At 35.9% G+C, this 72,089-nt stretch overlaps 2 long non-coding RNA genes across 4 annotated transcripts in view; both read right to left on the minus strand.

Moving 5' to 3' along the window:
• Window positions 1-22,465: 22,465 nt before the first annotated feature.
• Window positions 22,466-58,276, minus strand: LOC103562159 (uncharacterized). The gene is made up of 3 exons (XR_547636.2): window positions 58,134-58,276; window positions 30,967-31,056; window positions 22,466-22,598 (listed from the first exon to the last, which is right to left on the minus strand). It is a non-coding gene; the product is annotated as an uncharacterized lncRNA (long non-coding RNA).
• Window positions 58,277-67,508: 9,232 nt separating this feature from the next.
• The window catches only part of LOC139078537 (uncharacterized), a 5,578-nt gene continuing 997 nt past the window's right edge, over window positions 67,509-72,089 (minus strand). Inside the window, exons 2-5 of one of the 3 annotated variants that reach the window (XR_011531539.1) lie at window positions 71,892-71,978; window positions 70,471-70,990; window positions 69,008-69,143; window positions 67,509-67,839 (exon numbers count right to left, since the gene is read on the minus strand). This is a non-coding gene — a long non-coding RNA (uncharacterized lncRNA). Of the gene's footprint in view, window positions 67,840-69,007; window positions 69,144-70,470; window positions 70,991-71,084; window positions 71,979-72,089 lie in introns of all 3 variants that reach the window. The other 2 variants (XR_011531541.1, XR_011531540.1) reach the window with 2 other exon arrangements.

The raw sequence follows: 72,089 nt of genomic DNA on the forward strand, positions 1-72,089 counted from the left end.
GTGCTCTGAGACTCAATTTCCAATGTGGTGGGACACCCCACACCACCAAGCAATGCTCAATGCTGGGTGCCTTACAATTCAACTCAATTTGACACTATCTACTTGAGATAGCATCAGATTCCAAGGCTTAAGAACTCAGTCCTACAAGGCTGGCCCCGGGCCCCAACTTCAAATCCTAGTTACAAACTCAAGTCATTGCTCATGATTCTGACCAACCAAGTAAAAACTGGAGGTTCCTACCACCTCCTCCTTGGGCTTCAGATACTAGTCACAAATCTAGGTTGTTATCTGTACTTCTGACCAACAAGCTATAAACCAGAGGTTCCCAAGACCTCTTCCTTGTTTGATTAATTAACTAGAACGGCTCACAGAAGTCAGGGAAACATTTTACTTACCAGATTACGAGTTTGTTATAAAAGGATGTAACTCAGGGACAGCTTAGAGGGAAGAGATGCATAGGGCGGGGTACAAGGAAAGGGAGCATAGCTGTCCAGGCATGTCACTCTCTCAGTTCCGCCCCATGTCCACCAGCCTTGAAGCTCTCTGAACACCATCCTTTGGGTTCTTATGGAGGCTTTATTACACGAGCCTGATTGTTTAAATCCTCGGCCATTGGCAATTGATTCAACCTCCAGCCCCTGCCGCTTCCGCAGCAATCAGGGGGTGGGACTGAAAGTTCCAACTTACTAGTCACGTGATTGGTTCCAGTGGCAATCAGCAGTCTACCTTAGGGGCTTTGCAAAAGTCACCTCATTAACATAACAAAAGACAACCTTTATCACACTCAACACTTGGGAAATTTCAAGAGTTTTGGGAGCTATGAGCCAGAAACTATGGATAAAGACCAAATATATATGAGAAATCTATTTTGGTCATATGAATAACCAAATACATATTTCTTACAAATCTTCATGTTGCACCTCCCAAACATTAAACACACACACACACACAATTTAACCCATAAGCATCAGATAGTGGTGGTGTCAGAGCATGTGCACATCTGTTGTAATTAGTTCCTAGATCAGTGATGCTACACACAGAAGATCCTCCATAACGCTTATTCTTACTGATGATAATTAATCTTCTAGGATATTTCCAATCAATGGTATGCAGCAAATGTTGTTATCTGGGAACATTTTAATGCTTTATAGGACCCTAGCCTTTCTGAAATACTCCTTGACACACTTTGTTATCTCAAGAAATCCCATTATTTGTTTTTGTGGTGTTTTGTGGACAAATATAGAATTAGCCAAAATCTTCTTCTGAATACCAATGACAATAAGCAAAGGCCATACCTTTCTGTTATTAAAACACAATAATCTGATCCTGGAGTTTAATGAATAATTTTGTATCAAGTTGGAACAGATGGGTAAAAGCAGAGCAGAGATTCCTCTGGCTAATAATTATACATAAAAAGGTAAAATTTTCTTCACTTCTCTGAATTTTCTTTTTACTGAGAATATCATTCCTGTTGGCATGACTTTCTAGTTTTTATTTTTAAAGGTGTGGTATTGTTTGCATATGTAATTATTAGTCTGCCTGCTTTCAAAAATATAAAAAGAAAATAACACTTTAGCAATTTCTAAAGCATTGTGTTAAATCATTCTTTTTGCTAATCTCACCAATCTACCTATTTAAGTGTCAACACATGGAGCCTATCCCTGGATTCTAGCACTTGTGGAAAATTTTTCAGGATCTTAGCCAACTAGCAATGCTCCTAAACACACCTGCTCAAAATAGGTGTCCCTCTGGGAGCCACTACGATGTCTTTCACCTTGACTCACACCTTCACTTGGCCTGTTTAATTGACATTATCATTGACTTTCAGTTGGAATCTCAGATTTGTCTCTGCCACTGAACACTATATTTTTCTCGAAGAATGCTTTATTTATTTTAATTCTTTTATTTTTTAGCCAATGTCATAAAACTACCCCTTGTAGGATCGTCCTCTTGAATAATTGCTCACAAAGAGATCTTTAAGTCTCTGTTTTTTCAAGAAGGGAAATGGGGCTTTCATTCAGAGTTTTCCATCAGGTAAAACAAAGTTAATGATGAAAGTGATTTTTTTTTTTTTTTTTTTACTTTCTATTAGTATTTTCTTCATGTTAGTACTTTCGGCATTATAAACAAAACAGTAGCATATTTCTATATCTATTAGTCTTCAAGTTTCACTTGATAATATGCCACAGTTCAGTGGTCCTCAAACTGTGGCTTGCATCCCTTTCAAGGGGATAATGAGGTTAGATCTGTTTTCCATAATTGTACTAAGACAATATTTTCTATTTTTACTCTTGTTCTTTCACAACCATACAAATTTTCTAAAGGCTAGATGATTTGTAATATCACAACAGAGGGAATGCAGAAGTGGAAATGCTAATTAAAGAAAATCGAAGAAATAAATAACAATGCCACCTATTAATTTTACTTCAAAAATATATTTTATAAAAATTATTTATGTTATTATGTAATAATGTTATGTTAATTAAAATAAAGTATTAAAAATATTTAAAAATTTTTCCAGTTTTAATTTTGACTACAATAAATAGCAATAGATATAACATATATAAACAAAGCTCTTGGGGCTTTCAATAATTTTTAAAATTGAGTAAGTTTTCTAGGAACAAAATTTGAGCACCATTATTCTTGTCCATAAATGATCTAAATTGCATCTCAAATCGATAAATACATCTAATAAGTAATATCTATTTATTCTTTACAACTGAAATAACAGAGACTGAGTGTCTGTATTCTCAAAACTGACTCGTGTTCAGGTGACAACAGAATCCAGGAATTCTATTCCAATTGAGCTCTTTGCCCTGGCAAATTATAATGGATTAGTAACAGAGTGTACCTTACAGTTTAATAAAAAAAGAGTGACATGAAAAATTAGGGTACTTATGTAATCATGGCAGATTCCGATTTCAAACAAGTGATAAAGAAGAGTTGGAATCAATAAATTCTCTTCAGTGTCATCTGTGTGAGCAAATGGAGTCAATCTTCATGACTACACTGAGTCCTTCAAGAAATAAATAGCTCTGGATTTAAGAAATCTAGGACTATATCATTATCCATAAGTCCATCTCTTCCATTTTGCCCCAACACAGTGCTTTCTGAAGAGGCTCTTTTAGAACAAGTCTGCTAATTCAGGTAACTCATACTGTTTTCAAGTTGGGTTTATCCAGAGTATAGCCAAACTAGTATTTAAAACTCAATAAAGCAAATGTCATTTATTTTATGTCTTTGTCAGCATCTAGACACTGCAGTCAATACATTATTTCCTGACAATCTCCCCTCCGAAGCGCAGTTCTTGGAGTGGGAGAAGCCTGGGCCAGTATAACCTCGCAGCCTTATATATGTCATTGTGCTAGGAACAGCCTCCCGCAAATCTAAAATAAAACTTCTGGGTATGTAAAAATCAAGCCATTTACAAAGAAAATGCATGAGCTTTGGAGAATTGGGGGGTATATTTGCATAAAATTAGGGCAGTTGCAAATCAAAATAAATGTTTTATTTTTTTCTTTTCCACAGAGAAACTGCCATTTTATGTATGTTGATTCTCATGTGAATAACGCACTAGACATTTCTGTGAGAGGTTTGCCTGAGTCATCTATCTTTTTTAAAAAAAAATCCCAGTTATGCAGCAAGTAAGAGTAGAAAATATCAGTGTGGAAGTTTTTTAAAAGTTAAAGAAAAAGTGCGTATATAAACATGACTACCATTAAATACGATTAATGTGGAAGGGAAAATGAAAGCAGTAACTGGAGTTGTTGAGAAAGACCAAATAGATTCTGAGGCATTGGTGAAAAGGGAACTTGGAACTATTTTTAAAGAAACGCAGTTCTGGAAGGACTTCATCAAGCCTAGAGCTTAATGTTTTGGATTGAGTATATATTTTGGAATTAGATTGTTTTAGGTGAAACTGTCAGCTCAGTCATGTTTACAAGTTGGCCAACCTATCACATGTTACTCGCTATGGCTATTTTCCTCCCTCCCTCTCTCGCTCCCTCCCTTCCTTCCTTCCGTAACTCTCTTCTCTTTTTTTATTGGCACATTGGGATTGCAGAATTGAATTAATCATAATCTTTTCTGCATTAAATACTCTCCTTATTGGTTTACGTGAAGCTCTATTCTCTCTTCTTTCTTTCCTACCTCCCTTCTTTCTTTCTTTTCCTTCCTTTTTCTCTTTCTAATTATGTCACGTTGCACAATTTTACCCTTCTTACCTTCATTTTCTTGATTGTTAAAAGAAAAATACTAATATCTCCCTTACTGAAATGCTATGAATATTGTACTGGCGACATGAAATCTTGTTTCCTGCCTTCTTGTGAATTGGCTTATGTGACTGGAATAGTGGCAGAGCTGGCAGAGCTGGGTTCTGTGAATGAGATTACAGTCGTCTGAGCCACCTTTGCAGTGGGTCACTGGGCACTCATTGGGCAAGTCCTAATAGCCTATTTGTTTAGTCCTTTTCAGTTTAATAGCAAAACACTTACCTTTGAAAAAGAAGAGGCCAAAACAAAATCTGGACTAAGCATTTGTATTTTTGCCCAGCCAGACATCTGTTTCCCATTAGTCACTGACATCCATGATATAAAGCAGTTGCTTGATATCACTCTCTAAATGATCACAAAATTCAACTTATCATAGCATGTGTTATTGTTATTACAACTACATATACTATCCATGTGTACAAATGGGAAATCATCATAAAGATACAAAGAATATTATATATATTGCAATGTGAATTTATCATAGACAAAGAAACCCTTTGATTAGCTCTTTGTTCTTGAAAAATATCTAGAAAAATCTATTTGTTTCCTTGAAAAATATCTAGATCTACAGCTTTTCCTCATGTTATTTAATTTTGGGGGAAGACTGAAAAATTATCCTCAGAGTTTATGACTACACAGGTGGCAATCAAATGTGACTAGCAATGTCCACGCTTATTTCCTGGCTGCTGCTCTGCATGCTGGTATGAGCATCATTATCAGGCTCTCAAAGTGTCCTCGTTATGTCTCTTCTCTACTCGCTGCACCAGTAGCTACCTGTGCAGCAGTGGAGCTGCGAGTATCCGCTCTCATCCTCAAGCTCCACGGAGATCTGAACGGGGGGATGGCTTGGCTTTGCCCCCATGCCCTTCCTCCTCACCTATTTCATTGGTTATTGTTCACCTACCTGTACTGATTAGGAATGGAATTTGAAATATAAAAACACGTGATAATGGTTTTATTGAGTATATATTCATTTGGAAATTCCTTATCACTATCTACTAATTAGAGAGCTCATTTAAAGGACTTTTTGTTTAAATCTAATTTGTGTTAAAATGACAAAGTGATAGTAGCACTTATTGCAATTTTAATTATTGTTTTTGCTACTACCTTTAAAGTATTTCTTCTGCTATATTAATTTAATTCCAAAAGTGTGCTCCACGTCCATCTGAACACCTTTTGTCAGGAACTAATTCTAATAGTCACTCCTTTCTTTTCCAAGGTATAAACTTTATTTTCTGTACCTTTTTTTTAATCCAAGATAATAAATATAATTAAACATATAAATGCCCTGTATTTCCTTACTGTAGTTCATTCATATTTTGCATCCCTAATTCAAAAATTAGATATGTTTTAGAGTATTCATCTATTCAACCTCGTACAGGTAGTTCTATTCATGAAGCAAGAAGAAAATAAAGAAAATAAATTAAAGGGGTACTATTTGAAAAGGAAGATATAAATCTGTCTTTATGCACATAAAACATGGTCCTGCATTTGGAAAATCCTAAGGAATTCACACACATGTGTACACCTAGACATATACACACACAACTGTTAGAACAAATAAGGGAGAGCACCAAGGTTGCAGGAATAAGTTAACATATAATAATAAATCATCATCCTAAATGCTAGCAATGAACATTTCAGAATTCAAAATCACATAAAAAATAGTAAAATATTTAATAAATTTAACAAAAAGAGTTCAAGACTTCTACACTGAAAACTACAACATATTGCTGAGAGAAACTGAAGACAATTTAAATTAATGGAGGGATAGTCTACAATCATGGGGTGGAAGCCTCAGTATTATGATGTTAACAATTTTCCCCAATTAATCAGTAAATTCAACACAATATTTCTCAAAATGACTGCAGGCTTTTTTTTGTTGTTGCCATTATTAATATTGACAAGCTTAATCAAAATTTTTATGGATTAAAAGAACAATGAGATACCACTATATATCTATTAGAATGGCCAATATCAGGAACACTGACAACATGAAGTGCTGATAAGGATGTGGAGCAATAGGAACGTTCATTCACTGCTGGTGGAAATGCAAGCTAGTACGGCCACTTTGGAAGACAGTTTGGTGGTTTCTTATAAAACTAAACATACTCTTACAATAAGATCCATCATGCTTCTTGATATTTACTCAAAGGAGTTGAAAATGTATATCCACACAAAACCTACACACAGATGTTTATGGCAAATAAACATCTATGTGTAATTGCCAAATGAATTTATTCATAATTGCCAAAACTTGAAAGCAACCAAGACATCTTTCAGAATGTGAATGGATAAATAACCTGCAGTATATCCAGAAAAGGGAGTATTATTCAGTGCTAAAAAGAAATGAGCTATCAAGCCATGAAAAGACAAAGAGGAACTTTAAATGCGTATTACTAAGTGAAATATGTGTACGCGCACACACACACACACGCACATAAACGCAGAGGAGATGGCCACTCTTTATAGAAGGAAATACAGCTTCCTGATCAGGACATATAAGGCTCTTGACAAACCAGTCTCTATTTACTTTTCAGCTAACTGTCCCTCTCTCCAGGTCTTGTACTTTATGCTAAAATGATAATGGATTTAAACTAATTTCTATTATGCACACATTATGCTACTGTGGGCTGTATGGGCCTTCCTCTTCTTATGCTGCATGCTAAGTAGATTGGCCCTTCCACCTTCTGCTGCTTCCAGTACTCTTAGCCATTCTTAAGAGTCCGTTAAGGCACGACTTCCTCCAAGATGCTTTCCTTGATATCTTGCCTAAGGCAAATACTTGTTCTACAGCTCCTGTGGTCCACGTCTAGTTCTCTACCACTATACTGACCACATTGAAAGCTTCTGATGCTCATTAGCTTTCATTCTCTCTTAAAATCAGCAACTTGTATTTTTTCTCTTTGCATTCCCAGCCCCTGCTCCGATTCCTGGCACATGGGAGCTGCTTCCCCAATGTTTGATAGATGAACAGTGAAGGAATGAGTAAGTGAATAAATGATCCCAGAGCATGGTTAGATAGTAGGCAACGAAAAATCACATTTCTATATGAATGGAGGAAAGCAATTTGTGGACTCAAATGGAAACCAAAAGATTTATTCTTATTTGCATTCAATTCCCAAGAAAGTCGTCTCCATTGAATGTTACAGACATAAGAAAGTTAGCAAACTGACTCTGGTGGAGGATTTTGTACCATGGCAAATGCATGCTGGCTCATTCATAGGCTGTTTTTGTTTTTCTCTCATTCATATGTCAGATTTATTTCACATAAGAATATCAATAATTAACACCAATATCTTTAAGGCCTCAAGCTTTTGCAGGTTTTTTTTTTCTTTCTTGATAGTTAAGTCTAGCAAAACTGAATAAGTCCTGCATCTTTCAAGAGGAAAACAAAAATTTGTATTGCTATTTTATTTAATATGTCCTCCATACCAAAAATTACTACTACTCAAGGATTGAGACAAAAAAGAAGCAAAATTAAATGACGAAGGAAAAAGAAAGCTGCCATAACATTTTCTAATTTTAATCTGTAGCTATTGAGTTAGGCTTGTTGGTAATTCTTCAACGGTAAAGTTATAAAATATCAGTAAAATTGTAAATAATAAAAAGAATAGCAATATCATGATCCATTAGCTTTAATTCCACATCCATGACGATTTTCAGTACAGCTATGGGGAAAGAGTTTTCTGAGTTCTATAAAGGCAACACCCCTTTTTCTTTAATCAATAAACCATTCTATCACTTTTAATATCTGAAGCAATTTATTCATAGAATATTAATTTTGGAATGCAATTGTTAAATGTGTTTTTAAAAACATAACATTTTCATCTTCTAGGCTCAATGTTGCATTTTGCTTTAAATGTTAAAATTTTAATGCCATAATTAAGCAATAAAATTATACATTTACACATACACGTAGATACATTATTTTTATATAATTTTTGGCTTTTCTCTTTATCTCATCAAGTCTTCTGATTTTTCCATACTCGTGAATTGGTATATCAAGTCAAATTTTTAATATGTTAAATGGGAACTACATGAATTTAGAAAATCTATACTTCTCACACAAAGCATCTGTTTCAAAACTCTTTTCTGATTATGGACTATAGCTATTTCCTAGCCCATAATGTCAGATGCAAATAGTTCTGAATTATTTCAGACTGAAACCAGATCAAAGACAAATTTGTCCTATTTAGAACTACTTATATTTATTAGATTAATAAAATTTATGTCTTATCTTTGGAAGTAAAAGATTGAAAGAAACGTTGTAAGAAAGAAATAGGAATATGTCTATTTTATGTTCCTAAGATACTGGTTATTCTTAAAAATATTTCATGAATTAAATTAACGAATATTAACAGTTTTGGAGTGATGCATTTCAAAAGTCCAGAAAAATACAACCGGATAAAAGAAAACAGCAATTTGAATAGATATTGGGGAAGCAGCTTTGTCTAACTTATTATTCTTTTCCCCTCCACCTGCTAGAAACACAAGGAGGTTTCTCTCTAATATTCACTGTGAGAACCAGGTCCCACTCTTGGAGGTAAAACTCACTAGAGTGTGGAGACGCCCATGATTGGGTTCCCCTGGCATGGTTAACTCTCAGAGATGTCCGCAATGAGCTGCCAGCCTTTCCTCAACTACATTCCAGACCTCCTGGTCCTGACACTGGTTCCTGTGGAGGTTTCTGCTCACGGGTCTTCACTCATGCAAGTTGTGATTCGCTGTATCCGCCTGTAATTCTGTCCAACTTGGGGGCAGCTGTTTGCCCTGTGACCTCATTTCTCTTATGAATCGAAGAAGTTGTTGAATTTTCAAGTTGTTCAGCTTTTTACTTATAATTAGGACAGAGTGGTAAATTCCAAGCTTCTTACTTGCCAAACTGGAAACCATAAGTCCCTTTGTCCAGCTTTGAGTTTTAAAAAGTTTACTAAAAATGTTCAAGATGGTGCCCAATTTACTCATTGTCATCTATTTTCTAGAGTTCCTCTGGAGATATTTTAATTATGCGCTTTTGTGCACTTAAACTTTGCCTCTTGCCCTGTTTTGAATTACACACACACACACACACTCTAAATATTTGAGAAAAATGTCCATGTATTGCCTAACTTTCAGTTAAGTAATAAAATAGAATGAAGATGTTTTCTATTAAGTTTTCAAAGAATATAACTAACACATAGCTTATTTGAGGATGCTATTGGAGACTATGTTTATCAAAACAAAGAGATAAATCAAGAAAGAAGAGGAAGATTCCAGAAACAATAATGTAACACATAATACACCCTGATTAAATATCCATATTGTCAATTGTGTAGCAACTACAGAGAGTCATCGGTCCAAAGGGTAGCAGAAAGAAGCAGGAAAACAAGTAATCAGTAGATTTTCAGACTCACTTCTCCATGTGGAAAATTATATTGCAAACCATTTAAGGAAGTTGTTAGACAAAGAGAGAAAAAACTATAGGGACAAAAAAATAAGAATATTAAGAAAAATGGGCACTAATGCATTCATAAAACTAAAAAATATCAACAAAAGAAAGCATAATTATGATAAACATTTTTCTTTCTGCAGTGATCAATATTTATCAAATCATTATACCTTCTGAATACTTGTGATATAATATTGGGAGGATAGAGGAGAAAAAAGAGAAGAGGAAAGGAAATGCAAGAAAAATAGTTTTCAGGGAATTACAAATCTCATCTACTATAAGATAAATTTAAAATATAATGTCTAAAATCGGTAACAAAAGTTGCAGTATGTACATATTAAAATATGGAGAAAACTACTAAAAATAATAGCGAATGTTATATAAGAGTTGCCTCTGGGTAGCAAGGTGGACTCGACTGTTAGCAGCTTGCTGAATTTGGTTGGCCTTATAGCAGTGGTAGTTTGTGATATTTTGAAAGTATACATGTATTATATTGATTAAAATAATCAGTCAAATAGCCCCCAGATAGCTAGCTGAGAACTCCTCACTGTAGCCTAAATGAAATAGTTCCTCCCAGCACGACATTGGCAAGCCCCTCCTGCTGAGACTGGATCCCCAGAACTTCTCCATCCCAGCCACCATTTTTACTTCTGTCTAGATTCCTAAAACTAGATTTGCCTTATGATTTTATCTCTGCTTCCTTGAATCCAGACAGAGTTTGTGCATGTGTACATGTGTGTGTATGTGCATGTGTGTGTACATGCATGTGTGTGTGTGCATGCACGTGTGCAAGTAAAAGGAAAATGCTATACATATTTGTACATTTTGCTAGGTGTTTTTGTTCACATAACTGGATAGTATGTAGCTTGCTACATATAAGCATCTGAGAGTCATTTTCTTCATAAAGAGTAACACATTTGATTGTGAATATATTTTAATTCACTGTATATCACATCACTAAAGATGGGTTTTGGGTTTTTTCCCATAAGGTCTTTTCTGAGTGCTGCAGTTGACGACTTCATTCATTTTTCTTGGTAGACGTCACCAACACGTGTAAACATTAAAATTTCTTGAAGTGGAATTGGTGGTCAAAGGACTTATGAATTTTTTAATTAGGTCATGTTTTCTAAATGCCTTTTATAAATAATTGTAACAGTCCACACTCCAATCAAAGGCCTATAAGAATGCCTTCCTAGTTCCTCATGCCCTCACTGTGACTGCGAAACATGTAAGTATGGGCCCATCTGAGAGTTGAAAACAGCATCCAATTTATTTTGTATTTACTTAATTATGAGTGAAGTTGAGACAGCTTTAATATGTTTATTAGCGATTTTTATTCCTATGAACTATTGATTCACATCGTTCCTTAGGTTGATGAGGTCCATTAATTTCAATGCCAGTCTTATTAGGTATCAAAGTCCTGTATATAGTGCAGTTTCTTCCCTGCAGTTCTACATTATTCTTTTTCTGTTCTCATTGGTCTTTATGCCTATATTTGCTACAGTTCCACAGAGCTTTAATCTACGTTTTTTTATGTTATATCATAATATCAAGTGGGGCAAATTTCTTTTCATTTTTCTTCTTTGCCGTCTTTGCCTGGAACTCTTTCGGGAAATCATTAAGATTGTGATTAAACTGATTATATTTAAACTCAAGATACGTGACATCTTGTATAAGCAGTGATTTTCCTCTGTACCTTTCTGACCCATCTGTGTTGCTCCCTTATTACCTGCGTGTCTCAGGAGGAATAAAAGGAAGGCAGGGCAAATCCAACGGTATCTTAGTAATTGAACAAACAGAAACATCTCATATCTGCCTAACTAGCCCGTAGACTGCTATCCTCTTTGGAGTTGGACAAACTTGGACTTAAATTCCAGTTGTGCCATTTAGTAACTTAGCAACAAAGGGGGACAGGACATCATTTCTTAGCATTCTGATTTTCTTATCTGTAAAATGGAGAAATATATCTTGTTTGAAAAACAAGATATGTGTTTGCAGGTGGGGTCAGATACTGGTTAGGAGCTTGTATTTTGGAGACAGACATCCTTGGGTCAAATTCTGGTCCTAGCTCTTATGACTGAGTTTGTGTAAGTCACTAAGTCAAAATCTTATCTCTAATGGCTTCTAACTCCGTGATCATGGCAAGAATGTGTTCTCTACTACTTTAATTTTCTCATTTGTAAATTGGAGACAATAGTCACTAAATGAGTTAATGACTAAAAAGTACTTAGGGCAGGACATGATGCTAAGTACTCAATTAAGGTTAACTTTATTATTCCTTAGCATTTATTTAACATTTATGAGGGTCTTTCTTAAACAAAGGAATAAAAAGTCAACAAGTTAACTTCACCTTGGAAAGAAGGGTTTGATCCTTGTGTGGTTTTTCCTTGTGGGTCCACTGTGGAAACACTTCCTGCTCCTAATACCTGGAAGGAAGGTGCATCTGTGATCTACAGACTATTTGACCTTGAAGCCCAAGGAGATCCCACGTGAGCAAATCCGGCAGCCTAGACTCCTCCTGATTATGCATCTGAGGGCTTCAAGTGAAACCCACTTACCACATTTTATTCCCTATATAGAGGGATGAAGACGAGCACACCACACATAGTACTTTCCTTTACCTCTTTCCAAAGTCACTATAGAGAGAATTGTGTGTGTGCATGTGTGTGTAACCGAAAAAAACCACATTGATTGACCCTTGCATTTGGCCGGATATTTGGAGTCTGTATGCACAAAGGGATAGGGAAGAATGACACTCTGGATTTGTTTCAAATTTGTCTTTATTCTGGCTTACCCTTAAAGCAGCTAACAAGAAGTGCAAAATCACAACGAGCAGGTAGGCGATTGAGCCTGGCTACCATTTCCTCTCTCTTGTCTCATGGAGCTGTGCCAACGTGTGGTAGTCTCTCCAGCTCAGTTGTAGGGGTCTCAACATCACTCAGGCAGAAACTCCATGGACTCATATCAGCAAAGTCTTAATCTGTGGACTCATCTCAGCACACAGAAATAACTTGAAATAAATCTTTTACCAGGCCATGTACATCAGACTTAACATTAGGGTTACAGGCCTGCATTTCTTGCCTTGCCTGCACAGGGTCACTCTCTCCTTATCTGCATTCGTGCTACAGTGACTAGAGGTTTCTCCATTATGTTCCCTTATGGGTTTTCTGTAGCCAGGCCTGACCACAGCCCACCACAAACTCATACTCGATTTCTCTGCCCCTAGCATGCAGTTAGTCAACGTGTTTCTTCACAGCAAGGATCCAAATAAAATAACTATGAACAAAGCTTGTCGTGTAGGTGGTTCCTATACTTGCTTTTGAACTTTGAAAGAGAAAAGAAAAAAATATTGCTGAATGTGCCTCCTACAGTTTTTCATGGTGCTGACCTCCAAACCTGACCCGTCAGAAATGAAACATCCATTACCTTTTGTCTAAATGTTTCAGAACACTGTGCGACTGCACAGGGCGCTGTGTGAGAATTGATTTTGCTGTGGCACTCACACCTGGGCATTGCCCGTGTGTAATTTCGAAATCGCTGGACGAGTGAATCACTCAGGGAATGTTTACTATGGGATTTGGTTAATAGTCAGGGTAATTGAATAGTTGAACAAAGACTATAGATGCGTGGTTAAAACAAGACTGTTCTTTTTTCACATTTGCTGATGACCTTTGTACTCTCAATAAAATTCCCACGTTAAATCTGGTACTCATTTTACTTAAGACTTCAGAGGTTTCATTTTTTAAAATACTTTACTTGGAAATATTACTAATAACATCCCATCAAAGTCCAATAGAGAAACTATCATCAGATGGCCCATAATACCCACTCTAAATTTAGAATAAATTACAGCCTACAAGTACCATCACGTGACTGCTTTCTGATCAGGTGAATGTGTAGGACGGACGTTAAGGGCTGTAAAAAATTTCTGTCAACCTATTTTGAAAGAAGTCACTCCATAACGTGAGTATAAAATAGAAATTTTAGGACAAGTGATCCAAAGATACTCTTAAAATAGAATATGAAAAGTCAGAAACTTTTATAAGCCTTTCAAAATATCTTATGGCAATTGAGGACAAGAACGCAGATAGCTGGGCACGAGAAATGACTCTGAGTCTAATAAAACTTGACTGTCAAGTTTTCTGTCACCTGACTCCTTCCCTCTCTACATGTCTACTTCATTCTTCTCTCTTTCTTCACCTACTTTATTTTTTCAGATCATGTGGCCAAAGAGATGGCCACTGTTGGTTTCTAAATTATGTCAGTTACAGAAACAGAAATTAAGAGAAAAAATAATTGGTTTAATTTGGGTGAGGAACACGCTCCCCTCCAAATCCAATCAACTGTGTGACTGGTTTGGAGAGTGTAGTATACTATTACAAAAGAAAAAAGAAAAAGAAGACGAGTCAGGGCAGGGAATGATTAGTGGGAAAACAAAACAATGGATAGATACCATTTTATTATTATAGACCTCCTTTTAGTCACACCCTCTTACCTTACTTGTCACCCCTACTGCTGTCCTCCAGGCCATCCATGGTCCTCAACCAAAGACCTACTTCCACATTTTAAAACAAGAATATAATTAGGACTGAATCTCTTCATTGCATTTGATATGACTTTTAGAACACATCAGAAGTCTCCGTTTTTTCAGGCAGAGGACCTGGAAGATATTAAAACTTCACTGGCATAGCTGCATGGTCTTGACTCAGTGACTCTTTAAAGTGCAAAGGTCAACATTATCCTTTAAACAAAATATGGTAGACACTTCTTAGACTTCACGGCTTGAGGTCCTACTTATGGAGGTCATTATCCAAATATACTGGAAAGGGCAGAAAAACAAATATTTCACCCTATACAAACCCTTGCATATATTTACAATCCCTTCTGGTGGCTGTTATTGCTCCTCTGAATATTTCCTTTATGGAAGATCCAGAATTGGCCTTTCTTATGCACACAGCCCCTTAACATATTTATGTATTTTTAAAACATGAAGCTAATTGCTTTCTAGGTTTTCAAACCTAAGTCATTCAATGTGTCTGGAAGGTTTAAGCAATATTTTGGTGGAGGAACTAGAGTGGTGTCAGGAGAGTTGGGAGGGAGTTAGTAAAGGGCTGATGAATGGAGAGTCAGAAGACAATGTAATTGGATATGTTGGTGTTTGTCAAGACTAAATATATTAATGCTCCACGAATCACATTTACACAAACAAAAATAAGTATTTTCGAATTTCCATTAAGAATCAATGAGGAATTAATAGAATGTCAAACCTCTAAAAATTTCAAAAAGTAGTTAACTATTAACGGCTATTAAGTCAAATACACATGCCAAAAAGCCTCTTGGGGGTTACTGATGCTATTAGTATATGTAACTTCAGTAAGGCTAGTTATCAAGTCCGTCCGGACACCACTCTATCCCCAGTTCTGAGCCTGTACTCTGGTAAATATTAGATGCTTAATAAAATCTGTTGAATGAATAAATAAGCAAACACAAGAAGTAAGATAGTTAAAATAAGCATAATGAGGGAGAACAGTGACTTTGAAGCATCTACTCATGAAACTATCTGGAGCTTTCTTTGTGATTATTTTTGCTCCAGTTGGCCTGTTGAAGAGTAGTTTCCTGACCTTAGAAGCAGAAGCAAATATGACTTATTTGATAGGGTAAACGTATTTTTTCTGTGATTTTCTGAGGCACACTGGAGTGACACAGGGAAGGTTCTGGACCGGAATATCAGTGACTATCTTTTGGCTCCCCCTAGGGTATGAACGAGAGATGTAAAACTGCCAGAGGTTTTGAGCTCTGAACAAAAAGTGTATGCTGAGGTGTAAAATCAAATGTATGGATGGAGTACGACAGTTGAATCATGAATGAGTTATTAATAAAACCCAGGCTGCCGTAGCGAGCAAGGTGGTTAACGATGTTATAAAGGCAGCATCACGCATAATGGCCTGAAGGTCTCCCACAAGGAGGATTTTTAAATGTGACTCAATTGGGAAATTGCTTGTTCTCTCTCAACACCATCGTGGCAGATGAGGCTAAGGATTCAGAGACAATAAAGGCAGCTATATAAGAATCTTAAAAAACGAAGAAGCAGTAAGAAAAGGAATGAATGAATTAAATGTCATTTTCTCTTTTTATTTCCAATTCTAACAATAAATAGTATTTAACCAAAGGAAGTAACTGAATGACCCCTGGTTTTTGAAGACCTACTTGTGTATTAGGTTATTTGCTAAGTTAATTCATTTCTGCTTTATCAGTTAACCTTCACAACAACTTCTCTTGCCAAGTAGTAACATCTCCAGCAGCGTAAGTCAATAGGTTTTAACCCACAATTGCTTCTGTATTATAAAATGGATGTTGAAGGTTTTGAACCCAGATTTCTTATTTTAGAACCAGTGCTTTCTTCCCGATGTGTTGTTGGGGTTGATAGTTGTAGCCTTGACAGCTTAGTGACCACTTTAAGGATAACTATCTTTTCACAAATAACTCCCCAATGGGCCTTTAGGTATTTTCTAAGCTCATGTAGTGAGCGATTTTGTATTTTGCCTTATGTTCCAAATACATTTAATTTACAGTTCTAAGATCTTATACAAAAGACGATAAAGAGAGGAAACTAATTAGCAATTTAATTTGCATGGCCTCTAGGTAATCTAGCTTTTTTTAAAATTTTCGTATGACAGCTACATGATATTTACAAACTGTTCTTACTAGGGCCACTTATTGTCACATTAATTTCCAGAGGGAGTTAATTTTTAATATAACTGGTATGAAATATCATCTGGACTTTTTCCAAGGAAGAGAGTTAAACACTATTTTAAAACATCTGTAAGATTCAGCTAGTGTGTATCTGTGGGTTGAATTCTAAGTCCCCTTCCCTCGTCTCAGATTGTAGCTAATTTTCACTGGGACTCCATTCGAAAACTGACTGTGCTCAAGCTCTGAGTTCTAGCCCATGTGAATTTGGTAAGTTTGTTAGCAATTCCATTTTTCGGGTCAAAGTGATCTATTTAGGGCTGAAAATGTGACTTTGCCAGTGTGATAAGAGTGATTATCAGGACTTTGTAGAGGAGCTACAAAATCTACCTAAGGAATGTCTCTTTATGTGAGCCATTCATTATTTGCAAGCAAAAGCATCTGAACTGATTCGGAATTTGGCGTAGGGAAATAAGGACTGATAGCAACAGATCCTGAAATCTGAATTCGCTGAACTAAGGAGATAGGTCAGAGGGTAACAAGGAGCCCTCCTCCCCTCCTCAACAATGGGAGCTGGCAGTCCTGAGCGGTAGTAAAGCAGCTGGGAACCTGTGATCATTGCACACGGAGACTCAGATTTTGTGCCTACTGAGCCTGCAAAATTTGGGTTGCGGCAGGGAAATGTCTGTGTTGGCTAATTCTGCAGCTTTAGGTCAAGCGCCGAAAGATACAAGCTTTTTCTGAAGTCAGCCCTTCTGAAAGCAGAAAATAAAGAAAAATAGAGCTTTGCTAAGAGAAGCTCCTTTTGCCTGTGGGCGGAAATAAGAAATGACCAAAATTGTGAACATCTGTAGCTTCATTGGGTAGGAAAAGGCAAATTCTACACATCACACTAAAGTTAGGGCAAAGTCGTGTCAGATAACTTTTGGTAGGTCGGCTATGTGGCAGGTGATAGCATTAGAGCCTAAGGGAAAACTGAGGAGATCTCCTACCTACAAACCCACAGCCTGACTTAGAAGCTGTGACCTGATTATAAAAAAGAGAAAGGAAGGAAGGGAGGGAGGGAGGAATAAGGAAAGAAAGCAAACTCCTTTGGGGCTGCCTCCTGGAGGCAGGGGCTATTTTAGCAGTGTCTCCCCAGGAAGGTTTTGGACTAAGGGAGGTTGCGAATGGCAGGCTCCAGGACAAGCAGCGCCACCAGGCTTTGGGACTAAGGCTGCTTCTTTGCTCACCCAAATTTACAGGCTTGAGTCCACATTCAATTGTTATAATTAAATGAGCTCTTTCCAGCTTTGGTTTCCAGCACACACAATTGTCTCAAATCAAATAGACGTGAAGCTTGTTAAAGTTTTAAGGGATTTGGTTTTGAAAGGAAGACTCCAGGGGCCAGCCCCATGGCCTAGTGGTTAAAGTTCTGCATGCTTCACTTCGATGGTCCAGTTCATGCATTCGGCTACCAGAAGTGGACATATTCCACTCATTAGCCATGCTGTGGCAGTGACCCACATACAAAATTGAGGAAGATTGGCACAGATGTTAGCTCAGGGCAAATCTTCCTCAAACAAAAAAAGAGGAAGATTGGTAATGGATGTCAGCTCAGGGTGAATCTTCCTCACCAAAAAAAAAAGGAAAGAAAGAAAAAGAGACTTCAATTCTGGCAAATAAATACCTGTGATTGTGATTATTCACCTCCCCAAGGGCTGCTCACACACTGGAATTTGCACCAAGAGGACGAGACTGGTTGGGGTAGGGTATTTCCTGATAGTCACCGTCTCCTTTCATTGCATCTCCCAGATGCAGTCATGAAGGATAATGCATAGGGAGAGTTTCTTAGAACACACTCAACCTGTCCAGCCAGGGAACTCCCTCCACGGCAGGTAAGAGAGACTCTGTTGCTCCTAACAAGCAGGACGTTGGAAGGTCCGTGGATGAGACACCAAGTGTGTTGTTTCTATTCTCCCATTTTCAAATAGAAGTTGTCATCACAGTTATCTTCTTGCTGTCACTGACAAGCAAATGTGTCCTAATTGTTCCATAAACTGAACTAAATAAGGAGTTTAATTCAGAAGGCCTTTGTGTGGTAATCAAATCTTTATATTATTCTTGAGGGAAATAACTGGGACATTTTTTGATGATGTAATGGGTGGTTTGATCACCGCACTATATTCTAGATCACTGTCCTGGCGCCAAAGACCATACAAGCATCAAATCTTTTTCATGTTCTTACATGGTGGCAGTTTTTATTCTGTCTGAGTTAAAGCCATTATTAAAGCAAGCTTCAAAATTTCCATTGATTTTCTGTGCTTTCTAAAATGTAAAAAGGTGAAAATCTATAATTGTTTGTCATATTTTTTTCCAAGGAAGTATTACCCAATGTACGTTTTGAGGAGCAGTAGATATATGACCCGTTCCTTGAAAATGGGAGTCCCTCATCAAAGAAATTGAAATAACTTTGCATACACTTCTTTTTTCTGTGGAACATCACTGTACTAAATGATCCATTAAACCTTGCGAGAAGTCTTAACTTTTTAAAAAAATGGTCAAATTTTAATAAACTACAAATATGCTTTAAATTTTCAGTATAACTTCTTTGACCCTTGAGTTAAAGCGTTTTTTTTGATTTCCAAATTGTAGACCAGAGATTCAAGGGTATAGATGTATATATGAAATGAAAAAGAATATCATAATTCCATGTACTCATAAACGATCCTTATCCTTTTTTTTTCTTAGCTATTTTTTTTCTCCCCATATCCCCCCAGTACATAGTTGTATATTCCAGTTGTTGGTCCTTCTGGTTGTGGCATGTGGGACGCTGCCTCAGCAGGACTTGATGAGTGGTGCCATGTCCGCGCCCAGGATCCAAAGTGGCGAAACCCTGGGCCACAGAAGTGGAGCTCGCGAACTTAACCACTTGGCCATGGGGCCGGCCCCAAAAGATCCCCATTGTTAAAGAATATAGGGACTATAAGAAGACAAATACAATAAATAATGTCTAATTCAAAATAGAAAGTAATAATAAAACACTTTAAAAATTAAAATCTTCTACTTCAGAAAGTAGAAGTGATTATGAAAGTTGCAATTAAATGTATGAATTAATGTGATTTAATATAAATTCATCAATTAAAACTAATTGTTAATGTCAAGTAATGTGACCTTGCTTTAGACTTCTGAAATACATTTATGTGGAATATTTTCTTCAGAGTAAAAAGACTAATTTTATCTCAAAAATGTAAATATCAAGACATTTCTTACCTTTTAATATTTTATAGTGACTTAAAATGAAAGCTAATATTTAAAACAACTTGGATTGTCGTGGAAGGCTCCCAGACACATTTTGGCAATGAAATCATTCATTTTCTATCTAAGCTATTGCAGCACAAAGAAAGGCATTTTAAAATAGGAATTTTGTGGCAGATATTTACTTTTGGAAAGTCTTAATTCTTGTAATCCTCAGATTTCACGTGTTTGGCATTAGTAAGGTGCAACAGAAGGAACCTTAACCACAGAAGCACTGATGGTTGTCACTATAAAGGCTGAAACGTAAAGATATTTGGCTTTAATAGCTTAAAGTGACCTTTTTAGAAGCTTATATTTTGTTTGGCAAACAAATAAACTGAGAGCGATCAAGTTGATCACTGGTTAATATAGGACTACAGGGGCCATGGTAGAAATTCATGCATACCCTACATCTAAGGCCCTAAGGGATTGACACTTTGTGCCAGACTCTGTGAAGTAATATCTGTATTAATATAATGAGCTAAGAGCTTCATATGAGTTATCATCTGGACACCTCTCATTGCTTTTCTATTCATAGCTAATGTATATGTCTGAAATTAATTAGCATTAAGACAACTTAAAATGTGAGCCTACACTGGAAAATACTTAGTAAAGTAAATTATATAATTTTGATTTTGCACTTCTAACACTAAATGAATATAAAGAACACTAGGAAAATAACAGTGAATGTTCCACATTGAAGAAATAAGAGATTTCGGGTACTAAGGGAAGTAAACGTCTATTTGGGTGACAAAGGCTATCTTAGCCCACAAATGTAAAGAATAGAAAACTTGTTGAACAAACATGGAGAGAAACACAAATATTTCAAGCTAGAGAGTCTCAGGATATAGAATAGAATACTATTGACTAATTGACTGGTCTGGGAAGTAGCACCAACTTTGCACACAGCAAGGAGCTGATGAAATCCTGATTTCATGAAATGGAGTACAAAAGGCATAAAGGTCTCCTACAAAGCCAGCTTGCTGAGATCAACTTGGTGGACTCTCGATTCCCTCGGGAGTGTTCCAAATCAATGAGATTCAGATTTGCCTCAAAACTTCCATTCCTTCTCTATGTAAAAAGCATTTTATCTCAGAATGGATTAAAAAAAATAATACAACTAGGATTGGTTTAAGAAATGCTCATTTTATTTCATTGGCTGTTTCCTATCAAATACATCACAGTCCTGATAGTCCCTGGCAATTGGAAGGGTCATGCCTCTCTCTGTAGGACTTAGGAATATAGAAAGAAAATTAGAAGATTCTTTCATGATATCTCTTTTGACTACTCACTCCAGTTAATAGTCCTTTGCATTAGTTCGCCAAAGTATTATTCATATTAACCTTACTTATACTAAAATACCAAATAGAACTGAACGAAAAAGTCAAAGCAAGTGTCAAGATTGGTCACTCTGAATGAGCCCTGAGACGTTTATATAAATGCATGTCACATTATATATATTTCTTATTATTCTAAGTAGACAATGCATTTCATATTGCATTGCATGTCAGTTCATCTTTATATAGCCTTGGGTTAAAATAACACTTTCTAGTTTTACTGAGAAGAGGAAGGTGGAGGGGGTTCTATTTCACAGATAGTTTTCAGTGGTGTATCGGACACCTCTTGCACTCTACCTCACATTCCTTGCAGCCCACTTTTTACTTTGGCCACTGCTGCAGCAACTGGATCCCTACAGCTCTAACAGGTCCACATCTCCTTCAGCTGTTCCAATAACTCTGGCTTTGTGCTTCTGTGCTTTTCTGATCCAGCAGAATGGGATGCCTCTGGGAGCTCACCCTACGTTCACACAGGCACAAAGTGCTGCTGCAAAGGAGATGGGAAGGATCTTCTTTGCACTAATAATGGGAGATAGGAATTGCTGCTTAAAACTCCCTTTTCAGTCCCTCGCACAGACCGTTTGAAGTAGCTTCTCTGTATGTCCTTAGAAGATCCTGGCAAGATTGGGCACCATTGCCCAGAGGCAACTTTTGAAAATCCATCCTTATGTTGGCTTTTCTTCTTTAATTATTCCCAGTAGTTCACTTTTTTTATTTTTTGAGATAACTTTCCAAAATAAACTTGATTATACATAAGCTTGTCTCAGATTCTGCTCTCTTAGAGGAAGCTAGACTAAGACAGCTGCATCCTGAGAGTGGGGCAAATAAGTGGGTAGCTCTCCCTCAAAATGTTGGCTGGACAAGCTTTCTTTTGCTCTGAGTATCTACCTGTTTCATAAATATTGTCAGATGCTCCCACCAACATGCCAAAATTTAAAAGTACAATTGTGACGTCCAAAGTCTGGCTTTTAGTAATCCTAAACCCGTTGCTAAGGAAGATGTGTGATGAGGGATGGTAGAGACAGCTGCTCAGATAAAGGCAGGAACAGCTTGTTGATGCAGTGCATTGAGCAACTTACTGAATCTTTGGTTCCTTCTCAGTTTCATTTTATATATATATATATATATATATATATATATATATATACACACACACACACACACATATATATATATCCTTGATATTACTTTATTTTGCTTTTCGCATAACATTTTGTGGAAAGACAAAAATAAAACCACAAACAGTTATAAAGACATCTGTGGAGAAGAGCGTGCTCCATCTGCTCTGACTAAAACGATCAAGGGCACAGACTGCCTTGTAAGGTACGCATCTTGCTTGAAGAAAACCATGTTTGCTGGAAAGCAAGCCCTTTGCATTCTCATTGCCCCAACATTTCGTGTGAAAAATATCTGCTAGACACAGAAACTGTAAGCACAAGCTGTAGACACGAACACGCCCTCCAGCTTAAGGCCTGACATGGATTGACTAGATTGCCAATGGACAAGTCAGAGCACTAAGCTGGTGGTAACTCTTCACTGGTCTTTGGTGCAGCTAGAATTTTCTGTCGCTCACCTTGGAAAGTAGCTCGTGATCTAGAAGAAAATCAATTAGTCAAGAATGAACAAACACAAATTCACCAAAAACCATGGTATAGGGTTTATAGAAGTAGCCAACGACATGACAAGACTTATTGCCCTAACTGTACCCTGACATCACGGGACTCCCCTGAGAGAAGGTTTCTTGTTCTTGGTCTTTGAGCACTGGGTCCTGCCATCCACTGTGGAGTAGGTCGTCCTTCTTGTCTTTGGGCAGGATACACTGATTCCCACTGTTCGTTGATATCTGCTCTATGTCTCTCCTAGAGCCTCTAGGCAAGGCCTCAACACTCAACCCTAAACCCACAGACATCACTCAGTCTGTTGGTGCTCTTTGAATCTCCACAACACTTTTGAACACTTTCAACTCTGGGTTGTTTTCCCCACAGCATCCTGAGTATGCCATTATCCCATCCGCATCAATATCACACTTAGTCATTAATAACCTACCTCTTATTTGCCCACTTTTTTGAGGGAACACCTGCAGATTTCTGGGATTCTGTCCTGGGAAATACACACAGAATCCTTCTTTTTTCATTCAAGCCATCCTTGTTCTTATAAAAAAAAGTGCTTTGGCTTTCAGAAAACAGCTTCTGCTACGCACTAAGAGTCATAATCGAATTTTCTTCTAGACTGAGACACTTTTCTGTGAGGCAATAATAGTCATGGTGAAGTTCTAATGTTAGACATTTTATAGAGGAAAAGAATTACGAAATACAAACAATCTTTCAGACTATTCTGACGCAAGTGAAACATGTTCATGCTGAGAATATATCAAGGCTCAAGATAAGCACAGTTTCTCACAGGGACTTACATTTATATCATGTGTGACTTCTTCTTCCCAGAGGAAGGAAAGCTCCTTCCATTGTACATTGAAAATTAATAAGAGAAAATTCATATTATACAACTGGTGGGATGTTGAACATATGACACAGGATTAAAGGTGAGTTTGTGTATAATGGGAGAATAAAATTAAAGCTATTTTTTGGTTTTATAAGTTCTTATCCTTGACTGAAAAGTACTTGCTTTAAAAATGTATGCTATACATGAATATATTTATGTATATATGTGTGTATGCCAATAATTATCCAGTAGTAGAATGAAAGATTCAATGTATTTACTTCTTGATCTTTGTGTCCACACTTTTGATATCTGGGACCACTTCAAGGACAACAGAACAATGAATAACGTGAACAGCAATGACCTCAAATAGTTTTTTTCTAAAAATATCAACCAGTAACAATGACCCTTGTTTGATGATACGACTCCAGGAAGTATGTCAGTATTTCTTCCTGCTGTTACTAAAAGCTTGGGCTACTTGAAATCTTGAGAGATTTATCTCTGCATGTGCTATAGTTCCCAATTTCTCAATGCAGTTACTATGTAATAATAGAAAACTCAACAGGTCAGGAACTGGGTACATAAATTATAATACAATAGTCAATGTAATATTATGCAACTGTTGTGAAAATAAATCTGAGTTATACCTGTAAGTCAGCCAGGAAAAGATATTCAACATTGAATAAAGACAGGATTAGTAAAGAGAGTGGTCATACATGAGACACCTTGTAAATTTGATATTCAGATATCAGTGGTAAAAGTTTCATAAATCTTTACCCATTTTTGATATGTGAAAAATGCTAAAATTTCAATAGAATCCTAGAAGCTGGTATCTTTACATTGTCCCCTTTTAGATTATCATCTATTGCCTTAGATGGGCAATTTATTATTACTACTACTGTTATTTATTTATTTATTTATTCTTTTGAGGAAGATTAACCCTGAGCTAACATCTGCCACCAATCCCCTGCTTTTTGCTGAGGAAGATTGGCCCTGAGCTAACATCTGTGATCATCTTCCTCTACTTTATATATGGGACACCTACCATAGCATAGCTTGATAAGTGGTGTGTACGCCTGTGCTGGGATCCGTACCCATGCACACTGGGACTCCAAAGAAGAGCACGTGAACTTAACTGCTACACCACCAGGCTGGCCCTATTATTGTTATTATTGTCTTGAATTCTTTGCTTTGTTACCTTCTTGAAGGAACATGGTATCACGTGAACTACCATTTTGTTTCAATCACCAATGATTAAACTGGATTTGTGGAAAAAAGTAAAATCACGTCCAGAAGCATTTTACTATATATCTATAGCAATTTCCCATGTGACAACATGAGTGTCCTCATCTAATCACAACTGTGGCTAACCCAGTCCATTTGCTGTTTTACTGACACTTAACCATTGGTTTTCTCATAAACAAAGTCTAGATAATTCCAGTCCTTTCTATTTGAGCAACTTAAAAACTGAGTACAAGGTGATCAAGAGGAAAATATCTTCTCTGAGACGGAAGTTGAGGTCTAAGAACAAAACCATTGAATTAAAGTTCCCCACAGGCTTACGGAGGATAAAGGCAGTTTTGATAAGACCCCTTATTCTGCTGCAGAGTAGCTTTCAGCACAATGATTCTACTGTTGTCTCTCAAGGGAATGAGTAAGAGAGAATGACAAGGAAAACAAGCAACTATGTACCCACACATACAATCAGATATTTTTTCCTGGCAAACTCTGAGTTATACCTTCTGGAAGCTTTTCTCAAGGGTATGACTAATAGTTGCAAAGAGAAAACTCTCCTTTGACAATAACTACTCAAGAAGTACATATATAAAGGAAACTCTGGAAGCGTTGCATGATTTCATTACTGTAGGAGGCACCCCGCCTTGCCCGGATATGAAGATCCAGGAGGAATCAAGTAAGATTTTTAAAAAATTTTCTTTAACATTTACATCTGTCAAAATAGATTTTTAAAATATATTTTAATTTTGACTTTCTTTTGAAAAGGAAAAGAGAGCCAAGTAAATATTTGACTCAAAAGAAGGAGGTCTGGTTGTTTTAAAGGCTTGACCTGGATTACCTAACCTCAAGCTTTTTGAATTTCTTAGTTTGCGGTGTTTACTGAATGTCTAAATCAAAAATATCAGTCTCTCAGGGTGCCTACACCACGTAATCAAACGTTACCATTTTCGCAAATGGACCTAAACCAACTGTGATGCTGGGTATCACATGAGCTCTCATCTACGCAAGACTTCAGCAAATCTCAGCAGGTCCTACTGCTTTCCAGTTTGTGCCAGATCCCCTGCAGATTAATTGGTAAACTATAAGAAGTCTATTTTGAATCCTCACTAACACTGAGGGTGAATGCAGTCTACAAAAACAGCTCCCTGCCTTCTTCAGTTTCGGCAAGGAACGCGTAGGGTAGGGTGATAGTAAAGAGTAACTCCTTCACAAAAGTATAAAATACTTATGAAACATCCACTGAAGGAAGTTTGATTTAACTATAAGAAGTTCAAGAGCTGTGTGCAACAGTAATTACAACAATCACACTTCAAATATTGCCCACTATGAATTAAATGACACTTGTTTGATTTCTTAGATGCGTGTGTGCCTGACCGTCCCTTAGAAGATTTACACATACTCAAAATTCTTCTTTTTTTGCTTTCTTTACAACCTTCTCATATTGAAGTTACCTCTTTAGAAATTGTGTTTGCAAATCACCTTTAGTTCCTGGAAATGTAATAAAAATACGTGGTAATTTTAGTCCTAGCAATAATAGATATTTCAGATTAAAGAACTCATTATCAGAAATTGCACTTTCTTATTTCTTTCTATTCAGCTTATTCAAATGATCCACAAAACTGATTTCACAATATCTTGATAAAATGTAATGGTTATTAATAGGGAATTTAAGCATTTGCAAATTTATTCATTTTCATGGAAGAGATTGATACAGAGCACATTTGGCAAAACTTATGATGAAAACATCCCATCTATAGTCTATAATCATCCCACCTGTAATTCATTATGATGAAAATCATCCCATCCAATGAATATTGGAATATAGCTTTGGTTTAGCTTTTTATTTTCCTGGATTTTTCACAAACAAAATAAAAAGGGCACATTCTTGAAGAAAGTAGAAAGTAGTAACAAGAGCTTTCTAAGTAATGATTTGTGTGAAATGGCCTATTTTGATAGCGAGAATGTTTAGGACATAGTGTTAGTTCTTAAAAGCTAACTAACTAAAACCTGGTAAGAATTCCTGAAAAACAACATCAAAATTCAATTATAATTCTTGAATGTTTTTTCATTTATTTGTTTGTTTTTGCATTTTTACCTCATCCTGAACATGATAGTAGTTATCCGTGCTTTATGTATCATAATATTATAATGCTAGAAGGGTAAATTCGTAAGACCAATATCTGGATTAGTCAATTACCTTTCATAATTCACAGATTACAATCTTAAATGCATCATTTCACAACAGCCATTAGTATTTGGCTTATTTGTTCTAAATCAATAAATGATGAATGGATTAATGCATAAATCCGTCTTTGACAAAAAAAATTAAAGAATTTGTGGACAAGAATAATCTATTACTACTGCTAGTAAAACACTGTGCCCAAATATCATTTTGGTTTGATGAAGGACAAGCAAATTCTAACTTTGTTTGTTATTCCTATGTATACCATTTTAGAATTACATAATTTAACTTGGTTTTAAAAAAGCAAAGCTAATTGAAAAAAAGAATGAGTTTTTATTAATTGATTTACAGTCTTTCAAATATTTAAGACTTGGCATTGGTTTTGTCATCAAAGAGCACCATAGCTAAACATGGTCTACCCGATGGACAGGAGAGGATTTTGCTGAAGATGTAACTTGGGTTCAGTTATTCCAAATATTTTTCCTTCCTATTACAAGGAATTCTTCCTTAACTTGGGTGGTTATAAAAATGTCAGAAGTGTTAGATAGTAAATGCTAATCACACGCATTGGAGTGAACTATGTGTGGTTTCTTGAATTAAGGATATACACTCATCAAAAATAGATAATATACTGTTTAAGTAAAGGGTTGTTGTTGCATTAACTCTAAACCCACTCTCACTAGGGAGATTTCAAAATAATGATGGGGGGAGATTTTTCAGTTCTGACAGGACTATTCTTTTCACCTCTTTTACCACTAACTTTGGACATGATCCGGAACACTTGTTGGTATGCCCTGACGCGATCACTTCATTGATATACTGGTTGCAACTCAATAAAATTGCTCAAAAAATCCAAATCTCATGTTTTTTCCTTATCAGCTCTACTTTTTGTTGTTGTTGTTACCGTCCTTTTTGCTCCTATCAAAATTCATGCAAGTGCTAGGACCTCAAACAGCAGAGTGTTCCTTACATACTTAAGGAATGTTTGTCATTCATACGATGCTACAAAGTGTGTTTAGTACTTTTGTAGGGAGATATCTGATAAAATTCCTAGGTCTTATATCATGATCTTTGGGTGGTATGGTATTTGGAAAAGTTCTTTGCAATCATCCATTTGAATGTAAACTATATAAAAATAGCTGTATTTGCCCATTTTGGTTCCTGGTGTGGATGAGGACACAGAAGAATGACTGGCATGTGGTGGGCACAAAATAAATACTTTTGAATGAATGAATATAGAGGTCATTTATTCTATGTTTCTAAACTTAATTTAGCTGTAAATATATCCTCCCATCTGCTCTGCTGCCAAAAAAATTACATTTAAAACTTTTTGGCTTATTTACTCAATGCCATCTCGTTGTTAAAGTCTATTATCTCACAATGTGTGGATTGTTTACTTTATAATGCGGATCACCCCTCACTCAATCCTTAACATTTGCTGTGTGTTCTCTAAATCCTCCAAACTGTATTTAACTTTGTGGAGTATATATATATATATATATACAAACAAATAAAGCTTAGTTAGATATCATCTCTGAATGGACTTCTAATTGGATAGGTAAAACTCCACATTAAACCATTAAAATCAACGTTTTAGTAAATTAGATGTAGTAGCATTTTAGTAAAAAGACAGATTTGCGGGCTGGTGAAGATGCAGACATTTTCAGAGAGCAGAGCTTAGAGCTGGAGAAGATGATGAGAAAGAGCAACCACTGAGAGAGTGGCTGTGTGCAAGACCTCAGGAATGCCACCTTCGAAGCAGACTTTACAGCTCTGGTCTCCAATATTGGTAACTGTATATTTTCTTCCTATTTTTAAGGATTTTGTGCCCAAATTATGAAATGTCTGTTAACTCCATTCTCTAAATGCATTCCTTAGTAACATGGCAAATGTGAAAGAACATTTTGCTGAGGTTATTTTATTAACACCTCCCTTTGAAAAGTGCAACAGGGATCCCCACCTTAGTCAGATTAATTAAATTTTCTTTACTGAATATTATTATATTGAGTGTAACATATTATTTGTTCATATTATATACCATAGAGGTATTGAAAAATGAAAACTTTATAGAAACATAAGTATTACTGCAATTATTATTTAATTAATGTGTGTTTTAAAATAAAAAATAATGGCATATCTGGTTTGGTCATAACGACGGACACAGAAGTTCCATTTAAGCCGTGATATATGAGGGGTAACAAAGAAGAAATGAAATCAAATGACAACCCAGACAGAACTGACCAGATGCTGAACGCAGATGGAGAACTTAAACTGAAGTATTGAAAGAGCAGGTTTATAATGCTGCAGCTGGCGATTAAAATATCTCAGCATCTAATCAGGCAACAACATCTGGCCCACGGCTATTCAGAGGTTTTCAAACAGTAAGAACCCCGCAATATAATTTAATAATGAAAACTGAATTTGTGAAACTGGACAATGAGCAGAAACTCAGAAGACCCTGCCACAGTATCTCCCAACTCTTCAAAACAAGAAAAAGAAAATACTAAAACTTGCCTTTTGGTAATTAAACCCCATATATTGTGGAGCTGAAGTTGGATGAAAGTTTAATCAAACTCAGTGGGTGCCACTAAAAAGGCAATAAACACTCGATTGCATAAATAACAACAAACTTCTGAGTTCCCCTCTAATTGTCTAAGGACAAAATACAGACAAGTGGCACTTGTGTATCTGGCAATAAATTACAGCAGTAAAAAGTATTCATATTTAATTTTAAAGAGTTATGGTGGCCGTAATTTCTCCTAACTCCATGTTCATTTGTAATTTCTTTATTGTCTATTAATTTGAATAAGAAACATAAAGAAACAAAGGAGTTAATGACTCAGTAACGTTTAACATGAGGGAGATCAACATGCAAAAACACTTTTATTCTGGAAAATCAAAATTAATTATCTCATAAGTAATATATCCTTAAGAGAAAATAACATCCTACAAATTATATTACATCTCTCCTTAAATCTTGCTACAGTTCCCAGTTGATTCAAAGCTTATATGCAAAGACTTAAGTGTTATGTAAAAACCCTTTCTCTCTCTGGTCCCAGCCTAACATTCTAACTCATTGACCTACACACGATTGGTATACAATTACACAGGATTGGCAATTTGGGCATGCATTAAATTAGTCATCGTTGTACAAGAATAACATCATCTCCCACTTCCTCATACTGTTGTTCATAATGTCTATGCCTTTCCCATCTCTATCTGCCTTAGGATCTCCTCTAGTCTTCATGGCAGAAGCTTAAACGTATTTGTTGAGAAAATCTCAGGTGGGGTTAATGACTACTTACTTTGTCTCCATTCTGTCACTTATCACAGGTCATTGACTGCATTTATTTAAATACACATTAATGCCTACAGAGTGCTAGAACCCGAGTAACATGTAATTTTCCTTTTGAAGTATTGTGTTTCAAAAATCTAGTCCAGGGCCTGATATATACTATGTTTATAATGAATAGACAACTTAAATAATTAATTTTATTATAAGGTCAACTTACATATAAGAATATATTAGAGGCATTTCTGGCCAACTAAACTGCTTTCTTTACTTGGCATGAAAACAAGTTTTAGAGTAAATGTATTAAATAAACTTTGTTTTGTTTACCTATTAATACATCTAAGATAACCATTATCTGATCACATAGAAAATTAATTTCTAAAAAATAATAGTAGTGGGGGCTGGCCAGGTGGTGCAGTGGTTAAGTTCACGTACTCCACTTTGGCAGCCCGGGGTTCGTAGGTTTGGATCCCGGGCACAGACCTATGGCCTGCTTGTCAAGCTATGCTATGGCAGGCATCCCACATGTAAAGTAGAGGCAGATGGGCATGGATGTTAGCTCCAGACCAGTCTTCTTCAACAAAGAGAGGAGGATTGGCAGCATATGTTAGCTCAGGGCTAATCTTCCTCAAAAAAGTAAAAATAAAAATAAATAATAGTAGTGGAAGTTTACAATTATCTTACTTCTCAAAATTTCTTTTTAAATATTAGACTAAAACCTGTTTTCTTCAGAAAGCCTCTTCTGGGGGTGGAGGGGCTGGATTTCTTGCATATAATTGAACGAAATATAGCCAAGGATATAGTAAATTGCTCACATGGGAAAGTGATAATCATCGTTTCCTCCATTGAAAGCTCTCTCCCTTCTGCTTTGGTGATGGACTCATTTCATAGTGAGCTCTATATCGCTGTCAGGTGAAGAAAACGAAACACATCACTGACTTCCAAACACGACACTGATGAATGTTACTATAACGTCTCTGACACTGACAGGGACTTTCAAGTTTTTTTCCCAACAAACCATTAGTCCTATGTCTACATGAATCTAAATAACATTGAAATATTTCCAGAGCACTGCTAGATAGTTGCCATTTTGCCATGATCCATATATGTATTCTTTTGACTTCTGTGCCTCAGAAAATAACAAAAGAAGGTCACGGTATATAGGTATGGATGATAGAAATGAAAACTGACAATGAAATGGCAAATTGTAATCTGTACATGGATAAACCATGGAGAAAAAATAACATCAGAAAAGCTGTAATATCAGTGGTAAATTTCTCTGCTTGTTTAGATCGTTTATGTCCAAGAAACTTGAGAATTTGAGTCTCTAAGATTCTCTTGTGCTTCCAAGAGAAGATGCCTGCTATATAAAAGTAATGTTTAATTTTGACTGAAGGATACAAAACTTGACTAGTCAACACATACTCCACTGGATATCTCATTTTCCTGGAAAAATTAAAAATTTAAAATATCCCAAGTAAAGGAAGGTTGCTATGTTCCCCTTATATGACTACTGGTGTGACACTAAGTTTTAAAGAATGGTTCTAGAACTGTCTGAACATCAACTTTCTTTTCTAATGTCATTCTTTGTACCCATCTCCCCCCACAACCCAAAATGTATATAGTGATGCTCAAATGGTCTTCCTAGCTACAGCTAAAGATGCTCAGTGTGGAAAAGTGAATCAGGCAGAGCGAATATGTTCCTCCACAGAAAGCATCAAAACAGTTCCTTTAATGGGAATAGATCCAGATCTAAATCACACAGTGCTTTGTGTCCAAAAAGTGTCTACAACGTGGAGAAGACACGGCCCACGGTGAGGGAGACTGAGAAGCAGAAATTGGAAAAAACAGAGAGACGGCTCACAGTTCAAGTGTTCCTGATGCCTAGGAGAACTTGCGTCCCTATTTGAAGCTGAGTTCAATTCCTTTTTAGATTTCATGAATCAATTAATTCTCCTCATAAGCTAGATGTGTTTGAGTGAAACACTCACATGCAAGGTAACACAGAAACAGATTCCTGTTACTGATATTTGCTCTCTGCCAAGAAGGAGAAATAGAGAACAGATTTACTGTCTCATTTTAAACAAGAAAAAAAAAAAAGAAAAGGGATAAATTTATGAAACAAAAATGCTCAAGACGTTAGATATCAGGCTAATCCCTAGATATGGAAAAAAATGAAGTGATAATATTGCCTCTAGAATACTGCCGAGAGAGAGTTTCTAGGCCAAGGCACAAGGGGAGGGAACCAAGGCAAAGCCAGGCAGACCCTCTGAACTGAAAGGACAAATCAGAGGCTGAGAGCCTCGCGCACCTAGAGTTTAGAGGGCGGAATACTGGAGGCAACTCGCAATCTACAGACTTTTCATCTTGTTTACTCAGCTGAGTACTGATCAATAAACAAATAATGTAAGGAACCTGGAAGAGGCCTAGGAAATAGCACCTGAAAGGAATTAGAGGTAAAAATCCTGACAGCTCACACAGGGGAAGGGATCGGTGTCTATTCCCACAAGCCAGAGAGGAAAAGCCCATCTGGAAGAGTACTCTATAGTGGAAAATATTAACATCCAGTCTAAATGCCATTACAATCCCACTTAACAAATTTAAAAATCAAGATACCAAAAGATCAACTTGTTTCCAAGTAACTTATCCTCATCACAGGATAAACTTCAAGAATATTAATAGTAATTTGAAAATATCTAGCAGTCAATAAGGCAAACTTCACAATGGCTGTTATTTGAAACAAATAAAACATGACATAAACAGTAATGCAAAGAAGCATGAAAAAATAAATAAGAATAAGTAGAAAATATAAATCAGTTGAAACTGATACAAAAGAAAAAAGAGAAAAGACGTAAATTACTAGTATCAGAAACGAAAGAGGAGCCATCACTACTGATGCTGTGGACATTAAAAGGCTAAAAAAGGAATATTATGAACATCTATATGCCCACAAATTTAATAACAAATGAAATGGATAAATATCTTTAAAGACCCAGCCATTAAAACTCAAGGCGGAGTAGATAAACTACATAAGCCTATATGGATTAAAGAAATTGATTCAATAATTAATAAGCTTTCAAAACAGAAAATGTAAGACCCAGATGAGCTCATTGGCAAAGGTTAACAAACATTTAAGGAAGAAATTAGTCCAGTCCTCTACAATCTCTTCCAGAAAATAGAGACAGAGGAAATACTTCCTAACTCATTCTATGAGCCAGCATTACCCTAAAACCAAAACCAGTCAGAGACATTACAAGAAAGGAAAACTACAGACCAATATCACTCATGAACATAGATGCAAAAGTTCTTAACAAAATAATAGCAAATCGAATCCAATGATGAATAAAAAATTTGTAAGCCACAACCAAGTGGGATTTATTCCGGGTATGCAAGATTGGTTCAACATTTAAAAATTAACTACTGTAATCCATCCTATCAACAGGCAAAAGAAGAAAAATTACATGATCATACCATAGATGCAAAAGAAGCGTCGACAAAGTCCAACATCCATTCATAATAAAAACTCTCAGCAAGTTGGGACTAGAGGAGAAGTTCCTCAACTTGACAAAGAACATCTATAAAACACAGACAACTGGTGTCATATGCAATGTGAGAAACTAGATGCTTTCCCTACAAGATCAGGAAAAAAACAAGGATGCATACTTTCACACATAATATTTAGCATTGCACTAGAAGTCTTAGATAATGAAATAAGACAATAAAAAGAAATAAGAGGTAGACAGATTGGGAAGGAAGAAATAAAAAGATCTTTTTCACAGATGACACTATTGTCTACATAGAAAATCACATAGAATCAAGAAGAAAATTCCTGGAACTAATAAACAATTATAGCAAGGTTGCAAGATATGAGATTAACATACAAAAGTCAATTGCTTTTTTATATACAAGCAACAAAAAATTGGTGTTTGAAATTAAAAACAATATCATTTACATTAGTACCAAAAAATTAAATAATTTGGTATAAATCTAAGAAAATATGTGTAAGAAATATATCAGGAAAATTATAAAACTGTGGTATAGGAAATCAAAGATGATCTAAACAAATGGAGAGATAATCTAAGTTTGTGCATAGAAGGACACATTATTGTCAAGATGTCAGTTCTTCCCTACCTGATATACAGATTCAACACAATACTAATCAATCCAAGCAACTTATTTTATGAATGTCAACAAATTGATTGTAAAGTTTTTAAGGAGAGACAAAAGATCCAACACGGCAAACACGAGATTGAAGGAGAAGAACAAAGTCAGAGAACTGACTCTACCTGACTTCAAGACTTATGATAAAGCTACTGTAATCAAGGCAGTGTGGCACTGGCAAGAAGATAGACAATAGATCAGTGGGAATAGAATAGAGAACACAGCAAGAGACCCACAGATGTGTATATCTGTTGGTTATCTACAAAAGTGCCAAAGCAATTCAGTGGAGAATGGCTTGTCAACAAATAGTTCTGAAACAATTGGATATCCATATGACCTCACATCATGTGGAAAAAATAACTAAAAATGGATTATAAATTAAATGTCAACCTAAAACTATGAAACTTCTGTAAGAAAACATGGAAGAAATATTTATGATCTTGAGTTATGCAAAGATTTCTTAGATTAAGGCATCAAAACGATGTATAAAAGGAAAAAGATGGTATATTGGACTTCTTGAAATTAGAAATCTTTGGTCATTGTAATACAGTATTAAGAGAATAAAAAGACAAGCCTCGAATGGGAGAAAATGTTTTCAATTACATATCTGATAACACAGTGTTATCCAGAATAATAAAGAACTCTCAAAACTCAGTTAAAAGAAAGCAAAAGCTCAGTTGAAATGGTCAAACTATCTGAACAGGTACTGCACAGAAGAAGATACACAAATGGAAAATAAGCACATAAAATGAAGCCCAACACTGTTAGTCACAGAGAAATGCAATTATGCCATTTGTTCAAATTATCAAATAAATCAAATAAGTAATAATCAGATAAATATGATGGCTCACCTACTATGTGCTAAGAATTACGTTACTTACAGAGGACTAGATGTGAGAGAGGTAAGAAGCTGCCCTCATGCCTACAGGTGAATGGGAGCATTGACACAAATTCAAATAGTGTAATAAGTCAAAGAAAATGGAATGTTCAAAATGCGCATAATGATGTACACAGGTGAACAAATGAACAGGCAAACAAACAAAAAAGAGTCATGGAGAGCCTAATTGAATTTGGGAGGATGTAGAAGGCATGCCAAGGAAGTAACTTTATGCCGAGAACCGAAAGACAGTAACGATGTAAGCAAATGAGTTATGTGTGATTTGCAGTGGATGAGATGAAGGTTTAAAATTATGGAGATAACTTCTTAGAAGAAAGTGCAAGATGTTCAAAGACTCCACGTTATTATCTTATATTCTCTTATCTTTATATTCTTAAATAGGCTATCTATAAGAAGGTCTTAATTTGGGGGGAACATAGCATTCAATATATTATTTTTAATAAGCCAAGAAGAAAATCTTTGCTAGAATTTTAACAGTATGTGTTACTTTCTTCAAATACGATAAAACATCTAACAATTCCCCTATATTTCTTGTTCCTTTGCTGCCCAGAACTAGTGATGTGTGCATATCCATCTATCCTTGTCTGTATCTACCCCATGCCTATGCCTGTATCTGTCTATCATCTCTCGCTCTCTCTCTCTCCTTACATAAGAAAAATCCTAACTTCTTAATTGGTTTAACTTCAACTGCATCTTATTTTTGCACTTTTATGATGCGTTGTATGCGGTAACTTGTACAAATGACAAAGCATACAGTTGACAGCACACAGGTTATTTCAAGCCAGTCTAAGAATGGTCCCAAAGAACCTTCCTTGTTCTTTCCTCCCAGACTTCCATTTTCTTTTCTTTCTCATTCGCTTGCTGTTTTTTTCCTTCAGATTACTTTATGTTTAAAATAAAGTAAATACATTTCAATTTTAAGAGTGACACCTACTCATTAGAGGAAGTTTGAACAATGTGGACAACTTATAGAAGCAATAATCACATGTACCTTTATTTAGAAAAAACACTGTTGTATTTTAGTGTTTTTTCATCCAGTTTTTAAACGTAAGTTTTATTAGTTTTTGGGCTTACTCTGCACCATTTTAAACGTTTTGTATTTTATCATTCCTTTTTCAATTAAAATAGAAATAATATGTAAAAGAGCTAATATTTTTGATCAATTATTACGATCTTGGTAAATGGCCAAAATACATGTTTAATTTTTAAGTAACCCTAGGAAATAGGTATTATTGGCTTGATATTAAAAAAGATTAATTATAGCTTAGTACCCTTTGTAGCACAATTTGGTACCCAGTTCTTCCACAGTTGTAATCCTGACAATTCTGTTGCAGACCTACTCTCTAAATATTTTTTATATTAATATATAATTTCAGTGTCACTTTAAAAATTCTTGAATATGAATTTTAAAAATATACAAATATAAATATAACCACTATAAATATGTTTCAGGATAAAACTAGTAGTTCTGAGTCATGCAACAAAATCTGATACTGAGAACTCTAAAGTAACTAGTAAATTTTCATATATTCATATATACTTTTTCATATACAACAAATCATGCTTTATAGATGTATATATATTTTACTAGCCAAATAATATTACATAGATAAAAGCGTACTGAATAATGTAAATGAAACTTCATTTTTAAAACAATATAGGCTCGTGCACAAAAAAAGTTTGGCTTCAACACAAATATTTTTAACATGGCCTTTGTCATGATCTCTTAAGTAGAATCATAAATGAGTTTGACAGTTTTCATTATTTGTCTCCATAGTGAATTAGCTGACTCTGCCAACAGTTGTCGCCATTTATCATTCTTTAAATAGTTTGCAATTCGTTTAAATTTGGATAATCTTCTGCAGCAAATATAATGATGGGGAATATAAAAATAATTTAATAAAGAATACAGCGTGCACTCACATCTATACCAAACTCTGCTGCAGCATATTTTTATTTTATTTGAAATATTGTACAAATATTTTAAATTTTATATCAATGATTTTTTTTCAGGTTGGACTTATGAATGCAAATGCTGTCAACGAATATAGTTGGCCCTTCAAATCTTTTGTCTGCATTAAGACAGCTAGTAACTGATGGAAAAAATGAACTGGGGTTTCACTGATAGTAAAACTACTAAAATTTTGAGAATAATTGACCCTTAGCCCCATGAATATGTCAAAGTGGATTATACATGTTATATTCAATCAGATCTTGATGAGATTTTAAACAAGGGTTTCTTGTTTTGCATTATTCTTGATGCTTGAAATATGAGTTAAATCAGGTTTAGCCTAGTTTTTAAAACAATAGCATACAGTTTTTGTACTGAGTGCTATAGTTCATATATGAGTATATAAATATTTATATTTATATATTTATAACGTGTATATATTTATATATGTATTAGAGTTTTGTTATAGTTTAAAATTGTATACATAACTCTGGCAAAGTGGGCTCCCTAATTTTGGCTAGAATTTGCTTCCTAATATTGTCATATAGTTTTCATGCTTAGCTATATCAATAATTTCTTATTAAAATGTTTGATACGTTCACGTCAGATGGACTCCAATGCAATGCCTAGGATACATCAACTTAGTTCCACCACAGATAGCAAAAGATGCAAATGGTGGAAAGTGAGAGAGGGGAAATCCCTCTTACATGGTGAATTTTAGGGTAGGCACATATGAATGTCAGCCTACATCCTACTTTAAAAATGCTTCCTGTTTTGAGGTCTCATATTTTGGAAAAGTTATCTGACTAGAAGAAGACATTGGAAGAATTCTATTAGCTTGTGCTTTTCTCAGGAGCTTAGTGACAATGGGTGAATAACGGCGCATCTTTAGTATAATTTCAGTTTTGCTTATTGCGTGGTGCTATTTTCAAATGGTGCCCTAGTCAGGGAATACTTTCAGAGTCATTACTTATTTGAGACCATTAGAAGAGATTTGTTGATTTTCATTTCTATACCAACTATATGGACATAAACTAGCTTGCATTTAAAATAATTTCTCTATGTTGAAGCTTAGCCCAGGAGGTGAACGTGCTATGGTAGCTATAAAATGAACCACTAGCTCTTTCAGTTATGCTTGTATAAAATTAGGTCAAAGGTCTTATTATTGCCTAAAGCCTTTTCCTTTTCCCTAAAGTGGCTTATATTACGGCTTTCATGAGGTCATATTTACCTTGTCTTAGATTCTGATTCATAATAAATCTCTAACTCTTTCTAATCAGCAGTACTTGATAACAAATAAAAGGCCATTCAAATGGGTTAGCCATTATATACTGTTTTTCTATTCTTCTGAATCAGTTATTATGTCTCAACTCTCTAGGCTGGGCCTCTGTTTCAAACTCTACCATATAGACAGAGGGATGGACATGCCTTTCAAATTAAAGTTTTTGAACATCAAGTAGGAAGTATTTCGTAGGTATAAAAGACCAACCTGATTCATGTTGAATTTTTCATGTAATTATAACAAATTTCAAATACAAGTATGAAAATTAATGTTACAACTATTGCCTTATTATGTAAATTTTAGAATAATCTTTTCTATATTTACAAAAATAGTGCTGGGTTTGTGATAGCAGTTTTGTCAAAGCTATTTATTACTTTGGGGTAAATTGGTATCTTTCCTATATTGTCTTCAGTACACGAGCAGGTTGTATCTCTTCATTTATTTCAATCTTCCTTGATTTCTTTTTTTACCATTTGATGTTATTACACATAATATTTGAAGTAACAGTGTTTATCACTACTGGTGTTGGGTAAATAGGAGTCTTAGTGTCAACTAGATGCTTTATGGGGATTTTGTGGCTTTTGAAATGCTCATTTAACATAATGGAATAGGATTTAGAAGAAAATCAGCACACTGACTTGGTCTTAATAATATACAGAATGGCCTCGAAGATGGCAAATTCATTTACCGGTTTCCAGATTTACTAAGATAAGTTCTGGAATCCCAGCATCCTACCTTCCAGGGGATTTTTTTCTTTCTGGGTTGCCAAGAGACCAACCTAGTACAGAGGTTCTGTGCCATCTTGTGGTGTGTCTGTGCCCACACTACTGGCATCTCATCCTTGTCACAAAGTAAAGCAAAACACAGATTGATTTGTAGCATGCCACTGCTACCCCCTGAGGTTGCTGAGTAGTAGAGTATGAAACTAATTTAGTTAACAATTCCACCTGGAGGAAAGTCGGAACTATTAGATTTGCATGACTTCACATTGTGATTTTATCTAAAATAGGCAATGAGTCAAAAAAAATTACAAACCAGATAAGTAAACATCAGCCTTTCACATATATACTAGAGGTTATAGTAATAATATCTTGGCTTTGTGTTATGTGTCCTTTCCTTGGTTTCTTTAACGTGGATTTTGTAGTTTTCAGTATACAAATCCTTCACATATTTTGTTAGATTTATGCTTAATAATTTCATTTATTGAGTGACTGAAAATGGTGTGTTTTTAAATTCGGTGTCCACATGTCCATCACTATTATATAAAAATTAAATTGGGGCCAGCCCCATGGCATAGTGGTTGAGTTCAGAGTGCTCTGTTTCAGTGTCCTGGGTTTGTGGGTTCAGATCCTGGGTGCAGACCTGCACGACTCGTCAGCCATGCTGTGGCAGTGACCAACATATAAAGCATGGGAAGGTTGGCACAAATGTTAGCTCAGGGCTAATCTTCCTCAGAAAATAGTAAAATAAAATTGATTTTATATTTTTATCTTGTACCCTGCAAACTTTATGAACTCACTAGTTTTAAGAGTTGTTTTGTACACTTCTTGGGATCTTATATATACATAATCATAACATCTGCAAATAGGGACAATTTTATTCTTTTTATTTTGTATGCCTTTTGTTTCCTTTCCTTGACTTTTTGCACTGGATAGCACTTTCAGCACTTTGTGGAATAATGAAACAGTCATCCTTGCCCTGATCCCAATTATAAGAGGAAACATTTAGTCTTTCACTATTAAGTATAACATTGGCTGGATGTCTTTTCTATCTTTTTCTTGCCAATTGCTCTGGCTAGAATTTCCAGTACAGTTTTGAATAAACGAGATGAGAGCTGACATCCTTGTCTTGTTCCTGATCTTAGGGACAAAGTATCCAGTCTTTACCATTAAGGATCATGTGAGCTCTGGGTTATTCACAGATTCTCTTCATTAGGTTGAAAAATTTACTGTCTAGCTAGTTGAGTGCTTTTATTATGAAAGGGTGTTGGATTTTGTCAAATGCTTTTTCTGTATCTATTGATATTATCATGTGACTTTTGTTTTTTATTCTATTGGTGTGACATATTGCATTAATTGCTTTCTGCATGTTAACACAACCTTACATTCTTGGAGTAAGTCTTACTTAGGCATAGGATATAACTTTTTTAACATGTTGCTGGATTTAGTTTGCTAATATTTTGCATTGTGAATAAGTCTATTCATGTTGTCCATTATTGCCTTATTTTATTTCTTACTGTTGAAATACTTTCGGTAGTTTGTATCTTTCTAGGAATTTGTCCATTTCATCTAAGTTAAGTAACTTATTGGCATATAATTATTCATAGCATTCCTCTATAATCTTTTTTATTTCTGTAAGGCCCATAGTAATGTCTCCTCTTTCATATCTGATTCTAGTTATTTGAGCCTTTTGTCATTTTTCTGGGAAATCTAGATAAGTTATGTCAATTTTTTTGATCTTATCAAAGAAACATTTTGGTTTCACTGATTTTTTATATTGTTTTCCTATTCTTTATTTCATTAATTACCACTCTAATATTTACTGTTTCCTTTTCTTCTTGCTTTATATTTAGTTTGCTTTTCTTTTTCCAGTCTCATAAGGTGGAAGATTAGGTATTTATTTGAGATCTTTTTAGTATAGGCATTCACAGCTATGAATTTCACTTTAAGTATTGCTTAGATTTATCCCATATATTTTGTGTTTTGTGTCTTGATTTTCAAAATTTCAAAGTTTCCTTTCAAAATATTTTCTGAGTTCCCTCTTGATATCCTCTTTGACTCACTTGCAATTTAGGAGTGTATTTAATTTCCACATATTTGTGAATTTCTGATATTTTCCCTGTTATTGACTTCTAACTTTATACCACCGTGTTCAGTGAATATACTATGTGGCATGTAAATCATTTTTAATTTTTTGAGATTTGTTTTACGGCTTAGCATGCCATCTAGTCTGGAGGATGTTCCATGTTTACTTTAGTAGAATATATATATCCTATTATTGGGTGGTATGCTCTATGGATGTTTACTAGTTATAGTTGGTGTATAGTATTGTTCAAGTTTCCTAATTCCTTATTGAATCTTTTGTCTAGTGTGTATACATTATTAAAAGTGGGTTACTTACATCTATTATTATTGCCAAATTTTATATTTTTCCTCTTATTTCTTTCAGTTTTTGTTTCACATATTTTGGTTCTCATTGTTAAAAGTATATATGTTTCTAATTGTTATATCTTCCTGATGGATTAACCATTATACTTTTATAAAATAAGCCTTTTTATCTTTTATCATCTTTTTATTTTAAAGTTTATTTTGTCAGAGGGCCAACCCTAGTGGTTAACTTTGGTGCACTCTGGTTCAGCGGCCCAGGTTCAGTTCCTGGGTACAGACCTATACCACTTGTCTGTTAGTGGCCATGCTGTGGTGGTGGTTCGCATACCAAAAAAAAGAGGAAGATTGGTAGCAGATGTTAGCTCAGGGCAAATCTTCCTTAGCAAAAAAAAAAAATAAATAAAAATAAAGTTTATTTTGTCTGATATCAGTATAACTGTTCCAGTTTTCTAGTAATTACTGTTCACATAATATAATTTTTTTCATTATTTAACTTTCAGCCTATTTGTATCTTTGAATATAAAGCATGTCTTCTATAGATAGTACTCATTTGGATCTTGTTGGGTTTTTTCCCACTCTGACAATCTCTACCTTTTGTTGGATTGTTTAATCCTTTCACATTTAATGTTATTATTAATATAGTTAGATTTATATCTGCCATCTTGAAATTTTGTTTACCATGTGTCTTTTACCCACTTCCCTCTGTAGCTCTCTTCAGCAAACTAGCCAGCCTACAATTTAATATGCATTAGCATGTGCAATTTATCAGTTTACTGAATCCACAAATTTGCCAACTGCCACCCCTCACAACAACCTCCACTGTTTTTGAGAGCACCCTTAGACATTAGCTTTTCCATGCTCTTTTGTTAATGAACTCAGTTCCTTCAAAGGGAAATTAGGAGCTATGTATTTAACTGCTTGCTTCTCCCTCCATGCAAAATTCCTGGACCAAGAATCTAGGAGGGGGTGCAATAGCATGGTTGTCTCTGACTGACACCCCTGACCTGGAAACTGAACACTTGGTGGAGGGGGGCAGTAGCCTGAATTCTTACTGGATTGCTTCACCTGGTGTGGGACCACTAATTTACAAGCTAGGGCAAGAGTGTATTCTCAGTGGTTTCATGCTCAAGATAGAGCCTCTGTTACACAAATGGGCCCTGAATAGAGAAAGGTAGCCCTGCCTCTCAGATTCACTCACTCGGAACGCAGCCTAGGCGATGGGTAGCTGGGGACAGGATGAGAAATGCTGAATGAGAAATTTCCCACTGGGAAGATAATCCTCTGACACGGAGCCAGGGGTAGAGAGAGCCCAGTGTTCTTTGCCGTACCAGTCTCCAGTGGAATTTCTGCCTTGCTGAGCTTAGTTCAAATACTACAAACTCTTGCTCTTAGTGAATTTTCATACATTTTCTTGAATATTTACTCACTTGATATATGCTCTTTGGAGCATTTTCAGAGGCTACAAATGGTTATTTTACATGTATAATTGTTGTTATATGTAATTTTATATATTTAAACATAGGAATATAAATAATGATATATTTACATATATTTTATATGAGAATGACATAAAATAAATATATTATTAATATAAACAAATCTATTATTATAAATATGTTGTTACTTATAAATGAATATATGTGAATATGTAAAGTTACATATATTTATACATAATTTTGTATTTATTGTTGTTATATATGTAACGGTTGTTATATGTATATAACATAATGCACATATTGTTCACAAGTTGCATTGATGACTGGTCTGTGGAGCCCTCGTGAGCTGGGAGTAGATCTCTGTCCAAGTGTTTGTTTATTCTGATTTTGACTTAGTGCGAGTTATAGGGAGAAATATGTCTACTTCCCAGAAGTAGAGTGCTAAGATTCGTTTTTATTTTTATGTAGTCAAATGTACCAATTTGGCTGTTTAGTGCTTCTGGTGTTCTTTCTTAGAGAGTGCTTCATCATCCCAACATTAATAGTAAGTATTTTATCCAATTTAGTTTCAGTCCATTAAAGCAAATCTTTGAATTCTCTGGAAAATATTTTTGTTATCAATACTGATCCAATCTAGTTGTTTTCCTTCTAGATTGCTCTCAGTATTATTCATTGAATAATCCGTATTTCCCTTTCTAAACTGAAATGCCAGATCCATTACAGATTAAAACTTAATATGTTTGTCCAACTAGACGTTCTATTCTCTTTCATTAATTGTCCTGTTTCACCATACCAATATATTGTATTTTTTTAATTATATAAGTCACATACTATAGTGACATATAATTTTTCTCTATTTATTTTTTTCTGAATATTCTTTCATTTCCAGCATCATACTGACCTTTATAATTAGGTTATCTGCCAAATGAAACTACAATGAGTTAAAATTTACTTCTCAGAGTAGTGAAATATTTTAGCAATAAATTGTTCTATCCTAAATCAAGATGTGGCAGTCCATATTTACATGGTTCACACTTACAAGAATTGAGAGTTTTCATAATATAAGCACTTAACAAATTTCCATTGTAAATATGATGTTCCTTTTTATATGTAAGTTATGAAATTTTGATTTATACAAATAATTTTTATATTACTTCTAATAATGTTTTGCTAGTTCACGACTATTCCAGTTATTCTATCATTGACAAATTTTGATTTATTTTATTCATTTAAAAGTTTTATATCATCCATTTCTCTGATCTGTGTTGACTATAGTATCCAGAACAATGTTACACGATAATAATGATGACTGTTTTGTCTGCTCTTCAATGGAACTGCAAGATATTCGCATGTGTGTCAAGTATTGTGCTAGTTACAAGTAATCAAATGATGAACATGTCAGATGTGGCAGCATGATAAATGTGTAAATCATCGTATATAAATATATTTTTTATTCTAATAACAATTTTATAAAAAAGAAATACTGAATTTTATCAAATTTATTTTTGGCATCTGTTGAAATAATCTTATTTTTTCTTTTCACTTTTGACCAGATAACAAACTGAAAAATATATACAGATTTTAGATGTTTAACAATTGTTGAATCACAGCTGCAAATTCTACTTGACTATAGTATATTATTCTTTGTTATGTTACTGCATTGTTTTTATTAATATTTCATATAGGATTTTATTGTTGATATTAATATGGAATATTGGATTATAATATTGCATTCTTATACTGTGCTTTATCCTGGTTTTGCAAATTCAGTAGTCAGATTTTTTAATAGCTTTTCCTTACATTTCCTATTAAAAAAATTAGTTTCCTTTTTGTCTATTTGATCCCCTTTCAGTTTGATGCGCTAACTGCCATACTTGCTTTTTTTCTAAATGCTCATTTAAAATTTTCTATATATGTCTGCTAATTTTTGAGTACTCGCTTTGTCCAAAAACTCTTTAAAGCCATTTGCATTGTAAAACTTAAAGTAAATCATGATGCATATTTCAAATAGGATATTATGTAAAACTTACGAGATATACACATAAAGGAAATTTAATGATATGGTAAAATTCTCACATTACACATAAAAATGAACACTTAAAAACTGCATATAGTAACAGAAATTTGACTTAAGTTATTCAGAATCTTTATGTATGTACATGTATATGAGGGAAAAAATATAATAGGCATTATCTCTGGATTTGTCAATGATATTGCTTTTGATTATAATACTGTCTACCATGTGTTGAATGTTCTGTGTCAAGACATTTCTAACTACACAAGTTAATACTTTTTAATCTTACACTCCCTTAAGATGAAACATCATCATTTTTGTTATTTCAAATACGCTCGATAGTAAATGTGACTTTTTCATTAAAGTTATCTGGCCAGTGACAATGGCGTTAATAGTTGCTATCTAGCGTAAATACCATACCAAGTCCTTTTCTAAACAGGTTTTGTGAAATTTGTCATTTAATCCTCATGAGAAAGCTGTGAAGGAGGCATTTTAAAACTACAACTTAGGGGCCAGCCCAGTGGTGCAGCAGTTAAGTTCACACGTTCTGCTTTAGTGGCCCAGGGTTTGCTGGTTCGGATCCTGGATGTGGACCTATGCAACACTTGTCAAGCCATGGTGTGGCAGGCATCCTACATATAATGTAGAGGAAGATGGACATGGATGTTAGCTCAGGGCCAGTCTTTGCCAAAAAAAAAAATAAATAAAACAAAAGTATAGTTTATTCAGAATCAGTTTGATATGGTTGATGAAATTTCAAAATTATAAAGCTATGGTACTGCGATTTTATCCTGCGTTCTTGTGACTCTAAAGTCCATACTTTTACACCACTAATTTCACTGTTCTCTGTTCCTTTTTTCATAAAAATAAAATAATTTTCTCAATTTATTATGAATGAAATATAGTGCTAAGTAACAGATAATATCTTTATGCCTCACCCCATTGATGATGTAAAAGTTTTGCTATCTTCTGTTATTATTATTACTTTTTTATTATTACCACAGTCAATAGATTATGGAAAGCCTAATGAGGATTAATAAGTAGAACTAATTGATTACTGATGTGCCATTATCCCAACCACCAAAGCTGCAAGTTTGACTTCTCTCGCAAAGGCAAATGCTTTTGGAATATGGAATGACAAGTGTCAAAAGGTTATTGTGACTATTCAAAGCTTAAACTGCAGCCCTTAAGATGTTATCAGGATTTTTATGATTGCTCTTTCGTTATCCTCCTCTCCCTTTCATGGTCATTCATGAGAACAGCCCCAGAGGTGATCCATACTGATTAAAAATTATGACACTTCATTTTCATAATAGAGGCTCATTTCAATTCTACAACCAAAAGAGTTTGAATGAATAGAAAAATTCGCAGTGAAAAGCATGTCATCAGAGAAGAATGCTTTACAAATCTGAGCTGACAGTCAAACCCCAAACAAGGAAATTTCTAAGAGGCTCATATTCCGACCACAGATTTGTATGCTTTGAAATTCTATTATCTATTATGTAGAAATAGTGTTTTCAGATTTCTTCACGTCCTGAAGACCTTGGCTTGTACACTCTTTCATTTACAAATGAGACAAAATTGTCTCCCATTGCCTCTTAAATCACTGGTACTACTTGCTGGTACATATGGCAAATAAGAGAATGATTGATAATCCGTGCAAATCCCAGTTTTACTCAGCTCTAGGTCCCAAAGGCTTGAAGCCAGAGTCAGATTCAGATCTGTCTCATTGTTGACCAATGAAAATCAAGTTTGTAGCATGCAAGTGAAGCTGCAGCCTTCCTTTCCCTGACATCTCATGTCTCACTGTGTGTAGACAATCTATGCACACTTTTTTTGTTTGGTGAAGAAGATTAGCCCTGAGCTAACATCTGCTGCTAACCTTCCTCTTTTTGCTGAGGAAGATTGGCCCTGAGCTAACATCTGTGCCCATCTTCTTCTATTTTGTATGTGGGATGCCACCACAGCATGGATTGATGAGTGATGCATAGGTCTGCACCTGGCATCCAAACTCACAAACCCCGGGCTCCCAAACCAGGACGTGTGAACTTAACCACTATGCCACCAGGCTGGCCCCTACACAGACATTCTCAATAGTTTTCTTACTTTGGAAGGTAAACTTGGTCATGCTATCTTGGAGAGACTGAATAGTGTCGTATTAACACATGGATTCAGGTGCCAGATTGTCTGGGGTAACAATGCTGGTGTTATTGTGTGACATTCAAAATTAACGTATATTCTCAAAGGATAACTTCCTTATATGTAAAGTTAAAGTGGTGTTAACATCTAATAATAGGATTTTGTAAAGATTAAATGAGTTACTATAGGGTAAAATGCTTAGAACTGTGCCTCACCCATAGTAGGTGCTTAATATAGGTGTAGTGGTTTAAAAGCAGGTACTCAAATTATTTGATGATCCTTTGACAATTGAGTGGAGCCTAATTCCCCTACCCTTGAGTATGGCCAGATGTAGTGACTTGCTTCTAATGAACAGAATTGTAGAAATGACAAATTCTGGTTTCTTAGGCTAGGTCATTAGAGGCATTCTAGTTTTCATCTCTGTCTCTGTTGGATCACATGCTCTGAGGGAAGCCAGCTGCTGTGTAATGAGGACACTCAGGCAGCCCTATAGAGGGACCCAAATGGCAAGGAACTAAGGCCTCCTGTCAGCGTCCAATAAGGAAGTGAAGTGTCCTGTCAATAGTGGGATGGGAGGGAGCCATGCATACACCCAGTCAAGCTGGTTTTGAACTCCTGATTGATAGGAAATCTGAGACACTGAAAGTTTATTGTTTTAAGCAACTAAGTTTTGGGGGCAATTTCTTATGCAGTGATAGATAATTAAACCAATGCCTTAGTTATTATCAGTATTATTTTCCCAACTAGATCCAGAGCACCTTCTTTTGGCACACGGTTCATGCCTATTTGCAGATGGACATCTTTAGGACCAAAATACAGCACTGTCGTCCTTCCAAGTGACGCCAGTGGGAGGTGTCCAACCCACCAGCTTGAACTGCCTATACATTGTCCCTGCTCTACCCAGACAGATGTTTCTTCATTACCAAATTTCTCCAACAATATTACTTGGGAAAATATTTTTGTTTGTTACAAAATATTCAACACACGATTTCCTAATCATACTGCCATCCATCTGTACTTCAACACATTCCTGCCCATCACGTTCCTGACCTCCTTCACCTTACAGTTACAATGTCTTCTCCAGCCAAGTGATTCTTTGGATTTGCAACTTCATTAATCAGACCCCCTAATATGTTTCATCCTTGAATAATACATCTACTTCCTAATAAAAACAAAACCAGGTTTCCCTTTGACACGGCCCTAGAAACTCTTCCACCCATGTGTGCATTGTAGTCATAGAGCAGACCAGATGCAATATGCTTTTGCGCACATGGTAATTTATGTAGCTATCCACATTCCTGGTGGGTCATCTTTATAGCACGATCAGTCTCCAATACTCATACTAAAACTTTGTCTCAGCTTTAGCAACTACGAGCCCCAGTGATGCCCCAGGGTCTCAAGATGTCTAAGGGCACAATGGCTCATGTTAGCAGCACAGGAGCATGAAACTGTTCTGACCTACCCACGCGAGAGTAATTTTTCTGGCATTCTCTTGCCAGGAGCATAGTGAGGACAATCTGACCTCAAAATCTGTCACTTCACTTGTAATTGAAGGTGTTGAACATGGTGATAGAATTGACTGGGCTACAGCATGCTCCAGAGATTAAGAGCTTTGTTTGTTTGTTTGTTTACTCATCTGTGCTTATTAAAAGCAGCTGAACTGATGAATTTTATCAAAATTTAAGAAAGAATTAACATCAATTTTTCACAAATTATCCAAAAATATCAAAGAGGTGGAAATACTTCCTAACTCCCTGTGTGAGGTCATTATTACTTTGATATTAAAATAAGACAAGACATCACAAAAATAAAACAAAAGTAAACTAAACTGCAGACCAATATTCCTTATGAGCTTAGATTAGAAATTTAAAAAAATATAGCACAACTAGAAAAAAAACCCGAGCAAAATATAAAAATGATTATATAACCTTACCAAGTGTGATTTATCTCAGGAATAAAAGTTGGTTTAACATCCCCAAATCAATCAATGTACTACACCATAAAAATAGAATAAAGCAGAAAAAGCACATAATCATCTCAAAAGATGAAGAAAAACTATTAGAGAAAAGTAACACTCTTTCAAGATAAACACACTTAAAAAATTAAGAATAGAAAAGAACTTCCTCAACTTGATAATGAAAATCTACAAAAACAAACAAATAAACAACCCACAGCTAAAATGATACTTAACGATGTACGAGATCAGGAAGACGACAAAGATGCAGGCCTTCTTGCCATTGCTATTCAACACTGAACTGGAGGTTGGGCAAAGGAATTAGGCAAAAACAAGAAATATAAAGTACTCGGATGAAAGGAAAAATTAAAACTCTCTCTCCATTAAGGATATCATCTCGAGTATAGAAAATCCAAAGGAATCCCAAAAAGAATCTTCTAGATGTAATAAACAAGTTCTGCAAGGTTACAAGATACAAGATCAATATGCAAAAATAAATGGTATTTATACACACCCACATATAATAATTTGAAAATGAAGGTAAAACAATTCCATTTAAAATAACATCTAAAACAATAAAATAATTAGGAATAAATTTAACAAATAAGTGCAACTTTTTTAATTTGAAAACTAAAAAACACAGTTTTATGGTACCAGTGGAGATTAAATAAATCATAAGACTTTCCATGTTTATGGATCAGAAGGTTTACTGTCAAGGTGGCAATTCTTCTGAAGTTGGTCTACAGGCTCCACTCAATCTCTATTAAAACTCCACCTTTCACTTTGTGGTAATTGAAAAGATGATCCTGAAATTCATCTGGAAATGCAAGGGAGCCAGAACAGCCAGAACAATTTTCCACAAGAACAAATTTGGAGCTCATACTTTCCTATTTCATAATTTGCCTACTTAGATTCAAAATTTAGTTACTATTTACAGTAATCAAGACAGTCTGATCCTAGCATAGGGAAATGAGAATACTAATAACATGTAGAATTGAGAGTCCTAACTAAACTACTATGTGTATCATCAATTGATCATCCATAAAGAGGGCAAGGCAATTCTATGGTGGAAAAAATAGTCTTTTCCAAAATGGTGCTTGTGGGGCTGGCCCAGTGACATAGCAGCTAAGTTCGTGTGCTCTGCTTCTGTGGCCTGAGGTTCTCTGGTTCAGATCCCAGGAGTGGAGCTACACACTGCTTATCAAGCCATGCTGTGGCGGGCATCCCACATATAAAGTAGAGGAAGATGGGCATGGATGTTAGCTCAGGGCAAATCTTCCTGAGCAAAAAGAGGAGGATTGATGGCAGTTGTTAGCTCAGGGCTAATCTTCCTACCAAAAAAAAAATAGCGCTTGAGGGGCCAGCCTCCTGACCAAATGGTTAAATTCATGTGTTGTGCTTCAGCGGCCCAGGTTTAGCCAGTTCAGATCCTGGGCATAGACCTACATATGGGTCATCAAGCCATGCTGAGGCAGCATCCCACAGAGAAGAAATAAAATGACTTAAAACTAGGATTTACAACTACATAGTGGGGCTTTGGGGAGAAAAACAAAATGGTGCTTAATAACTGGATACCTGCGTGAGAAAGAAGTGGACCCCTACCTCATACAACACACACAAAAATTCAAAATGGATCAAAGACCTAAATGTAAGTGCGAAAACTATAAAACTCTTAGGAGAAAACAGGAGTAAATATTTGTGATCTTAGGTTAGGAAATGTCTTAGATATGACACCAAAAACACAAGTGATAAAAGAAAATAGATAACTCCTACTTCATCAAAATTTAAAATTTTGCACCTCAAAAGATACCCTTAAGACAGTGCAAAGTCAACACAGGAATGGGATAAAATATTTGCAAATCTTATATTTGGGAAGAAATTTGTGTCTAGAATATTTAAAGAACACCAACCATTCAACAATACAAAGAAAAATAATTTTAAAACCAGCAAAAGTTGTGAATAGACATTTCTTCAAAGAAAGCACACAAATTGACCATAAACACATGAAAATATGCTCAACGTCATTAGACATTAGGGAAAAGCAAATCAAAACCACAAAGGGATACCACTTCACACCCACTAAGCTGGTTAAGTTTTTTTTTAAAAAAACAAATATAGAAAATAGAAAGTTTGGTTGAGTCTGGGGAGTAATTGAAACTCTTAGACATAGTTGATGGGATTGTAAAATGGTGCACCCACTTGGGAAAACAATTGGGCTTTTCCTCAAAATGATAAGCCTAGAGTTACTATGTCTCAGCAATAACACTCCTAGGCATCTGCCCAAGAGAAATGAAAAAAATATATCTACAAGAAAAACTTCTACAGAAATGTCTGCAGTGGGACCATTCACAACAGACAAAAAATGGAAACAACACAAATGCCCATCAACTCATGAGTGGATAAACAACACGTGTATATCCTTATAAAGAAACATTATTTGGCAACAAAAAGGAATGGCACACTGATTCATGTCACAGAATGGAGGAACTCTGAAAACCTAATGCTACCTGAAAGACGCTTGTCACAAAAGACCACATGCTGTATGATTCGATTTATATTAAACATCCAGAGGAGACAAATACATGGAAAACAGAAAGTAGATGAGTCATTGCTGGGGCTGGAGGAAAGGAGAAATAGGTGGTGAACTCTAGTGGGTATAGGGTTTCTTTTGGGGCGATGATTATGTTCTGTAATTAGATAGTGGTGATGGTTTTATAATCTGTAAATATACTGAAAACCATGGAGGTTTACCTTTTAAATGTTTGAATTTTGTGGCATGCGAATTGTATGTTAATAAAGCTATTATTTCAAGAAAAATAAAACTAAGGAACCCACTAGTAATGCCCTAAAAGCTACGTATATATGTATATATGTGTGTATATGTATGTGTATATATATACACACACACACATATCTCACAATTGCTGCACTAAATAAGCACAATTCCTGGACTAAAACTGCTCACATAGTAAGTGGAAGACAGACAGATATTAGAAGTCTTCATACTGTTGCCCAGCACTGTGACAGAGCTGTGAAAAGGGTACACAGGGCACAATGAATGTCAGCCAGCAAGAGTGTCAGAGAGACAGAAGAGGGGGGTTTGTGACTGGATCTTGAAGGATGAGCTGTCATTAGCTAAAGAAGAAAGGAAGTCGTGGTGTCAAGGCAGCATGGTATGAGAATGAGAAATGAAAAATCTGGTAGAGAGGATCACAAAGGAGATAGAATTTTATCCTGAGAATTAAGAAAATTCAATGAGGAATTTGGATGGGAGAGGGATTACCCAAACAGATGCTCATCAAGGAAAGGGAAAAAAAGAAAAAGATCCCTTGAAGTGTGAAATATGGTAATTGATAAAAACAAAAGAAACCAGACAACAGCAGCAAACTATAGGAATTAGCACTGGGGACAGCATAGAACAGTTAGAACAGAGACCTGCTTTGAAATTCTGTCTTTACGTTTATGCCTCTTTCAATGACTTTTAGTTAATATTGACTTTTCTTAACGTTGATTCCCATGCCCACTTTCCCCAACTCCAGAAAAAATACAGAACGAATAATTCAAATGAATAATTCAAAACACATTTAATAAAGAATATTATTATTTAAACTCTGCTAAAAAATATTTTAGAAATTCCTGGTTGTACACTTTACATTATCCTCACTTTTAAACAAAATATTTTTGTATGGGTGAGTGTAAAAGTTTAATTCCATTAAACATAAATTGTGTCTTCGATTAAAATGACATTAAGTTAAACCATCCTTTATTTGCCATAAATTTCTGCAGCAATATCTGCCATCATTTCCATAGTCAAAGAGGAAGACTTGACCAGAGAACATAAACACAGTCAGTAAAGATGGAAATAAATCATGACCACATGTGAATGTGTCTGAAAAGGAATTTATGTCTGGTTCTTAATTGTTATCCCACTTCAAATTTTGTTCACTCATAATATTCAGATAATGGGTTTGTTATTTTTATGATGACATGCTATAATTTACAAAATTATTAAATTATATGTTTAGAGAGGAAATGAACGGGTCTGGCTTACATTTCTTTAGGATAATTGTAGAGTGAATTTCCAAAACCATTTCAATTGCCTGCTTGTTCTACAGCTTGCTTATGATATGATCCTGCTGGCCCTAAAGGAAATTCTTTTCAACAAAGATTGCTAAACGATGTTTTTAGAAGTTTATTTTAAGAAATGTTGCAATCTTTAATATATATTTTAAATATTGAATAAGTCTTTCCTTCAGTTTTTCAGTTTTATCTTTCTTCAGATTACTGCCAATCAAATTTAATTGAATTTGGAAGTTATACTACATATATAAAATGACATGTATTGAAAAATATATGGGGATATAATTTTCTAAATGAAATAGTTTCTTACGTACTATATATACCACAATGTAACACATTGAACATACAAAATTAAGGAAATAACCTGCCAACATATTACACAGTTAAAATATTTCTTTCAAAGATGGAGTTGAACAAAGATATTCTCAAGAAAACAAAGCTGAGAAAACTTTTTGCCAGCAAATTGAACTACAAGAAATACTGAAAGTATTTCACTATGCTGAGGAAAACTAATTCTGGACTTGAGTCCACAGTGCAAGAAGAAAGCAACACCTCAAGAAAGGGCAATAAGTGAATAAAAATAAAAGGCAATCGAATGCACAAAGCAACCATAATGACAATATCGGAGAGGTTTCTAACACATGCAGAAGTAAAATATGCAACAACAGTTGGGAGAAAAAAACTAAAAGGATACAGGAATTTACATTATTGCAAGTTTCTTGTATTGTTTGGGATGAGACAAAAGTACTAGTTTAAGATAAGTCAGCAATAATTTAACAAATTTTAAAATAATAGGAGAAAGCACTAGTTAGAGATAGAAAAAATATATTACCAAAATGCTAATAGAGATGGTCAAACAGAACACTAAGAAAAAATTTGATTAATATAAAAGAATACAGGAAATAAGGAATCAAGGAATGAGGAACAGATGTGACAAATAGGAAACAAATAGCAAGGTGGTAAACTTAAACCCAACTATAGCAATAATAACCTGAAATATGAATGGACCAAATGTTCCAATTAAAAGACGAAGATAAGGTAGACAGAGAGAGAGAGAGAAAGAAATCTAGTTATATGCTGTTTCTAAGAAACAACTTTAAAATGATAGGTTGAAAGTAAAATAATTGAAAAAAACACCATGAAAAAACTAACCCAAGAGAAGATAGTGTGATTGTGTTAATACTGAATCAAGTAAACTTTAAGACACGGCCAAAATATGAGGAGTCCCCCAAAACCCACTTTAAATACAAACCCCAAAATGACCAAAGAAAGTACAACAGTGGAAAAATATATACCAAAAATAAACTGGAGTGCCTCTCTTAATTTCAGGTAAGGTTTAAGGCAAGAAGTATTATGAATGATAAAGCAGAATGTTTTACAACGATAAAATAGTCAACAGAATGATATGACTATCTTAAATTTTGAGGCACTTAACATAGCTTCAAATTATATAAAGTAAAAATTAACAGAAATAAAGAGAGAAAGACACAAAATAAAAATCATGCTAGAGATTTTTAACATGCTTCTTTTGGTAGGGGGAGAAAAGTAAGAATTTAAAAGATTTTGACAACATTGCTAAGCAAATTTATTTACTTGCTATATAGGGAATGCCAAACAAATAACTGTAAAATACACATTCTTTTTATATGATCCCAACATGTCTAGCACAATAATGTATATTATAGGCCATAAAGCAATTTTCAATAAATTTTAGTTAAGAAATAATGAAGTATATATTCTCTAACCATTTCTACAAATAACTTAACACTCAATAATGATAGATGATTAGAAAACCCCCAAGTATTTGTTAACAAAGCAACTAACTACTAAATAATCCACAGGACAAAGTAAAATTCCAATGAATATTAGAAAATATGTTGAGATGAAAATTATGAAATTATAGTATAACAAAATTTGTGGGATATAGATAAAGCAATTCTGAGGGACAAATTTAGTACTTTAAAATACACATATCAGACAAAAAGGAAGCTCCCAACACATGAAACAAGAAAAATTGTGCAAATCACCTAAAATGACAAGGTAACCGTAACACTACAGCAACAATACTATCCCATCCATAGGCATGTAGATCGTGGAACAGAATTTAAAGTCCAGAACAGCTCCACATGTTTACAGACTCTTGACTGATGACAAAGTTGTCACCAAAACTTATTATGCAAAAAGTGTTTAGTTTTTCCTATGAGTGGTGCTGGAGCAATTGGATATCCATATGGGAAAAAATAAATGAACCCTAATCCTATCTTATGCCATATGGAAAAATTAACTTGAAGTTGGTTATAGATTTTATCAGGTTAACCAGATTAATAATAAAACTAAAACAATCAACATTCTATAAAAAAACAACACTGAGGGGAACATCTTGATGAGCTTGGAGTAGCAAAATATTTTTTAAATATTAATAAACATAAAACATGAATCATAAAGGAAAGTAATTCATATAGTACATTCATTAAAATACGGAACTTCTGCTCATCAAAAGAAATCAGCCTTAAAGTAAATCGGCGAGTCGCAGAAAGGCAGAAGACATTCTAGATATAAACATCTGAAAGTGATCTGTATCCAGAATATATGAAGAATCCTAGAAAGTAGCAGAAAAGGCAAAGAACACAATTAAGAAATGGAGCAGTTTCATAAAAGCACTTTACAAGTGAGTGTATCTAAATGATCGATATCACCTGAAAAGATATTCAACGTCATTAATCATCAAGGAGAGAAAGATTAAAATTACAAGGAGATTACAGAACACACCCCAGAATGGCTAAAGTTAAGAAAAAACTGACAAGATGATGTATTGATGAGAAAGTAGTGCTACTAGAATCTTCATACATTGTTGATGAAATTATCAACTTGATCGATTTTGAAAAAAATGCTTAGGAGTATCTACTAAAGCTAAACATACATATCCCCTATGATTCATACCACTCCTATGAAAAATTAGTGCACAAATCCAGCAAAAGATATTTGCACAAATATTTATAGCAAGTTTATTCATATAGCTAAAATCTGGAAAGAACCCAAATGCACCAAGAAAAGGATAGACAATTTATAATATATTCATAATGGCATTCTACTACACAGTAATAAATAAAAGATCAGTCAACAGATATATAACATGGATGAATCCCAAAAGTATCATGCTGAACAAAAAGAGGAAGATAGAAAAGAATATATAGAGTATTCATATTTTAATTTGAATTTCAACCACAGCAAAACCAATACGTGATGGTAAAAATCGGTACGGTAGTTATAATAGTTAGCTCTGCTGTTTACTGACAGCATGAAAGAATCTTCTGGGGTGATGAAATCATTCTCTCTTAGATTTTTTAAATCTTAAATAAACAATAATGAAAACAAAATATATTACTTAGGTATGGATCAACACTGGAAATCTGCTAACATTCAAATACAAAAGCAGATAAAATACTATATGATTTTATAAATTACTGTAAAAATTTTGTTATACTAGAAAACAAAAAATAGCCAGCCCTGGTAGTCTAGTGGTTAAGACTTGGTGCTCTCATCTCCAGGACCCAGGTTCATTTCCTGGTCAGGGATCCACATCAGTTACCTGTGGGGCGTCACACTGTGGTGGTTGTGTGTTGCTGTGATGCTGAAAGCTGTGCCACTGGGATTTCAAATCCAAGCAGGGTCACCCATGGCGGACAGGCTTCAGCAGAGCTTCCAGACTAGACAGGCTGGGAAGAAGGACCTGGCCGTCCACTTCCGAAAAAGTTGGCCATGAAACCCTGGGAATAGCAGCAGGGCACTGTCTGATACAGGGCCCGAAGATGAGAGGATGGCGCAAAAGACAGGGCAGCGTTCTGCTCTGCTGTGCACAGGGTCACTAGGAGTCAGAATCGACTTGCTGGCACTAACAACAAACAAAAAAATAAAAGTACCTTTTTCAATAGCAACAATAACTCTATGTTACCTAGAAATAATTTTTTTTAAAATAATATCTCTGGACTTTCTGGTAAAAATTTCAAAGCATTATTAAAAAACAAAACAAAAACATAAAAAGGCTAGTGAATAAGTAGATGCTACATGCTCATGGATAGGAAGATACAGTATCTAAAAGATAATAATTCTTTCAAAAATTGATCTAGGATTCTACACAATTTCAATTAAAATCCAGTCAGGGTTTTTCATGAAAGCCAAAAGAGACAGGGAGAGTTCCTTATCAGATATCAAGATTTATAGTAAATCATTAGTAACAAACCCTGGGCGATACAGCACTTAGATACACTAATAGACAAATGAACATAACAAAAACACATAAACAGACAATACTATGTGATAAATGACAGAATTTACATCAATAAACAGATGGCATATGATAGAGTACTCAATACCAAAATTGGAAAAGTAAGCATAACTTTTAAGAGACATTACAAGAAAATAATCTAACCATATTAAAATTACTAACTTGCCTTCTTAAAATATAATATAGACACAAACATGAAGAAAAACAATGCCACAATGAAAATGAATAACAAAGACCGAATATCCAAAATGTATATTTAAAAGAGAAAACCCCTACAAAGTATTGAGGAATCAGCCCAAGAACATGGGTAGTCAATTACAAAAGAGAAAATCTAAGTGCTCAATAAATATAAGAAAATTTGTTCATTTTTAGTAGTCATATGTGAAAGCAAATTAAAGAAGCATTGAAATAATATTCCATACTTAAGATCAACTAATATTAAATATTCTTAGAATACAGTGTTGATAAAGATGTGGAAGATAAGCAATTTTCGTTCACTTAGCTAAAGATTTTGATAATTAATGAAGTCGGAAATGATCAGTTTCAAGTGGAAGAAACCGTGGAAACTTATCCATAGGATGTGCCGTCTGTGATGGGCCTGACGTCAGATATTGACGAGTCGGGGGAAACAGGAGAGAGCTTGAAGGAGAGATAAAAAAGTCAGAGAAACATTACAGGCATGATTGCTCTTCCACCGGGATCCTGCGTGTTGACCTTTCTAGTATGTGGACACTCTCAAGTGGAAAGAAAAGGTGTTAAAATCACTTTTATAAACTTGGTTACGTTACTTCCCTTCATTACAAAACAGAGGTACAACAATGGTATCCGAGGTCTTTTCCAGAGAGAGCATTGCTGTAGGTCACAGTCCATAGAGAAGGCTGTGCGCATGGAGAATGTAGAATCATGCATTAATGAATTGAAGCTTCTAGATTGTGGGTGAAAGGACATTCCAGGAAGCAGTTGGCTGAAGGGGTTTTTTACCCATGTATTTCTGAGCTTTATCGGTACTGAGAAAGTGGCTCAAATTACACTGTGTTCAGTGCAGAGCTGATGACCGTCATAGGGCAGAGATGATGACCCTCATTTGGAGGGTCAAAGCTTATGAGCTTCCAATGCTGCTTTGACCAGAGATGTTTAGCTCTTACGTTTTTTACATATTAGGTCCCAATGTGTTATTTTATTTTAATAAAGGAATGCAATGCAAACAAACAACTTTGGTAACCACCTGCTCATAGTTACATAATGCCAAGAAGAAGACACTTGGGCTCAAAGTCTCCCAGCCAGGTGATTGAATGACTGGAATTGGAAATATGATCTTCCGATCTTCAGCCCTATGTTCATCACAGAAAAAATCTACAGAAAATTCAGTGAGCACCAGAGTGGAATGAGCCAATGCACTCTGTGCGCATCTCTGCTCCGTACGTATTCGGTCATGAAAATACAGATGGAGGGAGAAGGTGCTGCAGAGGGAAGGCATGTGGACACACAGACCTGGCTCAGGCTTGTAGGCTGATTCCATGTATTAGCTGTGACTAATAATTTCAATTAAAATTGAAATTCTGAAAAACATTTGGCTGAAATGAAGCTAAACGAAATGCTTTCTAGTATTTTTACTTCACAGATTTCAACCTGCCACTGGCATAGTGCTATCACGTTACAGCGAATATTCTGTCTTTCTCCCTCCACGCTCCACTCAGAGCTGTACTTGCAGTTTTCAAACAAGCCATGCTGTTGGAGGCTTCCTTTCTTCCACAACCTATCTGCTGCCTGGGAATTTTTCACTAGGATGACTTCTCCTTAGAGCTACCGCCTATCTATTCTTCAGGATAGAGCTTAAGGTTTTCTTTCTAGAAAACTTTACTCAGTCTTATTTAAACATTCGTCTATTTTGCTCCCATAGCACTATGTGCATTACTTTCTCATGTCATTTATCTCAATGTAAAATAAATATTTATGAACATTTTCATGTCTCCTATTAGGCGGAGAGTTGATTAAGGTAAATGCCCAGCAGTATATGGTATTTTGTGTGCACGTAGTAAACATTTTTTTTAAATGAATGTATGAAAAAAGGTAGTAAAAATACTGTTTGGATGATGGTATGGGTGATCAATAAATAGAATCGATATTTATGTAGCGAGGAAAATAAAGTATTGACTTAGTTTAAAAGATAATACAAGATCAGTTTTAGTCTTGTCAGAAATCAGTGATCAAATAATAGAAACTTTTATAGTATATATTTATATTAGACAAATTTGCTGTTGTTTGAAGTAATCACCCAGTAGGTACCACATCAAACTATCAATATCATACAAGGAAATTTTACATTTATATATGTGTGCATACACATGAATAATGAATACATATTGAATCAAAATATGTGAAGATGGGCCCAGAAATTAGGCTCCCTGGCTCAAATCAATCACTGACCACATGGTTCTTATCTACGGATGGTATATGATAACAGAACCTCCAGCACAAATCAAGACAAGATTCCACAAAGAGATCTCCTCTTTATAACCATAGTGAGAGGTGGCCTTGTCTCTACTAGCATCTCATACCTTCAGTGTTTCTCTACTCCAGACCTTGGTGGACATTTCTATGGGATTAAAACTATTTGGCTGAAAGCAGTTACAGGACCACCTTAACTCATCAAGATGACTTTTTTTCTTTCCCTTAGAATAAGTAGAATCTCTCTTTGACCATTACTTCCAAAGATGAATTACTTAAACAACATTACTGCCTAAGTGCATCTTGTCTTGAGCCTTTCCGTAGACTGGGCAAATTTAATTCTCATCCTAGATTCAATTATTTATATTTCTCTCCAAAACACTGTGAGCAAGCGCTCCAGTGTATTTTTATTCATCTTTCTGTACAGTAAATGCCATCATAATTACAGTTTGCTCTAAAGCCAGGTTTGATAGGACGATCAGGTCACCCTATATTCAGACATATTTAATTATCTCTTATGGGTGACTGGTCACAAATTCAATAGAACTTACGTGCATGCTTTGCATAGGTCCCCATAGAGATGGTCATGCCCTACCAATCGCCCGGAAGCAGTAAAGCTAGTTGGTCATGCTCTGCTGCACATTGTCTTTTTGTCACGGAAACCAATAATTCTCTCTGTGGGATCTTGGATTTGAGTTCGTGTGTATTTAGGCAGTAATTACTTGGATAGTAGAATTATGCAAAGAGGTAAACAGTTTCTGAATCAATCAACACCTAGACTGTTGGTGTAGTTTATTGATATTTTAGTAATTTTCTTCCCATTTTCAAAAGAAAAACATAAAAATAATAATTATTCTGATAACGCTCCCAGGACAGATTTACTCTCATGTCAATGATTTACAGAAATCAAATATGCTTGAGAGATGGAACTGCCTCTTGTTCCTTTCACAGTTTTTCATGTTTCATATGTAGCAACCTAGGCATATCATACTTCTTTCAAAAATGACAATTTATACCCTTCTATAAAACATGCATGATCAGGATAATATCTCATAAAAAGCTAAATATTATTATGGCTTTCACTTGTTGTCACGTAAGATCAATGGCAAAATGACTTACAGATCATATGTTGCATCTAAAATTCCAGTATTTGCTAGGCGAATAGGATGTGAGCACGTAGAAATCTAATGGATGTTATACGTTCAATTTCCCAAGGTTATATAGGACCTTTGTGAGTCATAGCAATGCATGGAAAATGAGTATAATCATAGATATAAGAATATACATATGTGTGCATATTTTTTAAATAACTGTTTGTAGACTCCAACTCATGTAGCAACGTGAGCTTGGTGAACCCTGAGCACATTGCAAGGGAGCACCAGTAAGGGGAGCAAAGATAGAAGTCTACGAAAGAGTTCCTTTCATCAACAATTTCTTCCTGTGGTTAAAGATTTTTTTCAAGATGGGTAAAATATTGCTTTATTGTACAAAGTCGATGAAAATTTAATACGCTAATGTTTCTTGGGAGTACCCCAACATAAAGAAAGAGATAAAAGAAGCAGAATTTTCTAAACTTATTCCACTTTCAGGGAACACGTCATTGGACTAGTGTTCCATGAAGCACATTTTTGGATAAATTTATTTAATGGCATAAGTAGTTCTATGACCAAGTCTAGTTAGGGATGTGCAAGGAGTTAAGGAAATGTTTTCGTAACAATGAAAATCATGCCCAATACAGATGGCTAAGTCTAGGAGATCTATTCACACCTGTGTTCAGAGACAAAGACAGAAAATAGAGGCAATAATGAAAGTGAGAAATGGCAAGGGAGGTAAAGACATAAGCCTGATGGAAAATAAAGTGGAACCAAAGGAATTATGCAATGCAAAATGAATTTTAAAGATATGATGAACTGAACAATGAAAGCAGGCAAACCTAGGTTAGAATCTAGGCTTTATAACTGCTTTACTTAGGCAAGTGAAATAAACTCTCTGACCCTTGTTTCTTTGTTGATAAAACGGGACTATTATATCACAGAGATTCAATAAAATCATAGAAGCCAGAGCTTGGCACATGGCAGTTGGCCAATAAAAGGTTGTTATTATAGGTATGTTTAATGTGCACAATTAAAATGCAATGACTATTTTCCGACTTCTTAAGAACATACATTCTTAAAACTGTAACCACACACCAGTGCCATTTCATAATCCTGCAAGCATGTATTTGTAACTGTAATGGCACTGCTGAAAAGCCATAAAAACGCTGGTCTGTGGAATCTACCTCTGTAACTGGCAATGAACCTGGTAGTAGAGCAGAACATTTATGGGAAAAAGAAAATATGGGCAAAAGGTGGAAGAGAAATGAGAGGCTCCCCAAATTCTGTAACCACAGAGTTCATTTCTGGCCATTCATATCATTGTCTATATAATAGGAGGGGACTATCGCGACAAAGCACAGGCAGAGTTAAATGTGAGTGATTTTGTTGAAGCCGAAGTTATTCCAGTTTTGTCTGCTATCACACATCTTCCTAATAAGAAAAATTTCAGTGCTTTAGTGGTGGTCTTTAAGGAGAAGTGGATAAAGAAACTTTATACATTTGAAATATATGCTATGGAAATTCAGAAGAAAGAAAATAACTTGAATAACAATATCATATGGGCACAAACTGAGGCTCTCAAGACCATCTCTTTTATCTGGGTAATTAATACCTCAGGACTGTCACTCCTGGACACCTCCTGCTGGACTCTCCTACTTCCTTTATGGTTATTTCCTGTGATGATTTTGTACCTCTGGTTTTATTTTTCTCTTACTATTCCTTATAGAGATTTGAACTTAATAAGCAGAGTTGGACATATTCAGAACCAAATTTTTTTTAATTAGCGGTAATTAACATCCACATTATTCATTTTGCTTAAAGCATCATTTTCTTTTGTAAAGTTCCTGAGCTTCAAAGGCGACTGTTACTCTATCAGTATTCATTTTTTTATGCATAAAGATGTTATTAAAACATGGCCAAAAAGTCAATGCATTTTCTCCCATTAGATAAAAAGTAAAATCTTCCCGTGGCCTGTGGTGTGTGCCAAGCCAGCCCTAACACATTCTCTTTTCTTCTTGCCTGCGCTCCAGCTATATTGCCCTTCTTTGTTGAGTTCCATTTCCTTAAAAATAATTTCCCTGAAACCAATAGCACGACTATTCCCACTCTGTTGTCCATAGTATCCTGTATTTAGCTTTCATAATAGGTACCTCGGTGCATAATTGTCTTTAAGATTATTTGAATGATTACTGCATTCTACTTAATTATAAGATCCATAATTGCAGACAATGACACATAATAATAACATAGTTTAGAATGAATAATATGCAGTAATAATTTTATAATAATTGACCAAATCTATTATACCTTCAAAGATTATAGAAATTTTCCAATCTTGAAAATGGGTAATAAAAATAAAGACAAACATATTTAACTTATTTTAAATAATCCATAATTCGAGTCTAACTATTCACAGTTTCATATTTCTTGTTCTTTTGGCCTCATCTACTTGAGGGTCTGATTCCATTAAGACTGAGAAAAAATCCAAGACTTATTCAATCTCATTTTGACACCAAGAACGAAAAGAGACCATCAAGGAGGGCTTCTTAAAAGTACTAAGGATCTGACCTTTGGTTATATAAAGAAGAGTTTCACTTTTGTCTCAAGGTCTCCAAGGCTTGGCAGAAATTGTCTCCACCTGTCATTTATCTCTCTCTCTCAAGTAAATTAAGTTACTGCTGTGACTGCTGAGGACTGTCATCTCTTCTTTATAAGCATATATCAGATCAAGATTTTTTGAAACTGACTTTGTTCGACCTTCCAGGCAGATGACATATTTGAAGAAGTCCTTGTGAAGAGGGGTGCAGCGTTCTCCTCGCCCGTGGGTTCATATGAAACATTGATAATGGCTCTCTTGCTTTATGTTAAAATATATTTACCAGCCAATTCCTTAGTTAGTTTTTCAAAATATTTTAAAGAGTGTTAAGATAGGTAAAACTTACATATTATTGCATCAGAATATTATTACCATCTTTTATTTGACCATTTATAATGAGTTACGGAGTTTTCATTTGACATTGAAAAAGTATTTCTGAAAATAAAACAAGTAAGCTCTTAGAGAGGAAAGTGAAATCAAAGAAAAATCTTTCTTCATTTATGTCTTTCTTCAACCACACACACACATATGCACACATGCACACATTTGTATATATATATGTATAGCTTCATATACATGTTTACATTAATGTGTATATAATAAAATATATAATTCATATATAATAATAATATATATGCCTCAGTAATCTAATTCATTTATATTTATAAACACACACATGTTTAGTATACATGTATATATATATACACTGTCAACTTCCTGTTCAAGTATTTAGAAGTATACTGAAGAAAGAATATCACATCAATTGCTTGTCTGAGAGTAAGTCATGATGGAAAGGATAGGAAAGAGAAAGGGTGGCAGGCCAGCATACATCTGAATAAGAAAGGGACCACCTGTGACAGAGGAGGTAATTAAAAATATACTCTGGAACACAAAAGACGTGTTTCCAATCTTCATAATTATGCTTCGGGCTAACATTATACAGACACCGTGAGGACCTGATAACAGCAAAATGTGTTCATTCATCCCAAAATTTGTATCTAACACATTAGGAGCTCTCATGCATTATCAACTGGTGATTTTATTATTCTAATTATCACTGACATCTTTTCTGTCACTTTCCCATTGCTAAACTATCTCAAAAACATAAAATGGCTCCCTATTTGTGACTGATAAAAGAAAACTCATAGGGAATCCACGAGTTTGTTTTAGGGAGACATTGCCCTTTCAGCAGAGCCACTCCTCTGCAGCTCCTATCCCGATATTTTCTCTGGAGTGTCTGACCTTCATCCCCCTCCCTCAGGGATGAAACCTTAGGACGAAACTATGTTAAGGGCTTCGTAAAACTGCCTACATATTTCTGGTCACCAAAGAAAGTCCCCAATTATCAGATCATCCTTGTCTCTGGAAAATTCAGTCAGACCCTCATGGAGTGAACAGCTACTTAACAGTGTGCAGAACATTATTGTAGATAATCTTGGGAATAAAAAGATGAATCAGATTCGGGCCCTGCCTTTGCAGGTCAAAATAGAAATTTTGTTAAAGATGTGTTAATGTTCTTGCCACTCTCCATATACTTAGGTAACGTGAATTGGCATTTCCTGATTTGTCAAGAGGTATCAAATACCTTAAAAATATGTATTTTGTATGAACTGTAGTCTTACCTTTATGAATTTATCTTGAGGAAAGACTCAGGAGTATGTGCATAGATTTAACTGTAAAAGTACTCATTAAAACATCATAAATATTCCAACAGACCAGCAATCCATAATTGGTTAATAATACCTAACATTTCTCTTCCATATGCCAGAAAGTGCATATTATTTTTGTCTGTGTAAGAATGCCTATTATTCCTCTTCAGAGGCACGTGGCCTGCTAGGTCCCTTTCCTAGGGTCACATAGCTGACTGGTACAGGGCAGACTTGTGCTCAGAACTTATGTGGTGAGCCAGGAAGCCGTTCGCCCAATTCCGAACAAGTCTAACTCTTACTCGTCCTCTGAATTGGAGCTCAGCCTCTGCTTAAAGGCCCCTCCCCAGCAAGGGAGACTTCCTTGAGCGCTGTCTCTAAATCGCCCCTTAGCTTTCCGCTTGTTCTTTGTCACAACAGTCAATTTATTTCCTTCGTTGCATTTGTCAGAGTATTTTTTCTTTCTTAAATCAGTCTAACAGCTTTTAGAGAGGTACTACAAAATTATTCTACTGTAAGTGTACAGTGTTTAAGTAAATTTGTGGAGTTGGACAACCATCACCACTAAACAGTTTTAAAACATATTAAGCCCAACAACTTCCATTGAGCCCATTTGCCACCAATCCCAGCTCACACCCACAGCCCCAGGAAAGCACTTGTCTACCTCTATAAGTTTGCCTTTTCTGGAAAATTCATGTATACAGAATCATACGTGTGTTTTTTCATTTGTTTGGGTGTTTTTAATGTTGTAGCTTGCATCAGGGGTCTGTTCCTTTTTATTGCTGAACAGTATCCTATATATGGCTGTACTACTCTTTATCCTTTCATTATTCGATGGACATTAGGATTGTTTCCAGTTTGGGGCTATAATGAATAATTTTATGAATGTTGGCATGCTAGTCTTGGTGTAAACATGTTCTTTCATTTCTTCTGTGTAGATTTCCAGAATTGGAATTGTTAAGTTTGTAGGGTAAGCCTATGTTCAATTAAGAAAATGCCGAAATGTTTTCCAAAGATTCTGGGCCATTTGACATCCCCACCAGCCTGAAGGCTTCAATTTCTCTCCATCTTTGCCCACTCTTGGTGTTGTCTTTGGATAATAGCCACTCAAGTGTGTGTGCACTGGATCTCATTTTGGTTTTAATCTTCACTACCTGAACAACTAATCAAGAATATTTTTTAACTTATTGTATATTTAGCCTTCCACAACAGAATATAGGGTCTTTGAGAACAGGGACCATGACTGTGTCATTCTAACAGAGTGGTTGTACATAGAAGGCACTAAATAATCAGTGATGAAATGCATCCATATAATAAGGAATTAAATTGATTCATGTGAGTAATGTCAAATTCCCTTGATACGGCGTTATATTCAGTGAATTAACAGTGGATCATAAAATATGTGCAGGCTGATTTGACTTTTCATTTGTAAAATATATAGCATATCTAAATTAAAATGTTGATTATCCCTGGATGGTGTGTTTGGTTGTCAGTTTGTCCTGATGTGAATTTGTTATATGTAATCTATGAGGGAAAAGGTTTAAAAACCAATGTGTAATATTTACTCAGTTCAAGAATATCCTCATGTGGCCTTCCAGCCTGTGTGTGAACAGTTATTGACAGGGAGCTCATCACCTGGCACTTATCCACATCACCAATTCTGTGGAATTTCTTTACTAAATCCTACTCACTGCAACTTCCTCTGTTCTTGTGTCTATCCTCCAATAAGAGGGGATCCTGCATTCATACCAAGAGCATTTCTGACTTCAGTCTCTATTTCTTTTTTTTTTTTTTGAGGAAGATTAGCCCTAAGTTAACTACTGCCAATCCTCCTCTTTTTGCTGAGGAAGACCGGCCCTGAGCTAACATCCATGACCATCTTCCTCTGCTTTGTATGTGGGACGCCTACCACAGCATGGCTTTTGCCAAGCAGTGCCATGTCTGCACCCGAGATCCTAATCGGTGAACCCCGGGCTACCAAGAAGCGGAACAAGCACACTTGACAACTATGCCACCGGGCCGGCCCCCAGTCTCTATTTCTTTAAGGCTCTCATTACCAGGTTCTTCAGGTTTTGTCATCTGACATGATTCCTGGATATCTCACCATCCCCTTTTGCCACCTCAAAACTCGCCTTACATTATCAAAGAATTGTGGCATATAACCACCGTTTCTGGAAACAATACTCAGAAGAGCACATTAGGACTAATAATAAAACAGTAACTACCACTTTGGAAATGCACTATATGCAATACACCGTGCCAAGTGTTTTAGGTACATATGTAACAAACTTTACAACAAGTGCGTGTATCTATTATTTCCATTTTATAAATGAAAACACTGAGGTACGGGGAAACGAGAAAATCACACAAGATCTAATAATTAGTAAGTAAAAGCATTTGAATTTTCGTTCAAGTGTGTCTGGTTCCACAGCTCTTGTTCTGCTCTTGAGCTGAACACTGAGCTTGTGTTCTGCTCTTCTGAACCCTTATGATTTCCAGAGAGAAAGTTCGATTTGGCTAAGATGAGAGAGCCTCTTTACAGATTAGGATTTTTTGCTGGATGATCAGATTCCCATTCTCAGCCCCATTTCCAAAATCTGCAAAGATAAAACATGTTACTAAGGAAATAAATTTTAGAGGAAGTTGGTTGACGTCAGAACTCTAAAAAATTTGATGCTTTCTCAGTAAATGACTGGTACTCTGGCATCTCTAACACTTAGGAGAATTGGCTCCTACAGAAGCCAATAACAGAATTTTTGTTGTCAGAGTTGGATGGATTTTCTCTTCCTCTCGCTGCACCTTCTCCTGTCTTAGAGATGCCCCATTCATAAGCTCAAATTCTGGACCTGAGCAGACCCGGGAATACATCATGGCCTTCTTGCCCTGAGGCAGGTTGGTTACCCTCTTCCCATTTGGGGACATTAGGGCTTTTCTTCCCATGGAAGGCAATATGTCTTTCTTCCTGGCTCCAGGCAGCCACAGACACAACTAGGAAATATCAACTCCCAGCCCCTTCTGCCTCTTGTTAGACCAAGGGCTCTCTCACAGCTGAGGGCTAATGCAGTGGAAACCCACAAGATGGGCTCCTTCAAGCCTTTGCCAGCCTGAGGGCTCAGGGGTCTGTAACCCAAGGCTGCTGTTTCCACACTGTTACATTCCAGCTACATTCTGGTTTCAAGGCCTCAATAACTGAGGCTATTAATGCAGACAGTATGCATAATGCAGGCAAACCTCTAAGTGACCATCTCTAAGAAATCCTCAGAGACTCCCTGCAGGAGACAGAAAGACACTTCCTGAGAATAAAGTATTCATGGAAAGAGGAGAGACCGTCCAGTCCTTTCGCTTCCACTATCAGTAACTGTTTCTCAAAACACTTGGACTATCAAAGTTGGGATAAAAGTCTAAGATCAAGGAAGTTCATGGATTTTCATGTGGTACCTGAGTTCCCCCACGGGTATCAGTTATTCACAGAAGATAACTCTTCACTCAATGACCCAGTTGAAATTTCCAGGGAACCTGTTTTCTGAGATCCTAAGAAATACGTAGACCAAATATTCTCAGAAATAATGCCGGTGGCAGCTATACATTTCTATAGGCCACCAACTCCATGTGGATATGGGAATCTATAAGGAAGCCAGTGCCTCAATAATTTCGCACAAAAATGCCCAAGCTGGGAGGGCCATTCTAACCAGTGGCAGGAGCCACAGCCTGGGCTGAAATCAGATTTCTAGAAGAGCTTAGATTTCCATCTTGAGAAGGACTTACAAATTGTCCAGCACCGGTGGGCATCTCCTCTATGGCTGGCTTAGCACTTGGACCTCTCTTCGCTTCTCTACAACTTTCTCTTCTGGGCTGTATCATTATTCATTCACTACCATTTAATTTCCTATGCGTGCATTATCTGAGGAGAGAGAAGACACATTTTGTACTTTCACTTGCTCATCCATAGGAATACCATTTGGACAGAAGTGCTCTCTTGCTTTTCTCCTACCAAGATACTAGCAAAGGCCAGCCCATGTCATCTCTGCACGCTAGACCCAGCCCTTCCATCAAGAGCGTGTGGGGGCCTGGCCATGACCCTCTGCTTCAGTCTGTCACAGCTCAGCTCTCCCTACCTCTCCTCCAGAGATGTCTATGCTCCTTCTCTCTGCCAGAACTGCTGCCTCCCACCCTTTCCCATCTCCCTGCTGTCTGCTCTGGCCGTTTTTCTCCTCTGTCTGATCATTGGTCATCCAAGTAGTTTCTACTATTCCTGCTGTTCCTTTAGAGAGAGAGTGATTCCTGGGCATCTGTACGCAAACATCATTATCCTAATTCCCCATTAGATAAATTCTTCTCCTGTACTTTGTTTCTTTAAGCACCTGATGCCCGTGCAGCAATGAGAGCAGAAACCGCTATCTCAAGCCTTGACCCAGAGAACAAATGGGGAAAAGGCTCATTTGACGCAAACCTAAAAGAAATTCTTAGGTGAAATTTCAGATGGCCAATGCTTAGCTTCTAGTAAGATGACTGCAACAGTGGGTGAGAGCAGATATACAATACGTCACCTAGCCTAAGTAGCAAGGTTTTCTATTATATTTTACCCTTTAAATTTGACCTTTATGCAATCTTCTTTTTTTGTTGAAAATTACTCAGCATTTAACCTAGCCAGGGAGCAAGAGTAACCTGCCCCATAGCCACAATATATGTAAGAAATGGGCCTGCTGAGAGTCTGTCTGGGGAACAAGGGGCACCACATGGAATTCCTGAGCAACATTTTTACCCTATATTGACCCTAGCATCCCTTACAACACCTGGATTTATCCAAGGAATTTACCTATCCAGAATCCCATCTGTACATCACAGCCATGTTTTCCACAGCCCCTGGCCCCTATAATCCTTGGGTCTTCTGAAATCCTTTGTCAAATATTCTAATGTGCTCCTCTCTACAGCCCATTTTTATATCTTCTGCTTATTAGCATGCCCCTTTTGCACTCTTGGTACTAATGAAGGATACGAAGTACTAAGATTCAGCTTCAAGATGACCTTGATAAGTTTGTGAAATGCTTCTTCCTTAGGTAAAACTGTGTTTTCCTTAGTAATTCACATGAAAACTCCAGTATTCCAGGAAACCAGAGTAAAGCAATCTGTGACTTTCCCTTGGCCACTCAAGACACGGTATCATCTCTACTAGCAGCATGGAGTCTGCTGAGCCCAGTTCAGTGTCCTCTTAATCCTCAAGCCCTTACCTGTTTTGCGATGAGAGCCACCTTCTTTTCTCCTTCCTATACACCCCTCCTAGGAACTGACATGGGCATGGTGACAGTGGTGTCAGCCAACCGAAGCAAGTCTTCTGGCTCTGTTTAACCCTCCGAGCTGAGAGTGGCTGAAGATGTGTTGGAGGGAGAAGGAATTTGCACCTATGCTCTTTGCTCGATGTCATCCTTCTCCACATGGGTCTCATTTTGGGGGGCTGAAGATGTGTAGCCCAGACGAGTAGACAAGGAGGAGGGAATTGCCCCTCAGGACACCAAGAACCTCTCTTCCTGTGCATTAAATCCTGCCTCTAACTTATCTTCATACTCTTTACCATTTGGACCTGCATATAACATGTACATTTGTAGGCAAGTGCTCCCTTTAATATTTGGGTAGAGGAAAGGTATAGGTATTACATGAGATAAAAAGAAGAATCATCTCCACAATTATGGTGTTTTTGATCAGACTACCTCCAGCAGATACAGCATGGCAGTCATCTTGTAGGGAGGTTAGCTGAGAAGAAATAAATGGAAAATGAATTTTTATGTTTCAGTACACACACATACAGACAGATACACACGTACACACAAGGATATCGAATATTTACCAATTATTAGGCACCGTGCTAGAGACTAGCACCTGCAGACTTCGGCTTTGGTGAAAGCCTGGTATGGCAGGGAAGAGAGAGGTTTCCTTCTTTCGTTCTAACGTTCTTCCTTCCCAGACATAGTGTTAACAGATTCACCCAAATCACAGCACCTTGTTGGTCAGACCACTGCTCCCAACTGGAGTGGAAATGGTAGGGCTTCTTCATGAGCATGGCAGATGCCCCCGGAACTCTTATGCCTGCTCCGTTCTGTCCCTCTCTTAACACTTTCAACTCCCATCCAGCAGTTATGTTGCCTCTGACAGTTAACTGCTTAGATTTTTCTGCTTCCAGTAAGTGCCCCTGGCTCCCATACCTTCACATCCCCCACCCAAGTCACTGTGACTTTCTTTTGCTTCTCTTCTTGTTCCAGCACATTCCCTCTAAGAGTCACTCCTCAGGTAAAGCATTTTAGTTCCCTCTGAGAAAATAGCCTCATGATCTTGATATGATCCAAAACCAGAATAAAACGAATCTTATCTATAACCTCTTCCCCTTGATACATAATTGTGGGTTTCATTATGCTGGCCCTAACCGGAAAGAATTAATTGATATCCATGTTTACTTCAATACAGTCTTAAAAGTTAGAAATTCTAGTCTCAATCAGGCAATAATTTTCTGGGCTGCATTTGAGGCAATCCTTAGGGTTACAGGATTTCTTGTTCCGCTCTCCACTTTCCAGATCATCACCGATGAATAAAGAAAATAAACCAACACAAAAGGCAGCAGCCATCACTCAGGCAAACAGTAAATGCATGGCACGGTTACCTCAGGAAAACTGCGGCGACCCTGAGCCTCCACAGAACAGTCATTTGGTCATTTGTAAGTTCTCTTTCCTCAGGCGTTCTTGATCTCCTGTGGAAGGAAAATGACCACCTCAGCCTTTGTCCACTAAGTGACCCGGCTTTTCTATACTCCCTTCCTCCTCATAGGAAGCTTAGCTCAATCTGCCCCCATCTCTGTCCA

Source organism: Equus przewalskii, chromosome 22, assembly GCF_037783145.1.
Source record: "Equus przewalskii isolate Varuska chromosome 22, EquPr2, whole genome shotgun sequence".
NCBI classification, from domain to species: Eukaryota; Metazoa; Chordata; class Mammalia; order Perissodactyla; family Equidae; genus Equus; species Equus przewalskii.